This window comes from Cryptomeria japonica, chromosome 5 (genome assembly GCF_030272615.1).
Source record: "Cryptomeria japonica chromosome 5, Sugi_1.0, whole genome shotgun sequence".
NCBI classification, from domain to species: Eukaryota; Viridiplantae; Streptophyta; class Pinopsida; order Cupressales; family Cupressaceae; genus Cryptomeria; species Cryptomeria japonica.
This window is the reverse complement of record NC_081409.1, coordinates 865,830,540-865,902,628: the sequence shown is the minus strand read 5'-3', so window position 1 is coordinate 865,902,628 and position 72,089 is coordinate 865,830,540.

The following is a 72,089-nucleotide window of genomic DNA, read 5'->3' as shown; positions in this document are numbered from 1 at the left end:
TTGGTTAGCCATCCATAACCCTCCCCTTTCACTCCCTTTTCCATCCATAATAAATCAGATCCTATCTGTGACTACGGCCAATTCCTACGTCTAGTAATGGGTGTGGAACTGAGAACATCACATGTTTCGAGGAGTACAGTTTCTTTCAGCTTTCTTCAGTCTATCCGCGCACAATCCACAATAAAAGTTTCATCTTCTCCACAATAAGGTATCAGTTTCATGGATTCAGTCAGTTTCCAAGGAGACACAGCAGCAACAATGGGCTTCAACAAATCAAATATTTTAACAGACTCAGACAACATATGGTTCAGTGCTATCAATCCTTTTTGTGAAAGTGAACATTGTGACCACAATCGAATAAGACTTAAACAAGTGACAAGAGACACTAAACTTGAGGACTACAGTGGATGTTGGTGTCGAGTCTTGGTTTTCTTTTGATTTTACCTTTTGGTGACATGTCTTTTAGCTTTTCCAGGATGTCTTTGACTAGAGATTCTATCTCCAGGATGTCTTTGACTAGAAAGGCGAGGATGGGGTATCGTCACCTATTTGCATTTGCTGTTTGTGGATTGTCTTTTAGTAATGCTATGACTTGTCCAAGGATATGAGGACACTGTGAGTCTGGTATGAACTAGGGCATTCCTTGTTTGTGACTGTCTTATCTCCATGCAAACGGGTACAATGACTTTCTGGGCCGAACAAATGCCTCGATTGTCATAACCTATTCTGCCATAATAAAGCTCAATGATGATAACGCACAAGAAGCTCTTTCATGTTCATATCTTCTGTCTTCCATCCCCCTTTCTTGATTGATTTCCATCATCCTTCTTGAGTCCGTGTAGCCCGCTATCACATGACTGGGTATAATGACACACCAAAAACATTTACATTTCATATAGTTGCACCTGCATCACCACATATAAGCATTTCATACATACATATAGATATCACAATTGCATCACATCCTGCATACACATGTTAGCACATCTCACATTTTCATTAAGTAAATAATCATTTGCATTATCATATTCATTTGCATTACATACATTCACATTTGCATCATGCATCACATATACAACATAAAAGAACAAAAATATATTGCATCATATACATATTTGCATCCATATCATAAGCATCACATAAGAACATTTCATCACATAAGGTACACATGCATATAGCTGCCGCAAAAAAATGGTGACTCATCTCATATATAATCAAATGTGTCATAATACAATGATGTCAAAAGAATCATATGGCTACAAAAGAATCACCCGCAGGTGTCTACAATACAATAATGGTACATATACTGATACAATGGGAGCCCACTATAGCTATGAGGAACTCCCTCCCTCGGAGCCGCCTCGCCTTGACGGAGTCTGAGCTGTAGATGGACCTGCCCCAGGATCCCCCTGTCTCTCTGGTGGTGGTGGAGGCCCCATAACTCCACCGCTGGATGCCTGTCTCTTGCGGCTCCCTCCCGTAGCCGTCGCTGTGCGCGACGATCTATGGAAGCTCCTAGCCCGCTGATCTGCTGGCACGACTGCATAGTATAGATCCCTCCAGTAGGCGATCTCCTCTCCGGCTCGCAAAACATATGCGTAGCCTGCCCCTGCATCCTCTGCTGCCCGCCTACCTGCCCTCAGAGCTGTCTCGGCCTCGGTGTATCTCTGGATGGCCTGATCCCTCTCCCGCTCTGTGTCTCGGACCCTGATCCTGAGGTGGTTCCTCTCTCGAACCAAATCCTCAATCTCATCTGCCTGGCCCTGGCAGATCTCCCGCAGCCTAAGCACCTCATCCTCCTCAGAGTCTCCGCTCTCCGTCCCTGCCTGTGGCTCCTCCTCTACAGGTGCCTGTCCCTGTGCCTCTGCCTGCACCTGTCCCTGTGCCTGTATAGGTACCTGTGGCTGTACCTGTCTCTGTCCCTCTGGCTGCACCTGTCTCTGTCCCTCTCTGGGACCCTATGCTGCTGGCACCTGTAGGGGCAGTCCACCCCGTCCTCTCACCACTGGAGCTGCTCTCTCCTGTCCTCCCTCCCTCCGAGGTGCTACCCGTCTCTCTCTCACCACTCCCCTCCGCCTCTGCCGGCCCCTACCTCCATCCCCTCCTCCATCATCATCCTCTCCTCCACCCTCTCCATCCACTGGCTCTGCTGGATCTGTCAATCTAGGAAATGGATGCTCTGCCCAGTACGCAGAGTACTCTGCGTCCATCCCTGCATCATCTACCTCTGGCCACATGTCCCATGGCATCGGCGTCATCTCTGCTAGCTGCATCACTGCCTGATCATATGATAGCAGTGGGCCAAACTGCACCTGATCTCTAACTGTACGGGCATACATGCCCGAGCCTCGTGGCATCCGCTGGATCCTGCCATACTGCCTGCATACCCTGTCCACCAGCTGTCTCTCTAATATATAGGGCATCTGCCCAATCAGGTACCTGCTCCGAAAGGTGTAGGGCAGCTCCAGTGCATCGTCCTCCCACTCCTCGCACCCCAGGTACGGCCTCCAGATCACCGTGTCAATGTCATCAATGACTCTCCTCCAGTGCTCCAATCTCCCAATCCGAGGCTGGGATGTAATCATGGCATACAGGTGCACAAAACTCTGTCCCTGTCCTCTGCCTCTGAAGTGAATAGGCCGTGTGATGGGAAGGTGCTCATAGGCCCACACCTGCAAGAGAGTCACACCGCAGCCCAAACCCACTGATCCATGGTATACAAACTGATGCAGCTCATAATACAAATGTGCTAGGACACATGGCCCCCATGCATACCTAGTGTGCTCTGCCATCAGTGTCTCCAAGGCCCCTCCCCAACCCACTGCCAATCCTCGTGTGGCCCTGTCTGGACACAAGTATCCACTGATGACTCCCCCAACAACTGCCGGCAATGCTAATCCTGTGGCAGTCATGGTGTCCCAGGCTACATGACCTGCTCGCATCTCCAACTCAGGATCCTGAAAAACCCGTCTCAAGGCCTCTCTGTCACCGTCACGGTCGTAGGGGATCAACTCTCTATCAATGGGAACATGTAGTATCCTGTATACATCCTCTAATGTCACTGTCATCTCACCCATCGGCAGGTGAAACGTGCATGTCTCTGAGTGCCATCTCTCGGCCAACGCAGTCAGCAACCCCATGTTTGCCCGAAACTCGGGCACATAGAGCATATGTGTGAGACCCATCTCCTCAATGGAAATCATGTCCTGGATAGACAACTCTGGTCGCAATCTCTGAGTCGACGGGAATCTCTCCCGTGACTCCAACATCGGCAAATACTCCTGTAGTCAAGCAAATCAATCTTGTCAGTTATCGTGGCATTCACTGTTTATCACAAAATGCTACTTGCTACCTAAATGCATCTGGTTATCTACCCTAGTGACACTCACTGTTCATCACAAAGTGTTTCTATCTACCCTAAGTAGTGCTCCCTATTCATCACAAAGTACTACGTGTGTGACATTCCCTGTTCATCACAAAGTGTCACTCACATTCGCACTCCCTGTTCATCACAAAGTGCTGCTTATCTTGGTACTCACTGTTCATCACAAAGTGCCTTGATCTATCCTAATTTTCCTAGAGGATCTGCTTGAGTGTATCCTCTCAGCAGCTTATCCAATCGACAGCGTATGTTCATCACAGAACTGCCGATTTGACCTAAAAGACTAAAACCATGCATTTAAACACACAAACGCACTGTTTCAACACACACGCGCTTTTAACTCATAAACGCGCTTATGGACTGCATAAACGCGCCTCTGCAACACAGACGCGTTTTCTGAACACAAACGTGCCTATGCCAGACACAAACGCGACCAGGGAACACAGACGTCCCTACATGACATAAACGCTACTAAAAATCACAAACGCTTCTGCATTTCACAAACGCGTCCGCATTCAACACAAACGCGGTTCCAGGCACAGACGCGCCTGAACCCGACACAGACGCGCCTGGCGCTGACACAGACGCGGTTGCGCATTTTTGCACTTTTAAACTATCCTATTCCTAGCGCATTTATTGCTCCTAAACATGCATTTATGACAAAACTCGAAATGCATGAAAGTACGAGGAGGTTTTCGGGTACTTACCGGCTCTCCTGCATCGGCTGGTCGCTGGAATCGGCGGACACGGTCGAATCTATGAACGAATGCCATTGCTGCTGACTGCTGCTGCTCTTTTCTCGCTCTGCACTGTGATCTTCTATGGGTGTGGATGACAATGAGGATGTCTTTTGCCCGTGGTCTATCTTATAACCTAGCCTAGCCCTCGTCTTCCTTTCCCGAGTCAGTCTTCCTTATCCCGTGACTTTGTCACTTTAGCTGATCAGTCCATTCTATCCTGTCTTTCTTATCGAGAGATTGTCTGCACTCTTTCCAGACTTTTTCATCCAATCTCTCGAGGGGGCATATACTTCCTTATTCTGGGGCAACTCTGTATCAGTTCATCTTATCTTCTTTGAAACAACGCGACAAGCCGCATTGTCTCAAAGAGGGGCAAAATGTAGACACCCAAAATTGTCATGTTTAATTAAATAAATATTTTATTTATTTAATTATCTAAGCCTAATTCTTCTATTAATTAAATAAATTTTTATTTATTTAATTAATTCATTTATCCTCTTCTAGCCTTATTTCTCATTTAAATAAATACATTTATTTATTTAAATTATCCCTTTCCTAAATTAAATAAATATTTTATTTATTTAATTGTCCTATTTCTTCTATTAATTAAATAAATCTTTATTTATTTAATTAGTTCATTATCTTTTTCTACACATGACACATGTCATTCATCTCTTAATTCCTACACTACCTACCTCTTTCATTATTTTGGTATTTCTTATACCTACCCTCTAATCCTAGCCGACCTCTCTTTTTACACCTCTCAATCTTAACCCTCCATTTCTTATTGTGTCTTCTATTTAAGGAGATGCTTTCTTCATTGACAAACCCTAATGCCTAATGACACATGCTAATGACTGATTTTGGAGGACTTGGCTACACTACAATTCAACTTGCAACCACATTCCGTTCTTTGTTGAGCTCTTGTGCATACAAAAATCTGAGAGCAAGCATATCAAACAAGATCAATGGAGATAGGAAGAATGGAGATCAAAACCCTAGTGGACATGTGATGGTATAATGTTTGTGATTTTTGAGTTATTTGCATTGTCTTAGGTTATCTCCATATGTTATGGTGGATCTTTGTTCATTGTTAGGCTAGGGTTTAGTGGTTGAATCCATTTTAGTCTTTCAAATATTGTTGTTTATTGCTATCCATTTTCACCATATACAGTAGCATCTCCTATGCTTGAGTACAGTTCCAGTTAAGCTCAATACCGGAGGATTAAATTCTCTTACATAAACCCAATTCGATCTCCAATGATCGACCAACTCCTCTACTTGAATGATATTACATTATTCGCACATTACATTCCTTGACCATGACCTCTTTCAATGACCATGATGATCTACAATGAGATCTTACATCTATTTATACAATTCCTCGACCATAAACAATTAGGTCAGCCACCAGACAATAAATCAATTACATAATTATAAACCATGTCATCCTTAGACCAAACAAACAATATCAACACATGAGACATCCTTAAAATACATTAATAGGTTCTATCCACACATTACATTAAAGTCGGTCCATAACCTAGATCAACCGAGACCCACTATAGGTCCACACACTTCAGCAATGGTCTCTAATTGCCAAGTCTCGAACATGATCACCAACAACATCCTCAAACTCCATCTAAAGTTTTACCAACACCACTTATGAAATTCATCAAAGATCTCTATCAAAAGCTCTGCCAGTGAAACCCTTGCTGGAACCAAAAACTAATCTTCTAGGAAAGGAGGATAGCATCCGATCTCCAGACAAAAACCAACTAACCAAATATGAGTATTAGTATCATGAATAAGCTGATTCCATCACTAGAGTATACCTAAGCCTACTAGATCATGTTGAATCCAAGTTAACTAGAAACCACTCAACCTACCGGGACTAGAAGGGTGCCGGTAAAGCATCCAAATAACTAGTGTTGGCATCAATGACAAAATATCAGTGCAACACATAATCAATTCAACCAAATGGCCAACAATCTCCTCCTTTGGCATTGATGGCAATACTAGATGTGAAAACCATCTAAGTACCAAGAAATGCCAAACAAGTCTCCCCCAATGGAAGACAGTTAACAATCTCCCCCGGATAGATCTGAAAATCAATATCTCCCACTGTGAATAATATCTCTGCAAATCTCTACATTTCTTTTCTTTATCAATATCTCTCCCCCTTTCTTTTTCTTTTTCACGTCAATATCACTCCTCCTTTGACATCAATGCTAGAAATCTGACAGAAATATCAAAGCAAAAACATAAACCTCATAATCACAAAGGTGACTACTCCCCCGGAGCAGTAGCATCCCACATCAGTGCTAGAATGAATAGTATCTTGGATAATGTATGTCAGACTGATGCCAAACCAGATCAGTCAAGTCTCTATTAGAGGGGAATAAACCCCCAATTTGTCTCTCAGGTACTCAAATGATTCCTTGGACAAAGGTTTAGTGAAAATATCCACAATCTCTTGTAGTGTTCACATAAACTAGTCTAACTTCATTTCCTTCCACCTTCTCCTTCAAAAAATTATACTTGATAGATATGTGCTTTGTTTTAGAATGAAATAAAAGATTCTTTGATATATCAATAGCAACAGAGTTATCACAGTGAATAACTATTGGTGCATCAGAATCCACCTTTACATCCTTCAAAATTTGTTTCATCCATAAAACTTGTGTACAGTTAGTAGTAGCATCAACAAACTTAGCTTCAACAGTAGATAAATACGTACATGACTGTTTCTTGTTGATCCATGAAACCAACTTATTTCCAAGAAAGAAAGCTTCACCAAAAGTACTTTTTTGGTCATCAGCATCTCCAGCCCAATGAACATTTGTATATGCACATAAAGTAAAGTTATCATCCTTAGGGTACCACAAACCATATTTTGATGTACCTTGCAAGTATCTAAAAATCCTTTTGACCACTATCTCATGATTTTCTCTAGGATCACTCTGAAATCTTGAAACAATGCAAACAATGTTCATAATGTTAGGCCTAGTTTGAGTTAAATAAAGAAGACCTCCAATCATAGATTTGTATCTTCTAGGATTTATCGATGCAAAAACATCTTTTCTTGTCAATTTATCACTTGTAACCATAGGAGTACTTACCGGTTTAGAATCTCCCATATCAAATTTATTCAATAATTCCTTAGCATATTTAGTTTTACGGATAAAATAACCTTTGTCAGTTTGAGTAATATGCAAACCTTAAAAAAATTCATCTTACCAATCATTTTGCATCTTCACCTCCAAAAATAATGTCATCAACAAATACTTAAATAATCAGTATATCATCATAAGTGATCTTATAATATAAATTACTATCAGCACTACCCTTAATAAAACCAAGCTTCAAAAGATATTTATTCAACCTTGCATACCAATCTTTAGGTGCTTGTTTCAATCCATATAAAGCTTTCCTTAACCTGCAAACTATATTTGTATCTTGATTATGAAAAACCATCAGGTTGCTCAATATTAAATTCCTCATCAAGATCCCCATTCAAAAAATGCACATTTAATATCCATCTAATAAACCTTGTAGTTTTTATAAGCAGCATAGGCAAGAAATAATCTTACAGCTTCAATCCTAGCTACAGGTGCAAAATTTTCTCCATAATCAATTCCTTCCTTCTGAGAATATCATTTACAAACCAATCTAGCCTTATTCCTTATAACTTGACCATCCACATTCAATTTATTCCTAAAAACCCATTTAATTCCAATAACATTTTTATTTTGAGGTCGGGGAACCAAGTTCCATGTGTTATTTTTCTCAATCTGATCTAATTCTTCTTCAATAGCTTTCAACCAATGTTCATCTTTACATGCCTCAATTATTGATACCGGTTCAAGTTATGAAATTAAACATACCTCATTAGTTTCTAGTATTATTCTTGTCATCACTCCATTTCTCTTATCCTCAATGATTTGATCTTTTGAATGATTCAATCTCACATACCTAGGAGTCTTATGACTTTCTGTTCCTCTTCCCTGTTCTTCAGTTACTATAGAATTCTTTAATGTTACCAGAGTAACTGATTCAACTCTTTATTCTGGTAAAGGTGCAACTGGTTCTGATATAATCATTTCCACTTCCAGATCCTTCTCATAAACTTTGATTTGACTTCTGTTTAGCTCATCTACTTTGATATTAGCACTCTCCACAATTCTCTTCAATATCTTTTTATAATATCTATATTCTTTTCTTTCATTAGAATAACCAAGAAATATGCCTTCATCACATCTAGGATCAAATTTCCCAATAATATCATCTCTCCTGATATAACATTTACTACCAAAAAATCTAAAATACTTAACTGTAGGTGTATTGCCAAACCATAATTCATATGGTGTCTTATCAGTTTCTCCTTTGATATGTACTCTATTGAATGTATAAACCATTCTTCTCACTACTACTGTCCAGTAGATATGAGGTAGACTAGCTTCCATCATCATTGTTCTAGAAGCATCCAAGATATTTATGTTATTCCTTTGATCATACATGCCTTGTCATGTCCAAATCTTACTAGACCACCATCAAATTCTTGCAAAGATAGAAAATTCTCTTTATCTCTAGTCATATGATGTGAAAAAACACTGTTAATTACCCATTCATCCTTGTCTTCAATTTTAGCAGCAAGTGCCTTCTCTTTAGGTGCTGATGGGATGGGGTTTGGGATAGACTAGCCTAGTCTATGCTCTTGGATCCCTTCCTTGGATCACCTGGTGTTCTCCACACACCCTAGGGTCTCTAGGACTTCCTTTACTTGAGGAGCCCCCTGACCTCGCCCAATCCACCCACCAATGAGTTGCAATGCTTCTGCTAAGGTCTCACCTACTCATGAGACTCAAAACCCCTTAATATGGCTAATAAGGGCTAGGCTTTTTCTACACCTTCCAAGGTCTTAGCAAGGTATATTAGGTCTAATTCATGATCTTTACACCCATTCATGTGGCCCCAAGAGGTTTCAAGACTTCAACCCCTTACTGATTTCACTATTTTGTGTTTTTACTACAAAATAGGGCTACAAGGATTAGGACCAATTAGGCCTCCTACCCGGTCCTTTAGGGCTCCCTCTCACAAACGATGCACAAAAAACCCAGACACCCAAAATGGACTACCATTCATTTGGAAAGGGCTCAAGGATTTACTAGGTTTTAGGCCTCCAAGTGACCGTACAGTGCCCTGGGTAGATTTTAAGGTTTTTAAGGGTTTTTAGGAGGGCTTTTAGGACCTGCTCGGGACACAATGTAGGTTTGCTGTTCTTGCCACCTTGTCTGGATTGGTGGAAGCTTCTCCTTCACACCAATGGTACTTCACTCACCCCTCTCCAACTCCTCCAAAGGGTTCTCTCTTCTCTGACTAACCTTGCTCTCCAAGACCTCTGCAATTTAACCCTTCCTAGCCGAGCATTGTTTAGTCTCGCCTAGGATTGGGTCTCTTGATGACCTCCTTGACTTTTCAAGGGCCTTGCTTGCTTTACAGTATGGTACAAGGTCTGCACTCTCATTCCCCATGGTTTCATGGTGGTTCCACAATAGGGAATGGAGTTATGCAGCCATTTACAGAATCCTATCCAAAACTAGACAGTAAAAAGATAGTTTTCAAAATATTTACAAACACACACAACCTACAAATAAAAACCTAATCTAGTTGCTCGTAATGAAATTATTAACACCATAGAAGACACTCCACATAGTTTTACACGCAAATCAATCCTTTAACCAGTTCGGTTGCTTCATTCAAATTGACTGGTTACCAAAATACAGTCTCAGTCAAGTCTCTTTTCTTAGGTCGTACAATATCTGACATCCAACCCATTAACTTAGGGTTTGGAAATACTTATACTACCCATACCTCAGTTTGTGTTCCCATACTAGGGTTTTCCATGTTAACCTAAAGAATTTGACAACATGGTGGAAGAGTTGCTTGACAACTTTTAAAAGTTGTCATGCAACTTTTGAGCAACTTTCCCAATGTTGCTTTTCATGACTCCTAGACCCACATTGGGCCAACCTAAGGACACCACCATGCTATAAAGGACCCCTAAACACCTCCAAGGCACACACACCCTCAATTTTCAAGAAATCCTCAATCTTGACTTATAACCCTTAAGACCTCAATTAGGACCCTAACTAGGACCTATGAGCACATGTCTCATTATTTTATATACAAAGGCTTCAAAAGAAGCATAACACCAACAAAAAAAAGAATGAGGAAGAGCTTGGAAAGGTGCTCCTGCACCATACTCCCCCTCTGCACACAACTAAGAAATAGAAGAAGAGATGAGAGCTGGGTCTGTGCCAAGTGTCTTGAACCTGCTCTCTTCAACCCAGGTAGCTTCAGACTCAAGCTAACCTACCCACTTCACCAAGTGTTCCATGTAGACCTGGTGTCTAGTGGACTTCTTCACTCTTGATTCCAAGATATCCTCTGCTATAGGCTTCTTCACCTATGGTAAGGCATTAACATCTAGGTCCCGTAGTACCTTGGCTTGATTCTCAGTCTGCCCTTCTATCTCACCCCTGTACATGATCAAATCAGCAACGTTAAAGACTGGTGATATAACCAAATTTGAAGGTAGGTCAATCTTGTAAGCATTCTTACCATATTGTGACAAGATTCTACAAGGTCTTACCCTTCTCATTTGTAGTTTGGTAGGCTTACCACTTTGCATCCTAGCTTTGCTCAAATGGACCATCACATAGTCACCCACCTTGAACTGAACTTTTCTCCTTTTCTCATCCATTTTTTTTTTTAGTTTTTGAGTGGATTCAAGGATGGCCTTCTTGGCTTTCTCTTGAACTTCTTTGATGGTTTGAGTGAAGTCCTCTGCTTTCCCACTCTTCATCTCCATAGTACCAAGGTCTCTTAACTCACATACTCCACTTGGATGTCTATCATACACAACCTCAAAAGGGCTTTTACCAGTGGTTCTATTCACACTGTCATTATACACATATTTTTCTTGAGGAATGATTAGGTCCCATGTCTACCCATACTCCTTAGTTAAACACCTCAACAAGTTGCCTAACACCCTGTTGATAACTTCAGTTTGACCATCTGTTTGTGGATGGTAAGCTGAGCTAAATGACAAGTTAGTTCCTTGTCTCCTCCATAATGTTTGCCAAAAATGACCCATGAACTTGTTGTCCCTGTCTAAAACAATGCTTAAAGGGAGTCCATGAATTCTAACAATCTCCTTAAAGAAGAGATGTGCAACATAGCTTGCATCATGTGTAGTCCTACATGGAATGAAATGGCTCATTTTGGAAAATCTATCTACTACCACATAGATGTTGTCCATGCCTGTTTTTGTCTTGGGAAGTCCTACTACAAAGTCCATGCTTATACATTCCCAAGGCCTATTTGGGACCAGAAATGGTTGATAGAGACCAACATTGCTTGATCCTCCTTTTGTTCTTTGACACACACCACATTGCTCCACATACCTCTTCACATCTCTTGGCAACTTTGGCCAATAATAGTACCTCTATACTAAATCCAAGGTTTTATTGACTCCAAAGTGTCCACTCAAACTACCATTGTGTTTCTCTTGGATGAGGTTTTCCCTCATGGATCCTTTGGGTACACACAACCGATTACCCTTGAACAAGAGACCATTTTGGGGAGTGTAATCTGCATACTCACCATGGAAATGGTTCTCAAAATTCTTGAAAACCTTGTAAGCTAATGAGAAGTATTCATCTCCTTCATAGAGGTCTTTGAAACCTTCTATTCCCATGCTCTGCAACTATAGTTCTTGAACTGTCAACATCTTCCTGCTTAATGCATTTGCCGCCTTGTTAAGTTGCCCCTTCTTATGCTTGATGGTGAAGGTAGAAGGATTGGAGGTATTCCATCCATTTCAAGTGCCTATTGCTAAGCTTCTCTTGAGTGTTAATATAACTCAATGCCTAGTTGTCTGTGAACACCACAAATTTGTTTTGGGAGTAGGTAATGCCTCCATTTCTTTAAAGACTGCACTAATGCATACAGCTCTAGGTCATAGGCTGAGTACTTCTTCTTTGCTTCATTAAGCTTCTCACTAAAAAATGCCACAGGTCTTTTCTCTTGACTCAATACACCACCTACTGCAATTCCACTTTCATCACACTCCAATGTGAATAGCTTATCAAAAGTAGGTAGGAGAAGGATAGGTTTTGTGGCTACTTCTTGCTTCAACAATTGAAATGCTTTGTCAGCCTGCTTAGTCCATTTAAATTTTGTTTTAAGGCCTCCTTTAATGGTGTCAAGGACTGGTGCACATATGCCACTGAAGTTCCTCACAAATTTCCTATAGAATTGAGCTAATCCATGGAAACTCCTTACCTCGGTCCCTGTTCTAGGTGCAGGCCAATTCAAGATTGACTCCACTTTGCTTGGATCCATCTTCAAGGTTCCCTTAGACACCACAAATCCTAAGTTGACTAGCTCTTGCTTCAAGAAGTCACACTTCTCTAGGCTGATGGATAACTTCTCCTCATGCAACCTCTCTAAGACTAACCTCAAATGCTCAAGGTGCTCCTCTTTGGTTGTACTATAGATGAGAATGTCATCTAGGTACACCACCACAAATCTGCCTGTGAAGTCTTTCAACACCTCATTCATCAACCTCATGAAGGTTCTTGGAGCATTGGTGAGACCAAATGGCATCACAAGCCATTCATACAATCCTTCTGTGGTCTTGAAAGCAGTCTTCCACTCATTACCCTCCTTGATTCTAATCTGGTAATAACCACTTTTAAGGTCCAACTTGGTAAAATACATAGCACCTCCTAGACAGTCCATCAAATCCTCTATTCTAGGAATAGGAAACCTATACCTTATGGTGATCCTATTGATTGCCCTTGAATCAGTGCAAAGTCTCCACTTACCTCCTTTTTTGGATGGTAGCACTACCGAGACTGCACATGGGCTGATGCTCTTCTTAATCTGTCCTTGTTCCAATAACTCCTGCGCTTGCCTTGCTACTTCCTTATTCTGATCAGGTGTGATCTTATATTCTACCTTGTTAGGTAGGGATGCCCCAGGAACAAAGTCTATCTGATGGCTTATAGACCTTCTAGGTGGGAGTGTTGCAGGTGCTCCATCACTCACTATGTCCTTATACTCTTGCAACATGTGTTTCACCTCCTTGGGTACTTTTGCCTGCAACTTGTCTACTTCCTTCTTTGGTTTCACAAAGATGGCACACTTCACTATCTCCTCCTCATGTAGTAAGTTTAAGAACTTTTTACCAGTAGCCATTAAGGCACTAGGTGTTCTTGAAGTGCCCTCTTCATTCTCTGTCAAAGACTAAATCTTAAAGGTCTTGCTATCCTTCTTGAATGATATGGAGTTCTCCTCTCCATCATAGATCACCTTCCTATCAAATTGCCAGGGTCTTCCTAGCAGCAGATGACAAGCATCCATAGGCAACACATCACAAAGGATCTTATCCTTGTATCCTCCAATAGAAAACTCTACCCAAGTCTGTTCATTGACTAGAACACTCTGCTCATGATTAAACCATGTCACCTTATATGGGTTAGTGTGGGGTATCCTTGTAAGTTTCAACTTCTTGGTTGCCTCCTCTGATATTATGTTATCGATTGACCCTGAATCAACTATCACCTTGCACACTTTACCAAGTATCTTGCATCTCACCCTAAACAATGCTCTCCTATGCTTAGGTTCACTCTTACCTGGCTATCTTATCAAGACCCTATTGAACATTAGATTTTCTCCAATCTCTGATTCAATATGGTCCACTTTAGGTGTCTTACTGCTTGAAGAGTCTTCATGTGCATAAGAAACCCTCTTTCCATTGTTTGATGAGGTAGGCTTGTCAAGGCATCTATATGTCGGGTGTCCCAATTGACCACAATTGTAACACTTCATAGTTACAAAGTAGGAGTTACCTCTGCCGGTACCTCTACCCCTACTTGGACCACCCTGTGCACCTCTTCCTCTAGGATGTCCTCCGTTGAGACTGGTTTCACTGCCATGCTCAGTCAATGTGGCTTCTCCTTGGTTTCTCTGCTCATTTGCTTTGCTTTGGTAACCACCTCGGTGATTCACTGGTTCTCTACCTCTTCCTTTACCCTTGTTATTAGATTCTCCTTTCCTTTTGTTCCTCTCTTCTACCTTGACAACAAGCTGATGACATTTTTGAACAGTAGTAGGAGTCCATAGGCTTATCTCCTCTTGAATGTTCCACTTTAGGCCGCTTAGATACCTAGCCACCTTAATAGATTCATCTTCTTGGACTTTGGATCTAAGACAAAGTTTTTTAAACTCTTCAGTGTAGGAGGTCACATCAAGGTCTTTTTCCTTCAAACCCTGTCTCTTCTTATGAAGTTGAACTTCATAATCCTCTGGTAAGTAGTTCTCCTTGATCTTACTCACCATGGCTTTCCAATTTGCAATAGGTAGCTTCCCCGTGCTAACTCAAGTTCTTCTTGCAAGTACTTCCACAATGTTAAAGCTTCTTCCCTTAATATTGATTTGGCAACCTTAACCTTTTGAGCCTCTATCACTCCTTCACACTCAAAGTGGTTTTCCATGCCCTCAATCCATTCCATAATAGTGTCTATGTCCATTCTTTCACTGAAATGTGGTAATCCTTCAAAAGCTTTGGTGTTCAAAGCCTTAATAGCCTTTACAAATGGTTCTTCATTAAACAAGGGATCTGGTTCAGGTATAATATCATCTATGTCAATGGCTTTCTTGCCTTTATCTTTGGTGTCTTCACCCCAAGGTTCTTGTGTCCTATGATCCACCACTTCCTACAGCTTATCCCTTATCTCATTCATAGCTTCTTCAAGGAGTCTGTTCTTCTCCTTCTGCTCTTCTACCTCTCTAGCCAGTTCTGCATTAGTAACCATTATTCTCTCCCCTACTGATTCACCAGTATATAGAGACATACATAGTCCAACAAATCTTTAACTATCTCTGATACCAATCTGATGGGATGGGGTTTGGGATAGACTAGCCTAGTCTATGCTCTTGGATCCCTTCCTTGGATCACCTGGTGTTCTCCACACACCATAAGGTCTCTAGGACTTCCTTTTCTTGAGGATCCCCCTGACCTTGCCCAATCCACCCACCAATGAGTTGCAATGCTTCTGCTAAGGTCTCACCTACTCATGAGACTCAAAACCCCTTACTATGGCTAATAAGGGCTAGGATTGTTCTACACCTTCCAAGGTCCTAGCAAGGTTATATCAATTCTAATTCATGGTATTTCCACCCATTTATGTGCCCCCAAGAGGTTTCAAGCCTTCAACCCCTTACCGATTTCACTATTTTGTGTTTTTACTACAAAATAGGGCTACAAGGATTAGGACCAATTAGGCCTCCTACCCGGCCCTTTAGGGCTCCCTCTCACAAACGATGCACAAACCACCAAAAAACCCCAAATGGACTACCATTCATTTGGAAAGGGCTCAAGTATTTACTAGGTTTTAGGCCTCCAAGTGGCCATATAGTGCCCTACGAAGATTTTCAAGTTTTTAGGAGGGTTTTTAGGACCTGCCAGGGACACACTGTAGGTTTTCTATTCTTGCCACCTTGTCTAGATTGGTGGAAGCTTCTCCTTCACACCAATGGTACTTCACTCACCCCTCTCCAACTCCTCCAAAGGGTTCTCTCTTCTCTGACCAACCTTTCTCTCTAACACCTCTACAATTTAACCCTTCCTAGCCGGGCACTGTTCAGTCTCACCTAGGATTGGGTCTCTTGATGACCTCCCTGCTTTTTCAAGGGCCATTCTTTCTTTATAGTATGGTACAAGGTCTACACTCTCATTCCCCATGGTTTCATGGTGGTTCCACAATGGGGAATGGAGTTATGCAGCCATTTACACAATCCTGTCCAAAACTAGACAGTAAAAAGATAGTTTTCAAAATATTTACAAACACACACAACCTGCAAATAAGAACCTAATCTAGTTTCTCATAATGAAATTATTTATAGCATAGAAGAAACTCCACATATTTTTACATGTAAATCAATCGTTTAACCACTTCGGTTGCTTCATTCAAACTGACTGGTAACCATAATACAGTCTCAGTCAGGTCTCTTTGCTCAGGCCATACAATTTCTGACATCCAACCCATTAACTTAGGGTTTGGAAATAATTATAATACCCATACCTTGGTCTATGTGCCCATACTATGGTTTTCCATGCTAACCTAAAGAATTTGACAACATGGTGGAAAAGTTGCTTGACAACTTTTAAAAGTTGTCATGCAACTTTTGAGCAACTTTCCCAATGTTGCTTTTCATGACTCCTAGACCCACATTGGGCCAACCTAAGGACACCACCATGCTATAAAGGACCCCTAATCACCTCCAAGGCACACATACCCTCAATTTTCAATAAATCCTCAATCTTGACTTATAACCCTTAAGACCTCAATTAGGACCCTAACTAGGACCTATGAGCACATGGCTCATTATTTTATATACAAAGGCTTCAAAAGAAGCATAACACCAACAAAACAAAGAAGGAGGAAGAGCTTGGAAGGGTGATCCTTCATAGGTACATTCCCTTCCAGTTCCGAATCATCTTCTTGTGAGGCCCAATATGGAAAACTAATGTACTAAGAGGGCAGGGGTGAATCAGTACTTACAATCCTTTTCTTAACAATATCTTTATTGTTATGCATAAACTGAATATTGCAGTAACATAATATAATGCTAAAACAAATAAGTAACAATCATACATGATTCACTTCATAACACATATATTTTGGTTACACAAAAACTCTTGGTTAGAGAGAAAAACTGTGGTGGGGTTGGCACCCACAACTTCACTACTGCAATAATAAAGGTTGCTCGATTAGAGCTACATGTTTAGCAATTTATGATAGCTTACCCTATTAGGAGTATCAAGATCTATTAGATCTACCTTGCTAAAGGATTTTACAACACTTAATCTAGATGTTTCACTTGGTTAGAGGCTTTATAATTTCTAGACTTGATTAGAGTCTTTTACCCTGTTAAAGGTTTCTCTTACAACTTCAAAATATTATAATAAAATCATTCCAAATATCTACAACTTTACATCTGGAATGTTATAGTATATTCTATGTGGTCAAAATAAGATTACCTTACTTATAGCATACCTCGGTAACCCATATATTAACTTGGTAAACCCTTCTATTTACTTTGTTCTTTGATTGTTCTCTGAAATCCTTCTCGGTGACCTCTGTGTCTCTCTAATAGTCATAACACTTAGTGCTTTCACATGTCTTGCTTCATATATTTCTATATCTTCCTTTTTGTCATGCTACATGTATATGTGTGATCTTAATCCATGTTTTATAAATAGATCTCTTATGACGGTGATCCATTCATTGCTTCGATCTTACAAACATGTTTTATCGAATGAATAACCATACAAAATATTTCATTGGTTAGATGACCTCGAAATCATACACAATCTTTAAGTGCAATTTCCAATGTGATAACAGTTCTATGCTCCTTGATCTTGTAACATGTTTCCATATGTATGTCTAGGTTCAGTGAATCTGGTAAAACATTTCACTCGGTGTGTCATCTTTGTTTCTTGGTAGACATGAAATGATACTTGGTAGATAGCTCGGTGCATACTAGGCTTTGTGACTACTTTCTTCTATAAGTGACTGGACTGTACATACTGACTGAATATTTCGGTAGAGATAACTGACTAGAGTATATAGAATAACTTTGAACATAAAACTAATGGCAACTTGATAAGTAGTAACAATCTCCCCTTTTGACATTAGTTGAGATGTTTGACAAAAACTACTTTTAAAGTTATAACTCAATAATCTATATACTTGCAAAATTTGACTATACTGATAGTATATACAATAGTCAATGAAATGATATATCTAGATATACTCCCCTTATCGATATACTGTACAAAACTCTGATTTTGCATGCTCGGTGATCAATGTTCTGTGTGTTGCACTTGTTCTTTGCTTACTATTCTATTCACTGGTCGGTTCACTGCTCTTGGGTACTTTGCTTACTCTGCTCGGTATACTCCCCTTGTATACTACACTCCTTTTGTTTGATACTATACTTTGATGCTTTGAATACTATATCACTCCCCCTGTATACTACACTCCTTTTGTTTGATACTATACTTTGATGCTTTGAATACTATATCACTCCCCCTTTTTGACAAACATCAAAATTTAGTTACCATTTGGTGGTGGCAACTGGTCAAAAATGGATTTGTACTTTGTCCGTGCTTCAGTGAGAGCAATAGAGAGGGCATCCTTTACACTATCCATTAAAGAATTTTGCGCTTGAATATCAGCCAATAATGATATTAAGCCATCTAAAGTGCTTCCCTCTTGTGTAGTAGATAGGTATGTGGCTCAGTTGATCTATTCTTGGATGATTGAAAGATGAGGAAGGAATAATGTCTAAAGTGTCATTATGTCCATCCTAATCTTGTGCTCTTCATTTCTTAGGTCCAATTGTTGAGCCATGAGCTGTTGTAACTTTGTATATAAATTCTGAACTGAATTGGGCTCTGTGGTCAACTTATTTGAGAGATCGGTGATCTCTTTTTCAATTGCTTCTGTTTTAGTTTTGATATCTTTAATGAATAAAGAAAATGTACAGAGTTTCTGAAATAAATAAAGAATGTGCTTGAGTTGAGGGGACAACTGAGCAATAAATTTGACAAGTTTAACTTTGCCAATAGCTATAGCTTTCTATACCTCTTCTATCATTTTTACAGTGAGCTCTTTGTCTTTTAGCTTGCTCAAATATTCAGATGCATCTACTCCAGATGTCTCTATCTTGGTTAGGAGTTCATCCAGTTGAATGTGGATGGCTGCATCTTTGGTTATTGTAGCTTCAAGTAGCATATTTGTTAAGAGTGCTTTCACCTTCTGAAGTACTTTATTTTTCTTTTGAATAACCATTTGCTTCTCTTGTTCGGCCTTTGCTTTGCATAGTTCAACGAAATCAATGAGTGCTTGCCCCTTTAATTTGGATATATCAACATTGGGCAACACTATTGGTTTTGACAAATCTACTTTGAAACTATGCTTTTTCATCTTCTTTTCTTTACCTTTCACCAATTGAACTAAGACAATGGCTTGTGAGGCTTGATGACCCTTGGTAGGTTGCTTGGTAGAGGCAACACTTTGGTCAGTTTCTTTAGCCTCTGTAGTGTCCTTTGGTGTCTCAGTACTTAGGGTCTCAGTTGCAACATTCTCAGTGCTAGAAGGTGCTTGAGAAGTTTGTTCTTGAGTAGTGCCTTCTCCTGCTGTAGACTTCTGACCTTCGGTGCCTTTATCCGTATCCTGAGGGGTTTCGGTTGAGACAGGTTGATTAACCGGTGAATAAGGCTGAACTTGTTCCAAGACTGATTCACTGGATACAATTTTTGCATATGCATTGCCTTCTATCATTTCATGTTCTAGTGCCTCTATATCCATGATATCTTCATCTATTTGAATGATGTTAGCAAAGTCTTGCTTGGTAACATCAGGATCTTGCTCGATGACATCAACTATTTCAACTATAGCTTTCTCACCAGCATCCTTGATTCTAAATATTTCCTGCCACTTTTCTTTTGTCTCATTTTCCACTTCAATATATAGACCATTCATCATTTTTAAGGCTCTCTGTGTTGTAGGTTGTCAGATGTTCTTTTATTTCAACTACCAACATGTCTGGAAAGAGATGTACCAGACTCCTTTCTCTAATCTATTTCTCCGAGTCCATTGCATACTTCCACCTATTGTCAATATGTAATATAATTCATTTGGAAGTGACTTAGATAGTTCCAATGGAGCCAATCAGAATTTTAGAAGTATGCAGATGATAGCTTCTTCAATTTGTCTCTTTTCATCTTCATTTCTGGATTCATACTTAACATATCTGAATCCTTCAAATCCACCATATTCTTTTAGATTAGCACAAAAAATTTCAACACTATGTACATTTACCTTCTTGCTCTTGACAATCTGAAATTTGCTTGCATCCTCAGATTCGGTGTCACTAGACTCTTTTGCCAAAATGAGTCTTCGAGTAGATTTCTTGTAAGTTTTTTGTTACCTTGGGAACAGTAACACTCTTTGTTTTCTTACTCGGTGAAGCTGCAGATGCTCTTGTGTTAGGTTGCTTTGCTGGAGGAGTCGGTGAGGCCTTTGATGTGTCCTGTTTCTTTCTTTTCAACACTTTTCCCTTAGGCAATTCGGTGCTCAGTGTTATAGCCTCCTCTTGGGCTTTAGATTCCTCTTCAGTAATGGCTATAGTGCCTTTGATAGGTGTGGAGGAAGAATCTTCTCCGAATTTCTCCGATAATGCCTTTATCATCTTTGTTGCCTTTCTTGTAGCTTTGGGTACTACAATGCTCATTTTTACTTTTTCCTTCACTTCTTACTAGGTTCCATACCTCAGCTCGGTAGCATGCCTTGGTAATGTGAGAAATGCATCAATTTGCTATTGTGTGATGTCAAAATCAATCTCATAACCCAAAGGTGACAAAGATTGAGTTCTTGGTTCCATAACATTCACATAACAGTAATCAGTGTCTACTTCAAAACATATGTCATCTTTGTATTTGTCCACTAGCTTGGGTGGAATTCGGTACCTGTTATGCATTTTCTCTTGAAACTTACTGAAGTAATCATCCATAATATCATTAAAATTGTCACCTAGTTTCTTGATGAAGTCATTGATCTGATGGGTGATTGGTCGGTGTAGTTCCCAAACAACTTTACCGACTGATGGAAAGAATTTTTCAAAATAGAAAAACATGCATACAAGTAGTGATCCAAACTCTAGTGTATTATCCAAGTTATTCTTCTTTGGCTTCCTGATGGTGTTCAGATTCTCAAACAGGTTTTTCAGCAACACCTCGCATAAATCAATTTTCATGCCTTTCTTCACAATTTTGTATGCTAAGTCTACTACTGCACAGGGTACACTGTTTTCCCTTGCCGATTGGAAGAAACAGTAACCTATTACTCTAATGGAAAATTTTAGTTCTACATCAGTGACATTGTTCAATTTCAGTCCTTTGCAATCTGATTCTACTTCGGTTAAACTGATCAATTCCTTCTGTGATATCATCTTTTGAGCTCGGGCATGATCATAAATAGGGTAACTGGTGATCAGATGAATGATTTCCTTGGTAATCTTAAATGGTTGCTCTTCTAGCCACATGAAGTCATCATGAACTCTGCTCAGAACAAACTTGACCCACTGGGGTTTGAACACACAGGGATAGGTTAGGGCTTCAGTTAATCCCTTGATCTTAATGTGCTCAAACTTGCTATCCAATTTAGCATCGGTGCACAATTCATCATATGTGTCTTTGATTTCAACGTGACCGAGTTCTTCAACACGACATTTGGTGAAGAATCTCACATCCTCGACTAATAACACTCTATTCGGGATGAGTGAAAATGTGGTTTTGTCATCTGGTTTAGATGCAACTTTAGGAGTTAAAGAGTATTTTAGTGAGGGCTTTTCAACATTCTTAACAACGATGGGATCTTGGATCTTAGGTGCCATTTGTAGATTTCAAATAAAAACTAACAAAAGATCCTTAGGGTTTGAGGATTTTCAAACGGCAGATGCTTCACACTTAGTAGATAATAATAACTTGATAAGATCGGTAAACCAACTTAACAATGTGTTGAGATTAATTTAAATGCCTTGAATTTTGCTTTGTAGGAGGTTTGATCGCCTTAGATTCGCTTTGCTCTTCTCTCTCAAAAACTTGGTAAGTGAAAATGACCATGTAAATGCTTTAAGTACACAATATACCTTATCGGGCTTCATGTGGGTTAGGTCAAAAACATTAAATGCACTCGGTTCCACTAAACTTTCTTCCCTTTTTTTTGTGCTTTAACTGAGTAACCAAACTTCCTTCAGTTACCGACTTGACAGGTTTCCTGTATAGTGCTCCAAAAGACTTGATAGAATTTCAAACTTACTACTACATCTTAACTATGCATATTTTGAATTAAGTAAATAATAAAATAGGAACTGTTAGGATTTAACCTTGAGAGAATGCAGTCCCTTCATACCTTTACCGATTAATTTGGAATAGGAGCACCTAACTTGGTAGGTAAGGTGCTTTCTTCATTTGACACAATTTCCTTCTTTTTCCAAATCATCTGTAATTTTCCTTTTATTTCTTCAGTGTCTTTTCTAGGTTGATCTCTGAAATCTCCAGCCAAGTGTCCAACTTTGTGACAATGAAAACATGCCATACCAGGATTTCTACATGATCTTCGGTTGTTCATTCCACACCTTATAAAGCAGTTGGCACTTATATGTCCATATCTTCCACAACATTCACACCATATCCTTGTATTGTAATCCCATGGTACTACAGAATACTGTTGGTAAGGATCTATGTGAGCTCGGTAGCCTCTAGCATTTGCTCAGTGTGCAGACCACATATAGCTCTTTTGCTTAAGCCAACACTTCTTGGTACTCTATCCATATCTATTGCAGTTTTTACAAAACCCTTTGAATTTTTCCTTCTGATAATTGTTAACAGACTTTGTCCTACATTGATTAGATGTGTGACCATATTTATTGCAATTGTAACAACAACCATTGGACTTAGTGACATTCGGTTGCTTACCTTTTTTGATTTGGCACATGTTGGTAGTGTGACCTTGATTTCCACAGTAGTTGCAAATAGGCTTCTTTCTTTTGATGTTCTTCTTGATTCCATCTTTCTTTGATGATTCTCCTCTCTCAGTAGTATGGATTCCCTTCTCGGTAGAGTCTTTTCCTTTGTAACCAAGTCCTGCATCTTTGTTGGGTCTTCTTGTATCCAGTTGCTCATCCAACATCATTGATGCTTCATAACTCTTCTTCAGTGTTTCTTTAGATTTCTTTTCTATTTCAAGTTCATCAGTCAATGTTAATACTTCAAGTTTCAATGCTTGATTCTCACCATCTTTCAGATTCGCTTCATGATATGCATAACCTAGTTGATTTGACAGGTTTTGTTGAATTCTAGTCATCCTTGTGATTTCATCATTCTTATCAGATACTAAGGCTTCAAGTTGTTGTTTCTCTCTTTCTAGATCTCTTTCTTTATCCTCGGCTGTCCTCAATGCATCAATATTTTCAGTCATCTGTGTGCTGAAATGCTCATGTTCTCTTTTCATTGTTTTTAGTTGATCAGCTAGTGATTTGTTCTTTTCTTTCAATACTCCAATCATTTCTTCAGTCTCTTTAGACATACTATTCTCAGATGATGTCTCAATTTGTTCCACTAACTCTTGAGAGTCCTACAAATCATTAGATAATCTTCTTCTCACTTTCAAAGATTTTTGCATTTGCCTTTGCATGTCTGCAATCACTTGATTAGCATGATCCAGCTCTTCTTGTAGATACACAATCCTTCCAGATTATTTATAGCCTTCCATTGATAAGATCTTTCTCTTTAGGTAGTTAAACCCTTTTCCAAGATTGAAGCTTTGATACCAATTGTTAGGCCCAAAATGGAAAGCTAATGTACTAAGAGGGGAGGGGTGAATCAGTACTTCAAATCCTTTTCTTAACAATATCTTTACTGTTATGCATAAACTGAATAGTGCAGTAACATAATATAATGCTAAAATAGATAAGTGACAATCATACACGATTCACTCCATAACACATATATTTTGCTTACGTAGAAACTCTTGGTTAGAGAGAAAAACTATGGTGGGGATGGCACCCACAACTTCACTACTGCAATAATAAAGGTTTCTCGGTTAGAGCTACATGTTTAGCTATTTCTGATAGCTTACCTTGTTAGGAATATCAAGATCTGTTAGATCTACCTTGCTAAAGGATTTTACAACACTTAATCTAAATGTTGCACCTCGTTAGAGGCTTTACAATTTATAGACTTGATTAGAGTCTTTTACCCTGTTAAAGGTTTCTCTTACAACTTCAAAATATTATAATAAAATCATTACAAATATCTGCAACTTTACATCTGGAATATTATAGTAGATTCTATGTGCTCAAAATAAGATTACATTGCTTATAGCATACCTCGGTAACCCATATATTAACTCGGTAAACCCTTCTATTTACTCTGTTCTTTGACTATTCTTTGAAATCCTTCTCGATGACCTCTATGTCTCTGTAACATTCATAACACTTAGTGCTTTCACATGTCTTGCTTCATATATTTCTATATCTTCCTTTTGGTCATGCTACATGTATATGTGTGATCTTAATCCATGTTGTATAAATAGATCTCTAATGATGGTGATCCATTCATTGCTTTGATCTTACAAACATGTTTTATCGAATGAATAACCATACAAAATATTTCATTGGTTAGATGACCTCGAAATCATACACAATATTTAAGTGTAATTTCCAATGAGATAACAGTTCTATGTTCCTTGATCTTGTAACACATTTCCATATGTATGTCCAGGTTCAGTGAATCTGGTAAAATGTTTCACCCGGTGTATATCAACTCGATGTGTCATCTTTTCTGCTTGGTAGACATGGAATGATACTCAGTAGACAACTCGGTGCATACTGGGCTCTGTGACTACTTTCTTCTATAACCGACTAGACTGTACATATCGACTAAATATTTTGGTAGAGACAACCGACTAGAGTATATAGAATAACTTTGAACATAAAACTAATGGCAACTTGATAAGTAGTAACACTTCCTTGATAGCCAGGAATACCCATTCCTTCCCATTTCCTAATCCACTAGTAGAGTCTTTTGTCAGTTCATCATTTGAATCAGTAATGCCTTCCTCATCTTCTATCTAGCATGATTTGTCTCTTTTTTTCTTATACTTATACTTGTTCTGATATCGAGAATTAGGCTTAAATGATCTTCTAACTCTTTCTTCAAATCTTGAATTTGTTTCAGGATATCTAGATGCAAAATGACCAATCTTATTATATGCAAAATATTTAAAAGGTGTTTTTCCTTCATACTTACTTCCTACCGGTCCTTTCGGTACTATTCTAGCAAATAGTGCTTCAAGTTTCTCAAACTCATCGTCTTCTCTCTTCATATCTTCCAATTCCTTTGCATATAAAGCTTTCAAATCTTGCTTACCGATTGTAGATGTAGATGCATGAAAAGAAGGTTTAGTATTCATAGCTCGAGAAGGTCCAAATTCCTCAAGCTCAAAAGAAGATAGTTTCTGAACCAAAGTATCTCTATTGACAGATATATTAGACATTGTTCTCAACTCATTAATAGAAGTAGCCATCATTTTGTAGGCCGGTGGTAGCAATCTTAGGACTTTAGAAACAATTTCATCTTCGCTCAAAGTTCCACCACAACAATATCATTTACCCTTTCAATGAATGCACTAATCCTTTCATCTTCTTCCATCTTTAGGTTTTCAGATCTCACTCGGTAACCATCAAGTTTAGCAATCTTCACTGTAGGCTCATCTTCATTAAGAGTCTCCAACTTATCCTATATAGCCTTTCCAGATGATTTGTTGGTTAATCCCATTATTTGTTGAATAGAAAGTGCACACAAGAGGGCTTGTCTTTCTCTACAATTATTCTCAAACTTCTTGTCTAGGTTTCCTGGAGGAGGATTGCGAGAACTCAAATTATAGGGTGTGACACCATTCTATGTGATCTCCCAAATATCCTTGCCAAGACATCTTAGATGAGTCTGTCGGGGCTTCAAATTTCCAAATAATTTCAAGCATCCTACTATTAAAAATGGTGGTCACCTAATGGAAACAACACATAATGGATGATTAATGATTTGAACAACTAGAGTAAAGGAGGATATGAATAAATTAATTCCAATGGACCCCATGAAAGACTAGTGTTTTTGATCTGTAGAAAAGATGATATGAACAGAGAATTAAAATGAATGCAAGATGTAAATAGAAGAAATACCCATTTCACAAAATCAAGTTTCCAAGCTCTAGTAAAAATATTAGATCTATGGAATGTGTTTCTGGTTGTAGACCATATAGAAGATAGTAAGAAGGCTGAAAAACCTATTATTTCGACTTGCATGAAAGAAGATGTCGACATGGAATAAAAATGTATTCAAATATAAAGTCTAATGGAGACCCACTTTTGAAGTGGATGTTTCCTACCACCAAAAAACTTTTCAGATTTGTATTTGAATATTAAGGCTTTCGACCAAACAAAACTCTGAAACATAGCTTAAAGCAAGGTTATTGACTAACTAGTTTGCATATTAATTTCAAAGGGTTTTGTTAATTTTAATGTAAAATGGTGACTTTTCACCCCAAAAGGGGTATGGTGCCCATTAAACCACATATATAAGTGGTTAAAAAATGTACACATTTTAGAAGATAGAATACCAAATAAATACTATAGCCTCTAGCAAACTATTGTACTATTCTAAAACTCTAATAGAATCAGTTTTTTTCTCTACATATGTGTTGTGGATCATCTTATCTTCTATAGGTAGTTGTTTGTGATATTATCTACAGTAGATAAGGTTATTCATATTCTTACAATGAAGTTTATGTTTCTATGTTATAAAATTGGATTAAAAGGCTCTACTTGTGAATTGTAATTGTTCCTTGTAGTTCTTCCTTGGATGGTCCTTTAAGGTTAAGGTTAAATTCATTCAAGCAGTTTATGATATAAAAATTTATCAGATCTCATAAGAAACAGTAACTAACAAATTTATCAAAGGGGGTAGGTTTAAAAACTGTCTCACAAATCATACTCTAAGTCCTAGAGAAATATAAGACTTTGTAGCCCAAATAACAGGAAAGACACTGGTCATTCACAAATCATAACTTTTACCATACCAATCACCTTTACTTTAAAGCAATATGAGTAGTTGAATAGGATATATAGAATCAATTAGCAATAGCGTATACATATAAATTTCAAGCACAAAGATCGAATAGCTTCCATAACAACAATATTGAACTCATCTAAAAGACATCTATTCCAAGAAACTTTACCATTCTGAGATAAGGGTCAATTAGATCAAAATAATCAATCTGTTATAAAAAAGCATTAGTTATCAAAAAGCCACTAGTGAATAGGTATACCTGCCTAGGTTTTGTAGAGCCTAAAGTGATAGAGTTAGTAACCAAATAGGTTCACTCTATAAGTTGGCCAAGTCAAATTGGAGGGTTTGATCATAGGAGTTTTCCTTAGAACCTATCCAATCTATTGATTTGAGATCCAACAGATTGGCGACTTTGCTGTGGGAGAGAACTAAGAAGAAAGAAATCACTTATGTCCTCTATGAAAGAGGTGGGGACTCTGTAAAAAAGAAAATTACATGAAAAATATTAGTAGCATTCAGTATGTTTCAATATCCATATTTTTATGGAGAAGCATCTTCACACAAATATGCATAGTGGCAACCACAACCACAAAGAGGCAGAAATATTCCTAGAAGTTTTAAGCCATTGGATTTTGGTAACATCCCTGAGTATCCATATGCATTTCCCTTTGAGTTGAAGATCTGTATGCCAAGGTTTCATGGAGATGAAAGGGAATCATCAATTGGGCATCTAAAGTCTTTTTATTGGTTTATTGAGACCTTCATAATCTACTCAGAAGAAACGATCATGAAATGGTTTGTGCTAACATTGGAGAATGTTGCAAAGCAATCGTTTAGCTTCTTACTGCCACAAAGTATCTCATCATGGGAAGAACTTGAGTGGTGGTTCATGGAAGAATTCTATGATATAATCGAGGACAACACTTCAACCACTAGCCCTTCAATTGGTTCTCCATACCAAAATCAAATTCAATCGGATTATGATTGTGACAATGCAATCTACAACATAAGAAGAAAGGAAGGTGAATCTATTGAAAAATCGATTGGCAGAATAATGGTGACTTATTTCCAAAATGTTTGATAATATACAGCTTAATTCAGCTATATTGGAGGAATTGATCATGAGAGAATGTGGGCCTAACAGTTTGGAATCAACATATTCAATTTTTAAAGAATTGAATTAAAACTACATGTTATGTATGAGAAGAGTAACATCAAAACAAGAGATGACCATGAAGATGATTGTATAGAAGAACTACTTGTCCCTTTTGAAGGCCCATCTGATGAAGAAGCAATGGATGATATTTTTTACTATGATTCACAACTTGAGGAGATTATTGCTGATGGTGATGATACAGAATTATCTCCATGTGAAGAAATATACTTGTCTAATAGGGAACAAATGGTTGATTCATCCATACTTGAAAACCGTGAGGATACTTTGACAAGAACAAAAACTTGTATCAGTAACAAAGAGGAAGAAGAATGTTTGCTCAATAGTGAGTAGATTTCAGATCTTTTGGATAGAAAGTATGAGAGAAGTGCAGCGAAGACAGAAGAGGTGCATCATGGACAACAAACAGAAGGTACATGTGCACTTGGAAATAGGCTCAAAAAAATTTCAGATCAGTGGTGTGAAGACATGATAGAAGAAGGTTGTAGTTTGGCAAAGGCTTCACATGATGAGTTCCCCTACAAAGAGAACATATATAATGACGTACCGGTTAAAGGGACTTATATATGTGAAGATAAATTTATAATTTATACAAATCCTCTCTATGATGATACAAATAGCGATGATGAGATGATATACTACCATAGTGTACCTGATAGAGACTTCTATATATTCACAAATCCACTATATGAAGAAGAAGGATGTTCTGACAGTATGGACAATACCACAGAGGAAAAGGAATTTCAAGAAGAAAGTAAATCAGATAAAGGTGTTCTACGTGATCATCGCATAGAAATAACCCCACCCAAGGGTAATTCCCAAAATATTCATGGTGACAACAAAGCACATTATGGATCAGGAATGAAGGAGGAAAGCAGTTGTTTTTTGAGGCTTGATGGTGATACTGTTAAGACAATTTCATTTGAGGATAAAATAAAGGGGGAAGAATAATGCCAGCTAGATAGTATGAGACACCCCTATAAAATAGGGATAGAACATAAATACTATAATTATTATTCAAGAAGAGCCCTTGAGTCTATAATGAAATATGAGGCAAGAAACAGGGGAAGTCAGAACATCGCACCAAATGCATGTAGACATAGTATATCACCTTATAACAAAAACTTTCAACATAGATTTAATTTCAAGATATGGAGTGTTGATAGTGCAATGAACAGGAATAATGCACTACATACAAGTGGTGTTTTCAGAATTGATATATTGTCACATGATGAAAATCAAGTGTTTGATCTAAGAGTAAATTAGTACTCACTTATGGGGGCCTTGGGGCCACCAGATGCAGTTTTAACATAATCTACATAAGGGAGGTGATTGGCAATGGTCTACTCTACCAGAGGAAACTTGATTCTTGCTATGCCCATAGGGGGCATACATCCCTAGATAGAGCCACTATTGGGGCTTCAAATTTCCAAATAATTTCAAGCACCCTACTATTAAAAATGGTGGTCACTTCATGGAAATGACACATAATGGATTATTAAGGATTTGAACAACTAGAGTAAAAGATGAGATGATATGTGGTGTTTTTGATCTGTAGAAAAGTTGATATGAAAAAAGAATTAAAATGAATGAAAGATGAAAATATAAGAAATACCCATTTCATAAAATCAAGTTTCCAAGCTCCAGTAAAAATATTAGATCTGTACAATGTGTTTTTGGCTGTAGACCATACAGAAGACCGTAAGAAGGTTGAAAAGCCTATTTTTTCGACCTGCATGAAATAAGATGTCTAATTGGAATGAAAATATATTCAAATATCACATCTAATGAAGACCCATTTTAGAAGTGGATGTTTCCTATAACCACAAAAATTTTCAGATTCGTATCTGAAGTTTACGGCTGCCAACCGAACAAAACCCCGAAAGATAGCTTAAAGAAAGGTTATTGACTAGCTAGTTTCCATATTAATTTCAAAGGGTTTTGTTAATTTTAATGTAAAATGGTGAATTTTTACCCCAAAAGGGGTATGGTACCCATTCAAACATATATATAAGTGGTTAAAAAATATACACAATTTAGAAGATAGAATACCAAATAAATACTATAGCCTCTGGCAAACTATTGTACTATTCTAAAACTCTAATAGAATCAGTTGTTTTCTCTGCATATGTGTTGTGGATCATCTTATCTTCTATAGGCAGTTGTTTGTGATAATATATAAATTAGATAAGGTTATTCATATTATTAGAGTGAAGTTTATGTTTCTATGTTATAAACTTGGATTAAAAGGCTCTACTTGTGAATTGTAATTGTTCCTTGTAGTTCTTCCTTGGATGGTCCCTTAAGGTTAAGGTTAAATTCATTCAAGTGGTTTATGATATAAACATTTAGCAGATGTCATAAGAAACAGTAACTGATAGATTTATCAAATGGGGTAGGTTTAAAAACTATCTCACAAATCATACTCTAAGTCCTAGAGAAATAGAAGACTTTGTAGCCCAAATAATAGGAAAGACACTGGTCATTCACAAATCATAACTTTTACCATACCAATCACCTTTACTTTAAAGAAATAGGAGTAGCTGAATAAGATATATAGAATCAATTAGCAATAGCATATACATATTAATTTCAAGCACAAAGATCAAATAGCTTCCATAACAACAATCTTGAACTCATCTAAAAGACCTCTATTCCAAGAACCTTTGCCATTCTGAGATAAGGGTCATTTAGATCAAAATAATCAATCTTCTATTAAAAAGCATTAGTTATCAAAAAGCCACTAGTGAATAGGTATACTTGCCTAGGTCTTGCAGAGCCTAAAGTGACAAAGTTAGTAACCAAATAGGTTCTCTCTATAAATTGGCCAAGTCAAATTGGAGGGTTTGATCAGAGGAGTTGGCATTTCCTTAGAACCTATCCAATCTATTGATTTGAGACACAACAGAGTCTCTAGCTGAGTCTCCTATACTGTGTAATTTCTTCCATCAAGCCTTGGAATATCACTTTGAAAGATAGCTCCAGAAGAACTAGATGAACTTGAATTGTAAGTCACCATAGGATCTTCCTGAAGTGGTTATGCTTTCTATAGAGAGGACCAATGATCTGATACCAATCGTTAGACAATTCAAATAATTGGAAGATAACTAAGAGGGGAGACGGGGGGTTAATCAGTTGTCACAGATTACCAGAACCATTAGCGATTTAAACTTTAATACCGGAACCCAAAGTATTAATACCAGAATAGCACATAAACCAATTAAGAACAAGAAATAATCATAGAATAAATACCATCCACATAACACCAAGATTTGTACGTGGAAAACCCGGTGAAGGGAAAAACCATGATGGGAAGCCTACTCACAGTCAGATAATACGTTTGCAATAAGTATGTGAATTATAATTGAGGGACCTGCACTTATAGGAAGCCCAACAACCTAGTGCACAATGCTCATCATAAAATGAGCCTCATTGACTACATAGAAATCCATACTACAATTTTGAGAAGTGTTGAACTGCAAAAGATTGCATCTCCTATGCCTAAGTACAATTCCAGTTAAGCTCAATACCTGAGGACTAAATCCTCTTACATAAACCCAATTCGACCTCCAATGATCGACCAAATCCTCTACCTGAATGATATTACATTATTCACACATTACATTCCTCGACCATGACCTCTTACAATAACCATGATGATCTACAATGAGATCTTACATCTATTTATACAAACCCTCGACCATAAACAATCAAGTCGGCCACAAGACAATAAACCAATTACATAATTACAAACCATGTCGGCCTTAGATGAAATAAATTATATCAACACATAATACTTCTCAGAAATACATTAATAGGTCCTATCTACATGTTACATTAAAGATGATCCATAACCTAGATCAACCGCGACCCAGTATAGGTCCACATGCTTCAACAATGATCTCCAACCACCAAGTCTCGAACATGATCACCAACAACATCCTGAAACTCCATCAGAAGCTGTTCCAACACCACTTATGCAATTGATTAAAGATCTCTATCAAAAGCTCTACCAATGAAACCCTTGCCAGAACCAGAAACAAATCTTCTAGGCAAGCAGGATAGCATCCGATCTCCAGACAAAAACCCACTGACCAAATATAAGTATGAGCATCATGAACAAGATGATTCTATCACCAAACTATACCGAAGCCTATCAGATCATGCCAGATCCAAGTTAACCAGAAACCACTCAACCTACCGGGACGAGAAGGGTGCTAGTAAAGCATCCAAACAACTAGTGTTGCCATCAATGACAAAACATCAATGCAAGACATGATCAATTCTACCAAATGGCCAACATCTATCTCCAATCAAAAGCACTCAAGAGAATCCCATTCAAGATCTATTCCTATCATGCCAAAACATGGACTCCATTCAAGAATTTCCCATCCATATCCAAACTCATACCCCATGTGAAGAGGATAATCCAAAGTATGAAGAAATAAGTTATAAAATGAATCAATATCAAGATGCCAATTTTTTTTCATCCCATCCAATTTTTTACCAAGATCCTATCTCCCAATAATTTCATGATGTTATTCTTTTACCTTTTTATTCTATTTATGATGATCTCGCCATACCATTTTACTCCATCCAAGTTGATCCCCTTGCATATCAAGAGAAAAATATCCTTCCAAGTCCCACTCATAATTACCTTCCTAAGTAAAATCAGGATATCCCTTCCATCATTTCCAATTATCCTATTCATAATCAATAGCAAAGCAACCTTTCCATTTCATCTAATGATCCTCTTCTATGTCAAGATCAAAGTATCCCTTCACCTCCTTGTCATAATCCTCTATATCCATCTCAAGGCCCCATCATCCCTCCTAGTTTCCCTTATGATACTAATCCTCCTCAAGACACCATCAACCCTATCCAAGTTATTCATGAATATCTTACATATTATCTTCGTTCATCCACTTTCATAAAATCTGGTTTACTCCATGAGATTATAATTCCCTCAATACTATATTCTCCTCAAAGTGGATTTTCATCTTGTTTCAAAATCAATGATTATGTTGTTACTAAAAATATTTGTGAAAGAATTCATTATCTATAAAAAGGGTTAGGAATCCATGAAAAAGGTATATTATAACCCCTTGATATAAAATTAATTCCAAATTGGCATAGCCTTGGCTACATATCTCACTCTCAAGACATTGGTATCCATACAAATTCTCACATTCCTCCATCTAAACCCAAACATACACATCCCCCTTCATCCCTTCAATATATCTTAGGTCCTTCTATCCCTCTATCCACCATCCATATCATGCCTACCACATGTTTTTGATCCAAAATGATTGAAATGCTATTCTAACCCCCAAGCATGGAGACAAGAATAAAAATACTATTATATTGCTACCTCTGTATGATTTCAATTGAAATTTTACCACCATGAATGTCAATGAGCCGCCAATAAATAAGATAGTGATTTCACATAGTGAGGAGAAACATAATAAGAATGTAAATGTTATGTAGAAGGAATAAGATGAAAGCCCAAATTATTATCATCAAGCACTTGAATGATACCAATTACAATGACTTGATGAATTTTATCCACCAAATCATGTGGCATTCACTAGTGTAATGGCCATGGAGCCAATGATATTTACAAAAATAAGGATTGTGTTGAGTTTTCTTATGATTCATTTTTTATTTTTTTAAGGGGGATTAATCAGGTTGGCTTTAAGAAGCTCAAAAAAAATACTCTTGTTGTTATGAGAATTTGTAAGAAGATATATCTATGTTTTAGTCAATGTGGGAGGGGATGCCGATAAAGTAGGACTTTGGAAACATAAACCTTCTTTGAAAAAGTGTGGTGTAGATTTTGCATGACTATTAAAACATTTTTGTACACATCCTAAATCATGTGCAATACATCCATGCATAGATTATGAAATTTCAAGAGGAGAGGGTTTATTGTTAGTGTGAAACTCTAAAGAGCCTCAATCATCATCAATACATGTTTTGGAAAGAGAGGTGGGAATTGATTTAGAAGAAGCTTGAGTAAATGACACACAAGGATCCTTCAAGGCTTCATTATTAGATTGAGGGATCATATATCAATTGAAGGAAGGTGTAAAGTCTAATGTACCCTAATTCCTTTCTAAGAAAGCATTATTGATAGGAGAGTGTTGTTGAAGGAATCATAGTATTATAGAGAGAAATGCATCCTACTTCATCATGAAAAAAATCATGATTAGGATCCTTGATTGTGTGAAGTTAATTTTTGTATATTAATTTGATTATAAGATGAATGGTAGAAGGAACTATCATCATAGCATGAATCCATGATCTACCTAGAAGAGGGTGATAATTAAGATGGTTGGGCATGACTTAAATAGGAGTAAGTAAGGCCAGGGGTACTATTTTGATAGGTAATATGGCTATAACAAGTGACTCTCTATAAACATTATCAAAGCCATGAAGAATAAAAGAGTAATCCCAATTTATACTGTCTAATAAGTCAGCATGAAAAATATTGAGTGCTGACCCATTGTCAATTAAAGTAAATCTTATATTTTTTTCATAAATTAAGGAGTAATAATAAGAGGGTTATGTATATTTTTAACCTCTATAAAAGGCAATTCATCTCATGAGAATGTAATATCATTTGGTTTAGAAGAAATATGAGGAACCACCTTTTGTAAGGCTTCTTAGTTCATCTTATGGTATGAAGGTGAAGTTTGAATCAAATCTTAAAGGAACTTATCTAGGATATTAAGTTTTCTCAACAAGATTAGGTTCCTTATCAACATGATTCTTAGGATGAGGAATTAAAGGAAGGGAAGTGAGAAGAGAATTGGAACACTTCTTGTTATTTTTTAATTTAGGCACTTTAATGCCATATTTTTGTGCCACTTGCCTTTCCATAAAACTTCTTTCACATATGTATTTTTAACTTTTAAGATGTTAGGAGGTCTCTTTGGTTTGGTAGTATCAATTGATTTTGAGGTTGAGGAAATCTATGCTTGCCATAACTAGAAACATGAATAGTATTAAATTGATTAAGCTCTTTGTTCTCAAATTATTCATCTTTAGGAGGGATAGCATCAATAAAAGATCTAATGATTTCATTATCTTTCTCCAAGGTATCTTTATGGGTAGCAAAAACTTGGGTCCAAGGATTCACAATGTCCATCAACACTTCTTCTCTAGGAGAGGTGCCATGTATGTAAGGTAAAGTGATATTAAGGAAGTTTTTTATGATATAATCATCTTTATCTAGGATACTCTCATGGGAGAGGCACATTTTAGGAAAAATAACAACATGGTTCATCAAAACTTAATCATTAGAATGGAGAGTTTCAAAAATGATGATAATAGTATCATTTTGCACTAAAATGTCCTCATGGGTAGGAGGACCTTTAGGAGAGGGATAAAGTGAAACAAGGGAGAATAATAAATTATCACCTATATGAAATAAATGCATAATGGAACTAATTAAATTAAAAAATGATAACAATTTTCTTTTTTAAATGATAACATATGCAAAATACATGATAAAAAGAGATAAAAATGTGCAATTTTATGATTATTTCACTAATGCAACTACATAAACCATGAATGAATTCATATGAATTAGAAAACTAGATCTAAAGATAAATATAAATGCAAGTGTAAGAAGAGTCAAGTTTACTAAAATGTAATAGATAGAAATTTAGGGTTTCTCAAATTATGCTTCATAAACCTGGAAATGACCTAAACTTCACATGCATCACATTAAAATAAGGATGCACTCAATAGATACAACCTAAATTCTATTAGGAAGAGATGTGGATTTTGATTCAAATCCTCTTTCCTTTTTTTGAGTTGAAGATGCAATTGAAAGGACTAGCAACTTGGACTGATTATGCTACCTAATACTAAAATAGAAACTTTAGAACATGTATGAGAAGGAAAAGGAAATCCAAAAGAGAACCATTTCCTAATAATTAAGTTTAAATTGATGTAATGATGGTGTTATTGGCATATCCCTATCCAAATAATTGAATTTCTTAACATAGGACTAGAACTAGGTCTCTGAGACACTGTAAATGCTCCCAGTCAAATTTTAACCTATTTTGGGAGGATTATGGAGCCTATAATTCCCTAGTCCAAGTCCATGGCATGCCAAGCACCTTAGTCAGGGCACTTTCTAATGAAATTTGGTCGGGTACTTTGCGGGTCCTATTCACATTCTAATCTTGCTGGCTCCACTAGTTACATATTTCCAGTTACCATTAACATTAAACACAATTTCTTACTTGGATAATAAAGAATTCCAAAAATGCATGCAAGATGAATTATGATTCCATATAGAACTATATACAAAGTAAGATAAATATTTCTAAATTATACACATAACAAAAAAATAACAATGATACCTATTTCAAAGTAAGATAAATATTTTTGTACCTCCGTTGTATCATAGATTGTATCATGAATAAAGTCGTTATGGGGGTGGTGTCGAGATCTGGTAAAATCAAGAAGCAAGTCAGGAAGCTGGCAAAACAAGATAGGGAGGGGAGAGATTATAATGATGGAGATGGTCAGATGGACAACTGGAAAAGTCAAATCGCAAGCTCCAAAGGAATTGGAACCTGATAAAAAAGAACTAGCTACTCTATGGTTTTCTTTGGTTTTTGTTGTGATTTTTGTTATGATCTTTAAAAAGTTAATCTATTGGACCCATGAGCCTTTATATTTGAACTTAATTAGGTTGAATTGTGATACTTTTATGTTTAGTATGGACATATACTATGATATTAGTGAGAATGGTAGATGGAATGTAGTTAGAATTAGTAGATTAAGTTATAGGGATATGATGATTTTTTATTACTTTTGAAAGGGAGATCTTTGCTTCTATGTCTTTTGGGATGGTTTTTCTTAGATGGGTTAATGTTGTTGTGTGGTAATATTGCTATTTCATAGGTTTAGGGCCTTCTCCCTACTTATATAATAAAAAAAATGATACCTATTTGATGTATTTAAATTATACTCAAGTATGTCAAATTCAAGAATAAACTACAATAAATATCGATAAGATAAATCAAGTACTACAAATGATTCAAGTATAGGAACCATGGGTCTTTAAAGATAAATCAAGTACAATTAAAGAATCTTTTTTTTATCATAAACGTTGGCCTTTAACGATCATATTCAAGAGGTCTATGATAAAGATTGGGTCTTTAATTGTACATTGATATATAAGGGCTTCCTATACTTGGTGAATTTCCAATTGACCCACATGCTATTTTTGAGTATGCAAGTTCTTTGTTGATACACCCCTCTTTTATGTAGTGGGTCATATTTCTCCTAGCCTAGTAATGGCTTTGAATAATTCATCTAGGGTTTTCTTGGGGTAAGGGGTTCCTACCCCTCTACATATTTGCTGGTAGTTTTTGGCGCATTGTAGTGTTAGTTAGTTTTGGCATGCTCTTTTTTCTATGCTTTTTACCTCTGTAGCCCTATATAATGCACTAGTCTTGTTTGAGATTTTGGGTCCCTTGCTTCATGCTTAGCAATCCTTGTCCCTAATCAGAGCCAATTGTTTAGCAACCCTTGCATTTTCAAACTTGAAATGCCCACTTTCATTTTATTAGTGGTCTTCTTTATCAGTTATAGCTTCATCAGTAAAACCTTATAGGTTCTTGATTTATAATTTGACCTGATGTAGTGATTCCAAAGGAGAAACCATTATCTAAAGGGTGATCAGGTGACAACAGAAAATCTGCACTACTCAAAATGCTTGATTATTCTCGATGACTGATACTCCCTTAGAGGTCGATGTTGGGGTATCAAACAATTCAAAATCTCTTGTTGCATGTTCCATAAGTCCCTAGATGAATTGGTTGTCGTACATTACATGACTCCCAAGGAACAAATCGAATAAATATTTTGTTGGAATCCTAGAACACTGAGATGGGGGTGAATCAGTGTTTTATCGGTAATTTTAGTTTTAAACTTATTGCTTATTAATTGGTTAATAGTAAATAAAATTAAAGTGTATACACTAAATAACACATAGTAAGGCAACACCATAACACCAAGATTTATACATGGAAAACCCTGCAAAGGAAAAAACCACAGTGGGACTGATACCCACAATATCTATATACTTGATCAAGGTATATAAATATTACATGAGGGGGTCTGCACATGTAGAAAGGCCAACTGCCTAGACCTCACTACTACCAGTTATGTTATGCATGTGAAACTGCATGCAGACACTTCTAATCGCTGACTAGAATGTATACCGATACTTACTGAAGAATTCGCAACCAAAAAATAGCATTCCATATCATATTTGATCTATTGTTGAGCGTAAGTGCACCAAGATGGTGAACAAAAAAGTGGCCACATGCCAAAAAAAACAAATTTTTCATAACCTGTGCAGGTTCTAAAAATTCAAAAATGTACTAGGCTTGGTAACACCAAGCCTAGAGAAATTTTTTTTTAAAAACCAAAAGTTCCTCAAAACCTGTAGTAATAAAAAATGTATGGGTTTTCAGAAACATTATTTTTGGGTATAGGCCACGGGTTTTGGCCATTTTCAATGGCAAACCACATGGAACAACAAAAAGGAAAAGAAAAAAAAACATAGAACCCGCATGGGTTTGTAACTATTTTGGATTTTCCCAACATTGAGAGCAATTTTCAACAATGGCACCCCGTCGAACAAGTAAGATTTGATTGGTTTGATTATTTTTGTTTTCATTTTAATTGAAGTAGGGTTTTTTAGTTGATTTAAGTTTTGTTTTTATTAATTTGAAGTCATATTCTTCAAGAAAACCCCCAAAACAAAATAGACAACAAAGACCTCCTCCTGCACAAGTAACACAAGAAAACCTTGTAAACATTGCACAAGAGCAACAAGAAAACCCTCAAAATCCTCAAAATATTGCTCCTCAACAGCCACCACCACCCTGAAACCCTCCACATCCTCCATTAGATCATGTAGATGCCACAGAAGAGGATCTCATCAATCGCCTTACACAAAATAGTGCCCAAATTTCTATATTGGTGAATAGGTTGAGGTCCTCTAGCCTTGAGCAACACTCAACCCTCGCCAGAACACTAGAAACAATGGATAATAGTGGAAATGAGGTATCTAGGGAGGTTATGAAATGGGGTTCATGGAGGGATAGATGTCAAAAAGTTTATGCAGATGGGTTGTCATATGATCAAGTGAAGAAAAAGGGCATAGGTAAATCTGACATATGTGCTCTTTTCACTGATCCTGTTACCAGTAGCAACCTAGAACTAAATACGACTCGGTTTATTATACATTGGTGTGTTCATGCTAGGCCAAAAGAATCTTTTTGGGATAGGTGGTATACTGTCTTTGACCAACCACCTTGTAATAATTGGGAGGTGCCTCTATATTTTTTGAGAAAGTTGTATTGTGAGTTTATCCTCAGCGAGAGGCTGAATTACTTTGACATTCGACAATTTTAGGGTAGAGGGAGAGGCTTTGTGTAGGATAGGCCTACGGCCCATAGGGTGGTAGAGCCACAACATAGGAGGTGTACAACTCCTAAAGCCATGGTTCATGTCACTGTCCCTATATCCTTGAAGGAGTTTATGGAATTACAGACTCTTCAGGCAACTGCATCATTTACTGATGTCATTGTTCATCATCACACATAGTTGGTTGGAGCAAAGGATGTACTAGCACCTGTGACACCTCCTTCATCAGTGACACCTCCTTCATCAATGACACCTCCTTCCTCAGAGGCCCTCCTTCATTGATAGCACCTCATGCATCATTTGGCATGAGCCAACCCATTCAACATATGTGCCCCACCTACCAGGGTGTATGTTCTGGTGTAGACACTGACACGGAAGAGGATGGTTTGACATCTCATTCATTTACATGTTGCGGGAGTAGATATCATGCTTCCACTATAGAGGATGTGGCCCTCATCGACGAACTGATCAATATGTTTTATCCTCTCTATTAGACATAGGTGCATTTAATTATGTTTATGACATGTTATCAATTAAGTGACTAAATCTTATAAAAAGAAGTGAATTTTTATTTTTAGAACAATTTAAAGTGACATATAAATAAAATGAATTGTAGGGTGCAGCAGGTGGTGGGAGTACACCACATACTTTTTAGTCGACTCAACGGTCATGAGTAGTTTCACCACCAGAGGTAAAGATTTGTAAATTTGTTAAAAATATAATAATACATTGGTTTCAAAATATCTTTTGTTAATTATATGTATCATTACTTGGTATTTTATAGGGCTTATCAGTGGTTGAGATGTCCCAACTTGATGATATCATGCTTTCAGCCATTGACTTTGGCCAAGATAGCTATGTAGTACCATTTAGATTTATATATTTTTGACTTAAGTGATATATTAAATACATTCTCTTTTCCCTTATGTTAATTTTTTTCCATTAGTTTACCACACTTGCCTTCAGGACATCTCGTGTGAGAAAAGCATCCTCTAGCACTTTGAGGCAGAAAAATATATCCTCTTGGACACCCAAACGACAGAAGGTAATTCAGTACAATTTAAATTCATTTTTTGAAATGTATTATGATTAAACATGTATATGTAGATATTGATAAATGTACTTAATTTATTTATCTATATACAAAAACATGTGGGGTTTATGGAATTAATAAATGCACCTGATGTTGATGAGGTTCATTAGAGGGAAGAGGTAATATCTTCATATTCACTTTGGATTGCATTCTTTCTTGTTTGAAATAACTAAATCCTTTTATGTCTATATCATATGTTATCATTTTTCATATAGGAAATGGTAATAGCCGCATCATATTCGACTAGGCCTCCTAAGGCTATAGGAGAACTATACGAGGCTTCTGTGTGCATTTGTTCTACATATGTTAAAATATTTGTTTTACCTAGTTTGTCAACAATTTTGGGTTATTAACTTGTATGATTGTCTTTAACCTATTATAGGCCCCTTCCGAACTTCCTACTATTATTCTACCATTTCATTTTAGTAGAAGTCCTACACATATATTATGGGATCCAACACGACCAAGGGAAAAGGTATGTCTATCTTAGATAAACTCCTTTTCACTAAGTGCACAATGGAGTTGAAACCCTCTAGTTAAATCCTTTTGGATCACTTACCATGGATATAGAAAATGGTCGTAATTGATTCATCTGTGACTTTTCCTCCTATGACCACAACACATCCATCTGAGGCTCCGGTATGCTTTATCTTTTTAGTCTATTCATTTATAGTTATTATGTGTTATTTGACATTAATGTTATTAACATGTATTAATGTTGTTTTACCAGTTACAACCTCCTTCAGGACATCCCATAGATCCTTAGCCTCACCCAATTGCAAAAGATAGAGATGAGGTAATCAACATTTCAACTTCAAACAATTTAGAGTTTAGTATTTAGTTATTTTGATGTTATATTGAGAAAATATATCTGATTCAACATTTGAATTGTTGTTGTGTAGCCACCTGTAGAGCCACATACAGCTTTGAAGAGGCTCTATTTTGATGATCCACCATAGTCTTAGATACCAATAGAGACATATAGTTATAGTTGTGGTCATTCAAGGACCAATTTTTTTATATATTCGACATTTGTATATGTACATATCGACTTTGACATACATGACACATGCCACATTTTTGTAACTATTATTGATTTGGCATCTATGCCATTTTTTGATATGTACATGATTATTGTTCATTTTTATATATATGAAAAATGATATTCAATCCAATTTGTTCATTAATATATATGAAACTTGACACAACTTGAAACTTAGTTATTTGCTATTGAAATGTGATCAAACTTGTTCATTGTATATATTTCTTTAAATGTGATCCAATTTGTTCATTACTTGTAACTCATATGGTGTATACTTTTAAACTATCTATCTCTCATATTGTGTATACCCAAGTACCGACACCGGTAATGCTGATATTGTGTATTTTGATTGAGTAAATTTTCTTTGAGTCCTTTGTGCATGAAGAGATTGGAGTGAAGTTATTATTTCATAAACTCATGCTTATGGAGCGAAGTTCATCATTTCAAGAACTAATTAAGACAAGATTTGAGCGCACAAAGTAGATTTAAAGTTTATCTAAGGATGATTCGGCTTAGGTAGGGTTTTCATTTAAATTTTATTCCCTAACAAGTCAACCTTAGGGAAAGAGACACAACTATTCATCCAAATCGCCTATAAAAGAAGAGTTGAAACACTTATGGATGATACGTGTGAACCTATGGGGTTGTTTTATCACTGCCTAAAAGGCCTCTCTTAGTTTTGAACAACTCAATTCTATTTTCTTGTGGTGATATTTTTTCTGTCGCATAAAAAACCATAAAAAACCGTCAGTGAGAGGTGGCAAAATAGTGCATCTTTTGTTCTGCTTGTCATGGGAACAAACTATTAGAGTGAGCACATCCAGGTGGCTATTTTTACGCTAGGTGTTCCCTTGTCTCACTCCCTAAGACATCCAATCATTCTGAGCCACCAAGTAGCGATGTTTTACTTTGAGTGCTCAAAGTTGAAAAAATGGTCAAATTTTGACGTCGCATAACTCGGAGACTGTAGAACTTATGGAAAATTTGTGTGACCTATGGGGTCATGTTATCGCTTCCTAAAAATGTCTCTCTCAGTGTTGGACAACTCAATTCCATTTTCTTGTGCTAAGATTTTTTTTGTCGCATAAAAAATAGTCAAAAACCATCAATGACAGGTGGCAAAATAGTGCATCTTTCATTCTTCTTGTCATGGGAATGAACCATCAATATGAGCATGTCTGGGTGGCTAGTTTTACACTAGGTGTGCCCTTGTATTGCTCCCCAAGATGTTTGATCATTCTGAGCCACCTCGTAGCGAAGTTTTCCCTTGAGTGCTCAAAGTGGAAAAAATGGCCAAACTTTGATGTCGCGTAACTCAGAGAACGTGGAACTTATGGATGATCCATTTGAACCTATGGGGTCATGTTGTCACTGCATAAAAGGTTCTCTCTCGGTTTTGGACAACTCGATTACTTTATCTTGTGGAGAGATTTTTTCTGTCACATCAAAAACCGTCAGTGAGGTGGCAAAATAATGCATCTTTCGTTCTTCTTGTCATGGGAATGAACTGTCAGTGCGAGCGCATCCAGGTAGCTGGTTTTATGCTAGGTGTGCCCTTGTCTTTCTCCCCAAGATGTTTGATCGTTCTGAGCCACCTCATAGTGATGTTTTCCCTTGAGCGCTAAAAGTGGAAAAAATGGTCAAACTTTGATGTCGCGTAACTCAAAGACCGTGGCACTTATGGATGATTTGTTTGAACCTATTGGTTCATGTTGTCACTGCCTAAAAGATAATCTCTCAATTTTGGGCAACTCAATTACTTTTTCTTGTGGTGAGATTTTTTTTGTCGCATGAAAACCCATCAAAAACCGTCAGTGAGAGGTGGCAAAATAGTGCATCTTTCGTTCTAATTGTTGTGGGAACAAACCGTCAGCATGAGTGCATCCAGGTGGCTGGGTTTATGCTAGGTGTGCCCCTATCTCACTCCCTAGGATGTCTGATCATTTTGAGCCACCTTGTAGCGACGTTTTCCCTTGAACACTCAAAGTGGAAAAAATGGTCAAACTTTGATGTCGTGTAACTCGGATACCATGGCACTTATGGACGATTAGTTTGAACTTATGGAGTCATGTTGTCACTGCCTAAAAAATCCTCTCTCGGTTTTGGGCAACTTGGTTATGTTTTATTTTGATGAGCTTTTTTCTGTCACATCAAAAATCGTCAGTGAGAGGTGGCAAAATAGTGCATCTTTCATTCTGCTTGTCGTAGGAATGAACCATCAGCATGAGCGCGTCTGGGTGGTCGGTTTTATGCTAGGTGTGCCCTTGTCTCACAACCCAAGACAATGAGAGGGAGAGAGAGGGAGATTGGGAAAAGTAGAGAAAGAGAGAGAGAGAGAGAGAGAGAGAGAGAGAGAGAGAGAGAGAGAGAGAGGGAGGGAGATTGGGAAAAGGAGAGGGAGAGGGTGAAGGAGACGGAGATTGGGAAAAGGAAGGAGAGAGAGAGAGAGAGAGAGAGAGAGAGAGAGAGATTGGGAAAAGGAGAGGAGGAGAGGGACAGAGAGGGAGATTGGGAAAAGGAGAGAGAGAGAGAGAGAGAGAGAGAGAGAGAGAGAGAGAGAGAGAGAGAGGGATGAATGGACATGGAGATTGGGAAAAGGAGAGGGGGAGAGGGAGAGAGAGGGAGATTGGGAAAAGGAAAGGGAGAGAGAGAGAGAGAGAGAGAGAGAGAGAGAGAGAGAGAATAGGGGATATGAAGAGAGGGAGATTTGGAAAAGGAGAGGGAGAGAGGGAGAGAGGGAGAGAAAGAGAGGAGAGAGAGAGAGAGAGAGAGAGAGAGAGAGAGAGAGAGAGAGAGAGGAGATTGGGAAAAGGAGAGGGAGAGAGAGAGAGAGGGGGGGGGGAGAGGGGGAGAGAGAGGGAGATTGGAAAAATGAGAGAGACAGAGTAGGGGGTGAGGGGGTAAGAGAGAATAGGAGATAGTAAGAGGAATATAATAGTTTAAGGAGAGGGTGAAGGAAGATGAGAGAGAGGAAATAAGAGATACATACATGTATATAAACACACACACACACACATAAATATATATATGTGTGTGTGTGTGTGTGTGTGTGTGTGTGTGTGTGTGTGTGTGTGTGTGTGTAACTATATATATGCATATATACATACATAAACACTTATTGTAAAGGTATGTCTAAAATATGTGAAGTAAATGCTAAGTTTACAAGCATACATTATTATGTCTTCATAACTTGTACGGATTTTGTGAAACAAAAAAAAAATGTTTTTAGTTCAACATAACCCGTACAGGTTTTGTGAAACAAAAAAAAATGTTTTTAGTTTTACATAACCCGTACGGGTTTTGTAAAACTAAAAATAATGGTTTTAGTTCTACATAACCCATACGGGTTATTTGGAACTACAAATAGTACTTTTTGTTTTTCAAAACCCGTGCGGGTTTTGGCTTGGTAAGAGGGTTGAAAAATGACCCTAAGGCTTGCAAGCCCATTTTCCCCCCTTTTTTGTCCCTTTACACATTTTTTCATCCTCCAACATGATTTATTGACTTCATCGTCATTAGGTTTACAAATGATTAAGTGGGTATCTCTAAAGTTACCACCATAATCTCACGCATCCTCTTAGTTTTCTGACCATATATTTTTTCCTATTTTTGGACAACATTAGGATGGTAAACTTTAAATTTCTTTATCAGTGCCTTGAAAGTCATCAGAGACATATGTCTACCACTTTTAAATAAATTTCGATATACTTGACCAAACTCAAAATAAATTACATATTATTGTTCTACACTAGATTATATACACTTTTAAAACAAAAAGTTTGCATTTTTTATTATTTTGATGCAAGTTATGCCCAATGCATGAATAGGTACCAAATTTTCAGGATGCAGTCACTTCAAAAGATCATAAACAAAATATAATTATTCAACGGAAAATTACAAAAAAATACACAACTTCTAGATCTCACTCTTACCTATCATCCTACGAAAGGGTTTTGAAAAATACTAAATCTAACTATATATTTTGTACAACACACGAAAATAGCTATGTTATATTTTTTTGAAAAAATTAGGAACAATTTTTCGTGCATGAAAGGTTTGACCCTCTTAATCTTATCCAATTTTAAAAAAAATTTAGTAGTATAGAAACTAGATTCAAAGTACTACAATTCTTATTATTTTCTCAACTCCTAGTTTTGAGTGCATGACCTTCAAATATCTCTTTGAAGTTCAGGTTTACCTATTTTTAGAAAAGAAGTGGCCACTTATACCCCCCTTTTTGTTCACCATCTTGGTGCACTTACCCCTGAAATGATCTTCTTAAATATCCTTCCAACTTTACCATGTTGGATTCAATGAGAAATATAAATGTGTTGGCTGCCGATACGTAATGAGTTTCAAACATAATCCCAATGGTCATGTCGGCCATCACACGTTACCTTAAAATCCATGAAAGAAATAATTGGGACCAAAGGATTTCCTATCTAGGTCCTATCCATTACCAGGTTCCATATACACATTACCAGAATTAGGACATAGTCGGGTATGAAGTGAATGTCGGTGCTGGTGTAAAGCAATGTGAATATTGGTTAAGTGCATTGAATGTCAGTTAACCAAACAATGAAACCATTTACCCTGAGATGATGAGTTGCCATCAATGATAGCCTAAAATTCCATTAACTCTTACCAGATGAGTGTCAATTGCCAACAATCTCCCCCTTTGGAATTGATGGCAACACTCATGTTAAAAATGATATCATCCGTGAAATTGCCACTGAATCTCCATAACCTCCTTGTTGGAAATGTGCCTCGAATTAACTTGACTTGTGTTCAGACTGATCGGAGTAACCTACCCTGATGGAACAGTTAGAGAACATATAGGCTTTTTGTATCGGTGTGACTCTTGCCGATGTATCCTTCTTCATTGGGTTTTCAGAGAAGCAATGTTCATGTTAAACCAATGGGCTGATGGAACCTCCTTCTTGTTGATCGGCTATCGGGTGAGCTTGGTTAGCGTTACACCGATGACCTAATGAAGTCACCTTCAGCGATCAGGATGTCATCGGCTATCGTAGGAGCTTGCTGAATGCTATGCCAATTACCTGATGGATCCTCTTTGGTCGACTTCGGTATTATTGAAGATCGAGGTAGCCAGTTTGATTGTCTTTCCGATGACCCGATGAGGTCACCTTTGGCGATCAAGTTGATATCGGCAATTGGGTTGACATGATGGAAGCTACGCCGATGACCAATGGAGTCGCCTTCAACTATCAGAGTATCATCAGGGATCAAGATGACATTGTTGGGTTATGTCAGTGGCTCGATAGAGTCATTGTGGTATCATCAGGAGATCGGGTCTACCTGTTGAAGGCTATCCTGATGAGCCGATGGAGCTGACCTGTTTGGATCCCCATTAGTGAAGTTGTCTACTAGTTCATTGGGAGATCAGAGCAATGCATTTGTGTTCTTTCTGATGGATGATGGAGTAGAGACCGACTACAGGTGTGCACTCAAACCAAAGTCTAAAAATTAAACACTTGGACACTAAAGATGGTCTTGTCGGTGTATATGAATATGAACCGACCTAACTTCTTGGTGCATGTGGGATATTGTGTTTCTCATGAAAGCAGACTGACGCAGATGGTTAGACTTCAAACCATTGGTGCAGTTGTTCAGATGAACTATCGACAATTAGATATATGAAGCCTTTGGATAACTATCGGTAGTGCTGGTTGATAAGCCAAAACTAATTTTGTAAGCCGATTGTAATGTTCTTTTCAATCTAAGAATGAATACATGTAGTTGGAGACTGAAAATTTGTTGTAAATTCATTTACTGAAAATAAAGTGTTCAACTATTGGTGGTGGGTTTTTTCCCGAAAGGGTTTTCCCATGTAATTCTTGTTGTTTAGTCTCTGTGTTGATTCTACTTATTTTTGTCTATGCTATTCTTAACATTCTGTAAACAATTTAAACTGCATTCTTGCATTATCTTCCCTATTAATTGACATTAGGAAGGCATTTTCGCACTATGCTTTCCTTATAAGTGGTATGAGAGCTTGACCCATTTTGTTATCCTTGTTGGGTAGGGTTGGCTTTTTGTGTCAGTTCTATTTCAATGGGAGTCTTGGAGAGTGTCTACTTGTTTGTTTTACAGGTTAAAATGGTGAGCACCTCAAGGCGCATAGACATGGAGAAATTTAATGGTTCCTGTAGTCACACAAATCTGTCCAGCTTAATTAAATAAATATTCGCTATTTGATTAAAAATCCACTAGCCATCAGTTAATTAAATTAATATTTAATTAATTCATCCCCAAACATTCTTCTATTAATTAAATAAATTATTCAATTTATTTTAATTAATTCATTAAATCAAATTCCAATCAATTCAATAAATAAAATCCATTTATTTAATTAAATCCCCCTATTCCTCTTTTAAATAAATTAAATAAAAACATTTATTTAAATCATTATCCCCACCCCACTTGCATTTTCCTACAAATGCAACTTGCACACATTTATTGAAATAAATTAATTTATTTTAATAAAATCCTATTTTCCCTCACCCACCAAATCCACTTGCAAAATCTAATCCCCTTCTAGATTCTTCTAACCCCTTCCTAATTAGCCTAATCCATCCCCTAATTATTGTCACATTCCTAAGCAAAATGGAGTCACTTCTCAAAGACTCCAAAGTCTTTGAAAAGCATTTAATGCTTTGTGTGTTCAACAAATTAACCCCCAAAGTCTTCCAAGACCACTAATGGCTCTTACATGACCATTTATGGCTCTTACATAACCATTTATGGTTATTTCAAACTTGTCTCCCCAAACATTTATTGGTTTGACCATATTCATCCATTTCACATTTGCACAAGAGTTTATCCATTGGATAAAAGCTTTATTCTTTGAATAAAGAGTTTATTCATTCAACCAACCTTGACTTTAATTCCCAAGGTCATATCAAACATTTAATGCTTATTCCCTCCCCTCTCAACCTATCTCACATTGACACTTGTCATCCTAGGATTGGGTTGAAAGCCCTGACATGGATTTAAAATCATTCAATCCTGACCCTTGTTGAGATTTCTCAATCTCAACCATCCATTGCTCCATTTTTCCTATAAATAGAGCCCATTTCTTCATAATCTAGATCCTGAAAACTTGTATGCATTTAAGCTATAGGCATTTTTAGAGAGCATTTTAGCATAAGTAATCTAATATCTTGTTATTTTGGTGAAAATATATCATTTTAGCATCAATAGCATAGTATTAGCTTTTCATTTCACATTTAGAGCTATACTACAAACTCAATCCTCCATAAGCATCCATAGTGCAAAAAGCTGCTGAGAGCTACACTATTTTGGAACTTGGAGAGGAGAGGAACAAGGGAGAAAGAAACTAAGAGCATTTTAGCAGGTATTTGGAGATGCCTCATCATGTTTGCTTTGATAGTTAAATATGCTTGCATGTTTTTAGTGTCTCTCTTGGTATGCCTTTTTAGATTAGTTTTTGATTGACTAACACTAACGGTTTCATGTCTTTTGTGTTATTTATCATTTGCTAACCTTGTGCCATTTAGGAGGGCATCATTTGGTGAACCCGACGTGAATCCAAGCACCAAAAACATATCATTTTTTTTTTAACTAACATGTTTGATTGTTGAAATTGTCACACAGGTTGCGCTTTAGCGCTATTGAACATTTTCCAGGGCTACCGTCGTTTATGCTTTTAGCGCTATTGTTCTTATAATAGCGCTATTGACCAACTTTCAGCGCTTTTGCAACTATTTTAGCACTTTCGTAGTTCTTCTAGCGCTATTGGAAAACTTCTAGCACTTTTGACCTCTCTGTCTCTCCCCTTCTTTAAGCGCTTTTGTGTTAAGTAGCGCCTCTGCTTAAACACAGACTAGCGCTATTGTAATAGAGTGTCGTCCAAATCGCCTTGTAACCACAAAAATGGAAATTCTTAGGCTTGTGGAAGCCCCCCTTGAACATCAATTTTTCTAACACGTTTTTGTTTGTGCAGGTTAAAAACTCACCTTAAAAATCATAAACTTGTCTTTTGGTGCTTAAAAACTTGACAAAACACAAAATTGTATTGCTTTTTAGATTAGGATAAATTGTCTTTTGGTGCTTAAAATCAACACACAAATTTGCTTTTATTGCATCAAACTTAAAAATCACAAGCCACACTTCAATTTTGGGCAAATAAAAAGGACAATCCACTTGTTTAGATTTTTTGCAAAACAAATTTTACTTCAAGCAAATGTGTTTTTCATTCAGTTGACAAGGATTTTCGAATTCTAGATTACAAAACACATTGCCTTTGAAAGTTAAAAAGAACACCATGGTTGTTGGAGAAACATCTCCAAATAGTTAGACCACATTTTGAAATGATGGATTAAAAAGAACAAGTGTTTTACGTGTTTGGCACGCTTGTGCACAAAGGTCAGTCGAGTGGTCCTACCTCTAACACACACTATCCTCTCCCTTGGCTCTCATGGTCCTAGGTGCAAGAGAAAAGTGTTAGTAACACTCAAAAATTTTATCTTTTTAAGAGAGGCCTGCCAATGGATCGATACTCTTGGGAACGACCTCGAGCGGTAAATCATTCGAGCCGCTATAGAAATCAGGTGAGAGCGAAAGCTATAGCCTTGGGTATAGTTGTTCCTATAGTGTAACTGGCCGAAAGGACAAATGGGCCCCACCACCAGTTACAAGGCTCTTAAGTGAGTCATTGCAGAATGAACTTATGTCCAAAAACATCGAACATGACTAAACACCTTTAAGTAGTAGCCCACCCATTCTATTGATTGAGAATATTTGCGATATAATTTAGTGCAAGAGCATAGATGGTTTTGCTTCCAAGATACTCACCATACATATTTCCTTGAGTAGAAACATAGCTTTTTGAAAAGTCACTTGTGGCTCGATAAAAGTGGTGACTCCCCCATCATAGGGATCATCTATTTGTTACGCTCGTGCAAGACTTAGTATATCACATCCTTACCTGCCACAGTAGGATTCATAAGGTATGTAGTACCAAAGTCGAAGAAATATCAAGATGTGGGCTAAATTTATCACAACTGGCCATTTGACCTTAGGGATAAAAAGTGTTTGAAGTGTGTTTTAAAGACCAAGTGCAAATTGAGCCGACTTCAGGCTTTGGAAATACACCTTAAAATACATCTAAAGGAAGGGTCATATACAAGTCCAAGGATTGGGTTGATCTAGACCCATACTCATTTGTGCCTTTTAGGCAACATTCTTGTGTTTGTATGCTTGCTTTGTTTTCTTGTCAAAGAAACATCAAATCAGAAAATCAATCCCAAACACAAAGTATTCATCCAACATCTTACTAAAAACAAACAAACACATCAAAAACAAGGTACAAACAACAAAGAGTCAAATTTTATGACCATTCTTCACATCTTACGAAAGAAGAAGTGTCATCAGAATATCAACTTGAAAAGAAGACCATTAAGCTCAAAGGCTTTGATCAACAGGAGAAAATTCTTCTATATCAATCGACAAATCTTTGTCTCCCATAGAGTCTTTCTACATCGCATGCGTCTATACATTCAAGGCAAAACAAATGAATTTGATTCAGAGTCATTGAACCGCAGAGCTTTTAAGCAATATAGAGCTCTGAGCTATCACAAAAATCAAGGAGGAAAGATTAATCCAAACTTCTTCCCAAACGTCTGCATCACCTACAACACAGCTCGAGAAATACCTCCAACACTTGAAAGGGAAGAGGTAGAGTTTGTCCCATTTGTAACACAAAGTTTTTATTGAAGTTGAAAACATTTCATTCATCATCTTATTCATACATCATCATTTCATCATCATTCCATTTCCAACTCTCAAAACATTAAAAGGTTCTTGTCCCAAGTTCTCTTTTAGATATTGCTTGAATCAAACACTTCACATCACTTTTTAGATTGTTTCTACATCTAGGATAAGCTCATCCTAAGAGACACATCTATGCAGGTTAAAACTAGTTTATGAGTGAATCCTCTCATTACTAGGTAGTTCAAATCTGTAACACATCTCAGATTTCTCTACACCTTATCACATCAAATTTTATCAAACAAGTAAGCAATTCAAAGAAGGAATTTCAGTTACATCTACCTTAAAAGTGTTAGAGATCCACATGCAACCCAATTCACCAATCATCAAATCTCTCATTTCATCAAAAACTCATCATCATTTTCATGCAATTTCAACAAAGACTCATAAACAAAATGGCTCAAACCCGATCACAGTCACGGCAACAAGAAATAGAAATAGAAGAAGAAGAAGAGGAAAATCTCAATGAATTCCAAGAAGCACTTGGAGGAAATGCAAATGACGAAAACCCAAGTACTCCTACTCCTACAACAATAGAAAGGGCTTAGCATAACCCTCTCTTTAACAGATTGTTTGACGAAATACTCAAGAGCAATGCGGACGCTCACTTCTTAAAACTCGCTCAAGAAGGAGCCAAACTCCCCTCAGACTTTGATCTTGCCCAATTAAGACAAGCATCAAAAAGACAAAGTCACCATGAGGAGGAAAGAGGTAGAGATCCCATCAGATATAACATTCATCGAGGTAACCCACCACCTCCTCCTCCAAATGAAATGGAGATGTTGCGGCAACAAGTCGAGAATCTCGCCCAACAACTTCATAGTGGTGTCAGGACTAACCAATTCTCACTCAATGACATCTGTCCCTATCCTTTTGATAGGAATCTTTATATGCCACCCTTTCCAAGAGGATTCGAAACACCCAAATTCAAAAAATATAGGGGAAAGGGAGATCCCCGTGATCATGTCAGAGAATTTCATTCCGCTTGTCTTGAAGTGGCATATGAAGATACCTACCTAATGCGCCTTTTTCCCCAAAGCTTGGGAGGAACAATCACATCATGGTTTTGCCGACTACCAGGGGGCATTAGAACATTTGAGGAACTCATCCAGAAGTTTCTAACTCATTACTCTCATAACATTGAATGTGACATCACCATGGCTGATCTGTGCAACACCAAACAAAAACCAGGTGAACAATTCTCAGTATTCCTGTAGTGATGGCGTCAAATGTCCAGCAGACGTTCTCTTCAGTTACCTGAACGAGAACTAGTGGAAATATTCATTTCCAACTTAAACGAAGAAATGGAATTTCACCTGGATGTCAAAGACACAGACTCTTTTAATGATATGATCACCAAGGGTTTAAAATGTGAACGGGCACTCATCAAGAAAGGACTCATCAAAATCTTTAATGAACCAAAAGATGGTCCTCGCCCGCGCTTCAATAGCGATAAACCAAACTTCTAGAATAAAAAAAAGAATATCATCAATGATGGGGTTGTTGATGCCCAGACTATCCAAAACGCACAACCTGTGGTTCGGTTTGCAGGACAAAATCCTCCACCTCAGAATAACACAAATGTTCCTTCCAATCAAGGTCCCATCACATCTCATGATGAACCTAGACCTCGTCAGCAAAAATAGAAACACACATACACTCCCTTAGGGGAAGCCATTGAAATAGTGTTGCGACAACTCATTTCTCAAAATTTGGTCACTCTACCTAAACTATCAAACTATGAGCCTCAGGTCAAACTGGCATGGTGGAGAGATACTGAACACTGTGAATTCCATCAAGGGAGAGGACACAAGACAAGTAATTGTCACCGATTGAAAGATCTCATTCAGGATCTTATTGATCGAGGAGAAATTGAAATTGAAGGACATGACCCAAAAACAACCAATAATGATCATCTGATGTTCAAAAATCCACTTCCATCACAAGATCAAAGGGGTCCTTCCACTTCCAGGCGAGGCACTGATACTACTGATTATACGCAGGCTACGTATAATTACACTGTAAATCATCTGTATGATGCCAATGAACAAGTTGCAACCATAACCTTCAAAAGTCCCAACTCAAACTGCAATGTTGTTACGAGTCGCGGCAAAGTTACCATAAAGGCAGCTCCACAAGGCACCACCTCTATCCCAAAGCAGTACAATCTTGTGGAACAATTAGACAAAACACCTGCGCTTATATCCATTTTAGAACTATTGCGCCTATCGCCATCTCATAAAAATATCTTGGATCAAGCACTCCAAGAGGCGTCAGTCCCTGCAAATCTGAATACAGATCAATTTCAAGCCATGGTTGGAAGTCTCAAGTCATCACCTTGTCTCACTTTTTTTGAAAGTGACAACTCTTCCTTCCAACAACCACATAACACCTCACTCCACATCAAAGGATTTATTAACCAGCATAGGATCAAGCGAGTCTTGATCGATAATGGAGCAGGCCTAAATATTTTTACACTATAGTTGGTCACAACATTGGGATATGCGGTAGAATCAGTGGATCCTCGTCAGAAGATCACAATCAAAGCCTATGATGATGCAGAGCATTCATCCAAAGGAGCTATGGTACTACCAATCTGAGTGGGCCCCGTGGTAAAGCACATCATTTTTCAGGTTTTGGACCTTCCTCTGCCATACAATCTATTGTTAGGAAGACCTTGGATACATGCCATGCAAGCCGTTCCATCTACCTACCATCAATGTATCAAGTTCCCACATAATGGTGCAGAGATCACAATCCTGGGCGATGCAAATCCCTTTGCATACTATCATAATATCAGCCATCAACCAGAGATTACTGTTCCTAATAATAGAGAAGCCATTTCCTCCACATCATATATAAGTCCAGCCTCTCTTGCTAGTTCGAACACCACTATACCAAAGCAAGAAAAGATTAAGATGAAAATAGCAGAGGAAGGTCCCGGGGAATACAACTTGAGTCAACTCTTTTGTGTGGGACAGATGCCCACTTCTCCTAGAACACATGGTAAACCACAGCAGTTACTCCAGCAACCACTAATCACGCTTGCATGTGCTTTGACACCTTTCATCCTTTGAAAGAGTCAAGAAGAAGAAACCCAAGATGAGGACTTAGCAAAATGGATCTATAAAGATCCCATCACCACTGATCTACCACGAGTGACACTTCCTACGGAACAGTATGGTAAAGGTTTCCTCATTATGGAAAGAATGGGGTATGATGGTCAAAGTGCTTTGGGATATTGCAAACAAGGATGACATGAACCTCTACTACCAGAATTAAAACCCAAAGGTAATACAGGCCTAGGCTTTGAAAAAGAGATATTTCCTAAACTCAAGTTCAAAGGAAAACCCAACAAAACATTTTGTCCACCTACTGCAAAGTGGACACCTTTCATAATCAAAGCACCATCATGCACCATCCCAACTACCCCATCGAGGCTCAAAACCCCAACACAACTATCACCAAGGCCATTCATTCCACCAAATGAACCCGTAATCCCATTAGCAACACCATCAGCAGCAGCATCTACATCAGAACCCACAGCAACATCTATGGCACCAACAGTTCCAGCAGAAACCACTGAGTCAATATTACTGATACTCCCTATACCAGATTCCTTGATCCCCATCAACCACCCTGCAACACCGATCATTACAAAGGTACATCAACCAATCACACCTGCAGTGTTTAACTCAAAGGATATCCCAGTATGGTATAGTAATCGGATGCTGGAAAGTGATTCAGAGACCGACTCACATGAATGGGAATTTGATTCGGTATAGCTTAACACTTTAGATGAGGAAGACACCTCACCACCTCCACCACGCAAAGACATCCCTATTTACGGAGAAGCACAGATAAAGACCACTTGCATTCCTGAACTTGAAACATCTTCCATAGACCCTATGTCTCATCCTACGCCTGATTCTGATAGGGAGAGTACCATTAACGACCTTCACCATAGCATCTTAACCCTCATTGATACATCTAACACACTTAACCTAATCGATGAAGTAATGCCCATTATCCACCCTGAACTCATCGAATGGAACCAACCAAATCCCCCATGCCTTGACTTCTTCCAAAACGATGAGGCCATCATTGACTTTTTGGAATTAAGGGATAACCTACCAAGCAGGGATCACAAAGCTGGATTCACCATTGAACTTAATAGCGCAGCATACTTCGGGGCGGATGCCAAACCTTTCAGCTACAAAAATATAACAATGAAACATGGATCTTTTAGTGAAAACCACACTGTGGCACTATTTGATCCAACAAAAGTAAAAAGAAAGAGCGTATCCAACGGTGAAAACCTCTCTGAGGCGCCTGAGGATGAAGGGTTTGACATTCTCCCTGCTAATGCACAATAGGAATGATCAACAATTCTCATTGAGGAAACCAAAGAATACAATGTGGGAACTCTTGAAAATCCTCATATCATACATCTAGCATCTCTTCTCACTCTAGAGGAATAGCCTAAGTTTATAGAGTTCTTCCAGCAGCGTCAGATCAACTTTGCATGGTCAGATGCAGACATGCCTGGGCTTGATCCTGATTTAGTCATGCATCACCTTACCATAGCAGAAGGAGCCAAACCTGTCAAACAGAAGCTTCGTAAAATGCATCCCTAGATTGCAATGCTAGTCAAAACCGAACTCAAGAAACTCCTAGATGTTGGTTTCATTAGACTAATTGATTATGCAGAATGAATCTCCAATATTGTGCCTGTCGGCAAACCAAAAGGGGGCATCCGTATTTGTACTAACTTCAGAGATCTGAATAAGGCCTATCCTAAGGATGACTTCCTCCTTCCAAATATCGACATCATGGTGGATCTGACAGCAGGACATGCCATGCTTTCACTCATGGATGGCTTTTCAGGATACAATTAGATAAAGATCGCACCAGAAGATCAACATAAGACAACCTTCACATGCCCATGCGACACATATTGCAGGAATGTAATGCCTTTCGGTCTCAAGAATGCAAGAGCAACCTATCAAAGGGCAATGACCACCATCTTCCATGACATGATGCATACCATGATGGAAGATTATGTGGATGACTTACTAGCAAAATCACTCACCAGAGAAGGACATCTCCACATCTTAGATAAAATCTTTGATCGACTGGAACAATACCGTGTTCGACTCAACCCAAAGAAATGTGTCTTTGGAGTAACCTCCGGGAAGCTTCTAGGATACATTGTCTCAAGCAAAGGCATTGAGGTCGACCCAGCAAAGGTAAAAGCAATCATGGACATGCCACCACCAAAGAATATCAGCCAGCTAAGGACATTACAAGGATGGCTTCAATCCATCCAAAGATTCATTGCACAATTGGCTGATAAATGTCACCCATTCACAACCTGCTACATAAGAACATCCGCTTTCAGTGGGATGCCCGATGCCAGCAAGCATTTCAGACGCTTAAAGACTATCTCATGAATCCACCATTGTTGATGCCACCAGATCCAAGTAGACCATTGTTACTCTATATCTCGGCAACAAGTACAACATTAGGTGTATTACTGGCACAACATAATGCAGAAGGAAAAGAGTGTGCTATATACTACATCTCTCGCACACTGGTTGGCTATGAACTCAATTACACACCTATTGAGCGAGCCTACCTAGCAGTGATCTTAGCAGCCACAAAATTAAGACACTATCTGTTGGCACACAAGGTACAGCTCATTGCAAAGATTGATCCACTCAAGTATTTACTCAGCAAAGCAGCATTGACAGGTCGCTTGGCCAAATGGGTGATGATTCTAAGTGAATTTGACATTGAGTATGTGGACCGTAAAGCTATCAAAGGTCAAGTTATTGCAGATCAGTTGGCTTATGCACCACTCATGGGCGATCATCCTCTCATTTCCAATTTTCTAGATGAAGAGATATTCATGATCACAACAGCACAACCATGGAAACTATATTTGATGGCTCGTACACTAGACATGGCTCGGGGGCAGGCATTCTGTTTATCACACCTCAAGGTGTTAGCATCCTGAAGTCTTACAGACTCACATTTCCATGCACCAACAACATAGCAGAGTATGAAGCCTTGATCATAGGACTCAGGCTAGCTGTACAATGGAAATTACAAGAACTACAAGTATATGGCGATTCCCAACTAGTCATTCGACAAGCAACAGATGAATATCAGACCAAAGATGATAAACTCATGCCATATAAGCAAATGGTGGACACTCTAAAGACATCATTTACTACTATCACTTTTGAGCAGATACCAAGAGATCAGAATCGAGCTGTAGACGCTATGGCTACCATCGCATCTCTCCTAGATCTTCCACCAAATTCCACACACTATGAGTTCTTGGTGGAACAGCTTTGGATCCCCACTTATGATATCCCTAAATCCGAAATGATATGTCACCTTGTTGGTTCTGAATCCCCATGGTATGGTGAGTTCTACACCTATCTCCGCGATCATACCCTTCCTCCCAACCAATTGAATAACCAACGAAAAACCTTCATTCGCCAAACTGCTCGATATACCATTATTGCCGAAACCCTATACCGACGCGATCTCGATGGTACTCTCCTTCGATGTCTGGAACAAGATGAGATAACAAAGGCTTTGGAAGAAGTCCATGAGGGAATTTGCGGGACTCATTCAAGTGGTCCATCACTAGCCAAGAAACTCCTGCGCAATGGATACTATTGGCCATCTATGGAAAAGGATTCTTACTACTTTGTTAGAAAATGCAAGAAATGCCAAGTTCATGGAGACCTGATACATGCACTAGCCCAGGAATTGCAACCAATCACAACACCATGGCCTTTTTGTCAATGGGGCCTTGACCTTGTGGGTAAGATCCATCCCTCTTCATCCAACGGCCACAAATTTATTATTACCGCCACCGAATATTTCACAAAGTGGATCGAAGCCATTCCACTTACCCAAGTTACCGGCAAGCAAATCGCCTCATTCATCCTCAACTACATCATTTGTCAGTATGGTGTACCCATGTCCATCGTCACAGATAACGGTCTTCCTTTCAAAAATTAGGATGTCCGTGAACTCTGTGAGAAATTTCACATCCAACACCATTTTTCCACTCCCTATTACCCACAAGGCAATGGTCAGGCCGAAGCATCAAATAAAAACATATTAAGGATCCTAAAGAAGACAGTCAATGATGCCGGTCGTGATTGGCATATTCAACTAAATCCAGCGCTATGGGCATATCGAACTAGCATTCGAACCCCTATAAGTGCAACTCCTTACTCATTGGTATATGGTGCAGAAGCTATCTTGCCTATTGAGGTTGAGATACCATCATTATAGGTTTCCTTGCATAATCTGATAGATGATGAAGCATACAGAGTATCCCATCTTCAGGACTTAGAGTTACTAGATGAGAAGCGACAAGCTGCATACAACCATCTCAAAGCCTATCAGCAGCGCATTAGTAGAAGTTACAATCACCGAGTTAGACCTCGTACATTTGAGGTAGGAGATCTTGTTCTACAAGAGAATCCTCGCAATCAAGAAAACAGAGAACATCAAGGCAAGTTTGAATCAAATTGGCTGGGCCCATATGTTGTCACTACTGTCTTCGGGTCCGGGGCATATCAGTTGGCTACATCAGAAGGAGAACCGCTTGCAGATCCAATCAACAACGTGCACCTAAAACAATTTTATACCTAAGTTGTACAGAGCATCAGGCTCCCCTACATACCAGAAAATACCAAAAACATTCAAAAAAATGTCCTGAAAAAAATACAAAAACATTCAAAAAAAGTAAAGAAAAATCATGCATCCAAATGGTGAACAACCACTGCGGTGGCACCTTGGGTAAGTGTCATGGTAAAAACCTGGCAAACAGGCGCCACTCATAAAGGCAATAGCTCCAATATCTTTCAGGCTTGTTGCGATCACATTCATACACACATCCATCCATCCGAAACCATGGCTTGTTATTCATCTGCAATTAAGAAAATACTCCATGCGTCTGGCAATCCTGCTTTTTCATAGTCATGTCTAAAACTGGGGGCAATGCCCTTAACCTATTGATGGAAGTGGATTCTATATTGTCTTATGATTCATTAAAGTTCTTCATTCAAGCAATCATCAAAAATCCAAAACATTCAAAAATGTCTCACAAAATCCAAAAACATTCAAAATGTCTCACCAAAATCCAAAACATTCAAAAATGTATCACAAAATCCCAAAACATCGACAAAACCATTGAAAAATCACACAAAAACATGACAACACCTTGTACATACCCATCCATGCAGATACCAAAATAAGCATTGACAAAATACTCACACAATGACCATTTACCAATCAACCACACAATCCACATCAACACTCAAAAACTGTCTTCAACAAGGATGCATCCTTCCTTACCAAAACAAAGACAAGATGACATTTTCTTTGACAAGAAAATTCTGTTTACGCTATCAAATACTTGGTTGTTTTATGGTCTAGTAATTTATATCAGGTTCCTACGGCATTGTTTGTGTATCTTTGATGCATTATTTCCGATGAAGTTCTGGGGCATGTACTAATGGTGTCTACGTGGGAAGTTCACTAAGCTACATGATCTTATGCCAAATGCAGTCATAGATCAGTATGGCTTGCTGACTACAGCGTATACCTCGACCATATGGGCATGAACCATTACCAAGGATCCATATTCTTTATTCTTTATGTATATACTATTTGTTTGCATGTACAATGCTCTTCCTTTGGTTCCTCCTACCTCATCCAAATTGGATAAAGGTTTTATCTCTTAGTACGGTATGCACTTGTCTCAGGATATGATCAGCCTAAGATCAAGGAGGACGATCCAAGTCACACATGAATGGAGATAATCCTTGTCTATTCCGCAAGCAATACTCTGGTCGACTTGACCCTTATATCGAGTCATTTGTATTAACTTGCTATATAAAATCCATTAAAGGAACACTCAGGTCATCTTGGATCATTATGTCAAGATGCTTGTATTCTCTTCCAACATTTTAAAGCTCAATGATGAAAATAGAGCACTATGGATCATCATTTCATCTCATCTATTTATCTATCGCATTCCGTTGCATATCACCCATCCATTCACTCATTCATATATAGGATTTATATGCAAAATGTGACAATTTAGTTGGTCTTGGATACAATCACGATCGAGTACTCTGATACATCATCAATGCATCATACAAAGTCTTACAAACCTTGCATTCCTCATGGTAATATCATCATCACATTTAGTTGCATCTTGCATTAAGTACATTCACGTCATTTTCACTTAAAACATTGCATATAGTTCATTTTTGACATTAGTTTTCATTAAATCATTCGCATCATTGCATCGATCATAAATACTTAGATTCATTCTTAAGATCAAATTGTCTTTTGATTGTTTCAAAAACATTTATTAGGCATTCATATAGTATCGATTATCCATCATCATTTTATCATCTTTTATCATTTATTAGTGCATCCTTTCATTAGTGAAACAGTGCATTCATTCATCCATTTATTAAAATATCATATTATGCTCATTTTAGACTTCATTCACATTACATTCATTATCCCCTTTTTAATTGCATTAAGGTGTAGTTATTATAGCCATTAGTTATAGTATCATCACATTATCATTTTTACTTAAAACATATTTAAGTATTTAGAATCATAAATCCATTTGTTTCAAAACATTGGTTCATAACATTTTATATCCATTACACATATGCATTCATTTAACACATTATCATATAAACATTTGTATTTTACATTTTGTTTATCCATATTGCATTCATTTAACACATTATCATATAAACATTTGTACTTTACATTTTGTTTATCCATATTGCATTCATTTGACAAAACATCTAGATGCATATCCATACATAAAATCATTCATTCGACCATCACATTAACATCATCACATAAAGCATCTCATCATTATATCAAATAGGAAACACCAAAATCCTGTTCACAAATCATCATAAGAATACATCATCATCATGGCATTACATGCATAAAAGCATTTACATCAAAAATCAAACAAATCATGCATATACCTGCATTCATATGTCAGTATCATCATAAAAACATGCATATAAGAAACATCTCATCAATGCATATAGGTACACATATCCATCTAAGCAATAAACTCATCATCCTGCATAAACATCCATACATAATCAACTAACATATCATCAAAATATGGTATCTCCTCATATATATCATCTCATATATCAGAGTACAATGAAGTCTACAAAATCGACTACCAAGAGCCATCCAAGATACAGTCCAAAAAATAGACAATGATACAGATACATATATGCATGCCAAAATGCTCTCTCAAATGCCACTCTGGCTAGATGCTGTCCCAACACCTCCCCCTGCTCCACCACTGGTGCCTGCACCACCTGATCCATCTCTCCATGGAGGCCTCATTGAACTCGCACTCCCTCCTGCATCCCCTGATCTCTCCCTCCTCAAAGGACCCATCACACCCCCACTGCTCTGCACCCTTTGCGACCGCTCTGATCTGGCCTGCCGCATCTGCGAATAGCTGAGAGCTCGCTAACTGACTGGCACCACCTACTCATATAACCCCTGCCAGTACTCTATCTCTGCCTGAGCTCGCTGCATCTCCCTCATCACCTCCCCTGTAGGCCCTTGTGCTCCTACTCCAACCCGGACTCTCTCCTACAGCTCTGCTAATCTCTCCACTGCAGTATCTCTCTCCCGTAGCACCACTGTCAGCTCTGACTCCCGTGCAAAGAGCTGCACATCCCTAGCTGCCACCTCTGCCTCCAAATCCTCTATCTGCATCTGCAAGCGCACTATAATGTGATCTCGCAGATCTCCAGTGGCTCCCTCCCCGGTGTCCATAGCTGCCTCCCCTACACCTCCCTCTCCAGTAGTCCCCTCCCCTCTGTCCATCGGGATCTCCCTCTCCATCCCCCTCCCACTCAGCTAAACTCCTCTCGGTATCAATGGTCCCTGGGATATCTGTAAAGGTAGTCCACCTCTCCCTCTCCGCTGGCTCCGCATCCCCAATCCTCCACCTCCACCTCCTCTAGCTCCATCTCCTCCTCCACCTCCTCCATCTCCGCCTCCACCTCCATCTCCTCCTACTCCTCCTCCATCTCCTCGACCTCCTACCCTCCTCCATCTCCATCCCCTCTCATCCTCAAATGCTGGGATCGGCTCTGCTAGATCCGATATTCGTGGAATCGGGTGCGCCGCCCGATACTGCATATAATCATCTGTCACCCCTGCATCAACGACCCTCGGTCGTAGCTCCCATGGCTTCACTTGCAGTGTCTGAAACTTTTCCAGTGCCTGATCATAAGGTAGCACTAGACCCCATGCATACCTCTCTCGAATCACCTGCGCATACTCTCCAGATCCGCTAGGCAGTCCCTGCTGCCGGCCAAACTGCCTCATCACTCTCCCGGGCACCTATCTCTCTACATGGTATGAGGTCCTCCCAATGAAGAATCGGGTCATGAAAACATAAGGCAGTGCCTCTACGTCATCATCCCATGGCTCACACTCCAAGTATGGCCACCATATCACTGCATCCAGGTCATCCAATGCCCGCCGCCACCACTCTAACTTCCCCAAGTGGGGTTGGCTCATCATGCCGTTGTACATAAACATGTACGGCTGATCCACCGCACGGAATCTCAGACTCACTGGTCGAGTCACTGGTAGGTGCTCCCACGCTCAAATATGTAGCAGCATCATGCCCACTGCTAAGGAACCCCTCCCCCGGTATACTACCTCATGAAGCTTTTGATACATGTGTGCCAGCACGCACGGCCCCCATGCAAATCGAGTCCCCTCGGTCATCATCATCTCAATAACCTATCCCCATCCCACCGCCAACCCATGTGACCGCTTGTCTAGACACAGCAGACCTCCCACAATCCCTGACAAAACTGCTGGAAGAGGCTCATATAGTGCCGCTATATCCTCCCACGCGATCAAGCCATCATCAATGAGCACATCCTCATCAAAAATCCTTTGCACTACCACAGTCCCCCAGGATCTATCGTATGTGACCAGCTCTCCTTGAATCAGAATCTGTAGGATGCATCACACATCCTCCAAGGTCACGGTCATCTCCCCCTATGCCAAATGAAAGGTGCACGTCTCACTGTGCCACCGCTCTGCCAGTGCTGTGATCAATCTGTGATTCATACGATTCACGGGCATGTGCATCACCTCATAAAGACCAGTCGCTGCAATACAATCAATCTCCGCCTGAGTCAATCGGTCCCGCAACCCCTGTGTCGCAGGATGACGCTCGCGTAACTGCAACACACGTAGATCCTCCTGCACATGGACATTCATCAATCACCATCAGTTGTTTTGTTTTTGAACTTTGTTAAGTTTAAACCTAGACTATCAACAGATACTTTGATCAAGTATCTTCGGGTCTCAACAGGTACGCAATCATGGCCACATAGACTTCAACGGGCATTTTATCCTAACAAAATGACCTAAGTCTCATCAGGCTGCTATGGTTCAAAACAACTCCCACTTCACATCGCCAACCATCCATCATTAGGCATTGGGAGATTTTCTTCATCCAAACTGGGGCATCTTTTTATCCTAAAGCAAAAGCGCTAGTTTTCAACAATAGCGCTACAACCCTAGCAAAAGTGCTCAATCAGCTATACCATAGCGCTACAAATATAAAAGCACTAAAACCCTTATGCAATAGCGCTATTTTAACACAATAGCGCTCAATTAACCCCACAATAGCGCCACTTAATCAATAGCGCTAAAACTTGCATACAGTAGCGCTAATGCGGAGCAAAAGCGCTCAAACAAGGGGACAATAGCGCCATTGCGACACAATAGCGCTAATTCATGGAGCAAAAGTGCCAAAACCAAAGTTCCAGTGCTCTTGCTCCGACTTGACTTGGACTCAGTTAAAAACCTATAAAAAATGCACAAAAATTAAGTTTTCAAATTTGCGTACCACTGGTCTGTAGTCCTTTGGGTGCTGGAACCGTCGGACTCGCTCGAATCTGTGCTCGGTGATCGGAATCGGCATCCTAGCTGCTGCTTGCTCCTTCAAACGTCACTATCAGAGCTCTCGTTTTCAACTGGTCGTGGTCGCAAATGATTATGTTTTCACCCCTTTCACCCCATTTATACCCTTCGTTGTCACCGTAACTTCTCCCCGCTCACCGCTGTGGTCCCCGTGAACTTCCCGAGCCCCCCATTTCTCCATGTTTGCCCCATTTTCTTCTATTTTTCACCCCTATGGCTAATTTCTTCTCTTCTACCACCCTGCCAATTTTCGTTCTTTTTCGAGAGATCGCCCGATTTTTCGAAATTTTTCGGCCCATCTCTCGAGGGGGCATACCACCCATTAAAATTACATTTTATGGGGCATTTTATTCACACCAATTTTTCTTTCTTTGAAATGACGCAATAAACCGCACCGTCTCAAAGAGGGGCAAATGTAGTCACACAAATCTGTCCAGCTTAATTAAATAAATATTCGCTATTTATTTGATTAAAAATCCACTAGCCATCAGTTAATTAAATTAATATTTAATTAATTCATCCCCAAACATTCTTCTATTAATTAAATAAATTATTCAATTTATTTTAATTAATTCATTAAATCAAATTCCAATCAATTAAATAAATAAAATCCATTTATTTAATTAAATCCCCCTATTCCTCTTTTAAATAAATTAAATAAAAACATTTATTTAAATCATTATCCCCACCCCACTTGCATTTTCCTACAAATGCAACTTGCACACGTTTATTGAAATAAATTAATGTATTTTAATAAAATCCTATTTTCCCTCACCCACCAAATCCACTTGCAAAATCTAATCCCCTTTTAGATTCTTCTAACCCCTTCCTAATTAGCCTAATCCATCCCTTAATTATTGTCACATTCCTAAGCAAAATGGAGTCACTTCTCAAAGACTCCAAAGTCTTTGAAAAGCATTTAATGCTTTGTGTGTTCAACAAATTAACCCCCAAAGTCTTCCAAGACCACTAATGGCTCTTACATGACCATTTATGGCTTTTACATAACCATTTATGGTTATTTCAAACTTGTCTCTCCAAACATTTATTGTTTTGACCATATTCATCCATTTCACATTTGCACAAGAGTTTATCCATTGGATAAAAGCTTTATTCTTTGAATAAAGAGTTTATTCATTCAACCAACCTTGACTTTAATTCCCAAGGTCATATCAAACATTTAATGCTTATTCCCTCCCCTCTCAACCTATCTCACATTGACACTTGTCATCCTGGGATTGGGTTGAAAGCCCTCACATGGATTTGAAATCATTCAATTCTGACCCTTGTTGAGATTGCTCAATATCAACCATCCATTGCTCCATTTTTCCTATAAATAGAGCCCATTTCTTCATAATCTAGATCCTGAAAACTTGTATGCATTTAAGCTATAGGCATTTTTAGAGAGCATTTTAGCATAAGTAATCTAATATCTTGTTATTTTGGTGAAAATATATCATTTTAGCATCAATAGCATAGTATTAGCTTTTCATTTCACATTTAGAGCTATACTACAAACTCAATCCTCCATAAGCATCCATAGTGCAAAATGCTGCTGAGAGCTACACTATTTTGGAACTTGGAGAGGAGAGGAACAAGGGAGAAAGAAACTAAGAGCATGTTAGGAGGTATTTGGAGATGCCTCATCATGTTTGCTTTGATAGTTAAATATGCTTGCATGTTTTTAGTGTCTCTCTTGGTATGCCTTTTTAGATTAGTTTTTGATTGACTAACACTAACGGTTTCATGTCTTTTGTATTATTTATCATTTGCTAACCTTGTGCCATTTAGGAGGGTATCAGTTCCAATTTTGAACTATGGAAACTCAAGATGGAAGACTTGTTGGTCAACCGAGAAGTTTGGATTGCTATGTCTAGGCAGAAACCTATAGGCATGAAGCAATATGATTCAGAATTAGCCGACTAGAAGGAAAGGGGTCTAATCAGGCTATGTCTTGCTGATTTTGTTCTGTTAAACTTCCTTGAGGAGAAAACTGCACATCTTCTCTAGAATAAGTTGGGAGATATTTATCAAGGCAAGACCATGGTGAATAAACTTTTCTTGAGGAAGAAGTTGTACTCTCTGAAGATGGATGCAGGAACACCCTTGGCAGACCACTTGAATTCATTCAACATGGTTGTTGCATAGTTAACTTCTATTGGTGTGACCATTCATGAAGAAGAACATTGCATGCAACTATTATGTTCATTGCCTGACTCTTGGGATCATCTAGTGATGGCTATCGGTAGTACTACGACCTAGTTCAATATGGATACTGTGGTTAATACTCTTTTGTCAGAAGAAATGAGAAAGAAGTTCTTTGAGGCGACAAAAGATGCACTCTCTGTTTGAGGCAGACCGAAGGACAAAGATAAGAAGAAAGGAAAGAAGTCCAAGTCCAAGTATCAAGAGAGATCAAAATCTCCAAGCAAGAATTCAAAGGTGAAGTGCTGGAACTGTGGGCAGAAAGGGCATATCAAAATTGATTGCGAGGAGGAGAAGAAGAAGTATTCTAACAGTGAATCTTCTCAGAGTGATGCAGATACATTTGTAGCAGCCCTGGCAGTGCCTACCTTAGATGACACCTGGTTAGTAGACTCAGGCGCATCTTTTCACTTGACCTCCCACAAGGAGTGGGTCCCAAAGTATGAACTGTATGCTGGTGGAAAGGTATTCTTGGCTAGTGGTTCTATGTTGGAGATTATAGGGAGAGGCAGAATTAAAATTCAATTCCCAGATGGTAGAGTGAAGGGGATCAATGGAGTTCTTCATATACCAGGTCTGGCAAGAAACTTTCTCTATGTAAGTAAACTTAAATGATGCTAGAGTACAAGTTACATTTGTGTCTGGTGGTTGCAAGATGACTAGGGTTTCCATTGTATTGGCAAAGGGTGATCACACTGGTACACTGTATAAATTAAATGTTGAACCTGTATGTTGTAATGTAATCTCTAAAAAGTTTGTTAAGACAACTTTAATGATGCATAATGCTAATTCATTGGAAGATAAACTTCCTGCTGAGAAAACAATGCTCTTGCATAATAGGTTAGGCCACATAGGTGAAAAAGGTTTAAAAGCTTTGAAGAATAGGAATTTGGTCGAAAGTCTGAATGATTGTAGTTTTGAGTTCGATTTTTGTGAACACTGCATATATGGAAAACATAACCGTGTTCAGTTTTATTCCAGTTCTCATAAATCTTTTGACATTCTGGATTATGTTCACTCTGATGTGTTTGGTCTAGTAGAGGTTCCTTCTCTATCTAAGTCTAAGTATTATGTAACTTTTATAGATGATTATTCAAGAAGGGAATTTGTGTGCTTTCTTAAAAGTAAATCTAAAGTGTTCAGTCAGTTTAAGGAGTTTAAGAACCTTGTTGAAAATCAAACTAGGAGAAGGATTAAATGTTTAATACCAGACAATGGTGGTGAATACTGTAGTGCAGATTTTGACAAGTATTGTGTTGATCATGGAATTAAGAGACATAAGATTGTAGCTTATACTCCACAAAAAAATGGAGTTGCTAAAAGGTTGAATCGATCTCTAATGGAGAAAGCAAGAAGCATGTTGAGCGGAGCTAGGCTGGAACAAAAATTATGGGCTGAAGCAGTTGCTATAGCATGTTACCTGCTGAATCGCTCTCCTACTTTAGCATTGGTTGACAAAACACCTATGGAAGCATGGTCTGGTAAGAAACCTTCTTTAAGACATCTTTGTGTTTTTGGTGCAGAGGCATATGCTCATGTGCTTGATATTAATAGATCTAAGTTGGATAACAAAGCTATGAAATGTATCTTCATTGGCTATGGAGTTGGTGTGAAAGGATACAAACTTTGGAATCCAGTGACTAGTAAGGTTATGTACAGTAGAAATGTGATTGTTCATGAGCTGAAACCTATGTCACTAGATCACAACATAGGAAAGAAAGGAGAAACTAAGGTTGAAATTACTCCAGCTAAGGAAGAATCTCCAGAGATACCTGAAGATGAGGAGAGTTCAAGTAGTTCGAGTAGTTCTAAAGAAGAACATGATGATGAGCCTCATGTTGAACCTCAAGAAGCTTCAACACCAGAGTTGAGAAGATCTGCTCAAGAGAGGCAACAACCTGATAGGTATACACCTAATAAGTACAGTCACTCTATGTTGAATGTTAATTGTGCTTATGCTTTACTTGTAGATATTGATGAGCCTAAGACTGTCAAAGAAGCTATTAACATGCTTGATTTAGATTCTTGGTTGGAAGCCATGAATGATGAAATGTCATCATTGGATAAAAATAGAAGTTGGGATTTGGTGCCATTGCCTAAAGATAGAAAACTTGTAGGCTGCAAATGGGTATTCAAAAAGAAGTATGATCCAGATGGCAGCATTGATAAGTACAAAGAAAGATCGGTGGCAAAGGGGTATTCTCAAAAGGAAGGTATTGACTATGGAGAGATCTTTTCTCCCATGGATAAGCTGACATCTATTAGATTTCTCTTGTCACTTGCAGCAACATATGATTGGGAGATTGAATAGATGGATGTGAAGAAAGCATTTCTTCATGGTAATCTTGAAGAAGATATTTTTATGTCTCAGCCCGAGCACTTTGTGAAAAAAAGTAAAGAACACTTGGTATGTAGACTCAAGAAGTCTTTGTATGGTTTGAAACAGTCTCCTAGAATGTGGTATCAAAAGTATGATACATTTGTTTTGTCCATGGGATTTGTGAGATTAAAATTTGATCATTGTGTTTACTATAAAACTGAAGGTGATAGGATTTTTATCATAGATTTGTATGTAAATGACATGTTGCTCATAGGAAATACAAAAGGTATGATCTCAGATTTAAAATCTCAGTTATCTATGAAATTTGAAATGAAGGACTAAGGAGTAGCAAAGTACATTCTGGGAATGGAGATCAAAAGGGATAGATCTAAGAGGAAACTTTTGCTCAGTCAGAGAAAGTATATAACCAATGTTCTTGACAGGTTTCATATGTCTGACTTTAAATCAAAGGTTGTTCCCATCGTGTAGGGAACTACGCTATCTGTGCCTGACAGTTTGAAATCTCCTGAAGAGATTGCTTACATGAAGAATATCCCTTATGCAAGTGCTATTGGTAGCTTGATCTATGCTATGGTTTATACAAGACCAGACATTGCCCAACCAGTGGAAGTACTTAGCAGGTTTATGTCGAATCCAAGAAAGCTACATTAGGATGTTGTAAAGAGGGTGTTTAGATATCTAAAGGGAGCTTCAAATTTTTCTTTGTGCTATCATGGTAATCTGAATGATTCAAAGAGAACTCTCAGCATTTGCTGTTATGTGGATTCTAATTGGGCAGGGGATATTGATAGTAGAAGATCCACCAATGGATATATTTTTGTTCTGAATGGTGGAGCAATAAGTTGGATGAGCAAGCGATAGTTTTTAGTCGCTTTGTCTACTATAGAGGAAAAATACATGGCAGCCACACATGCTTGTAAAGAAGTTTTTTGGCTCAGGCGTTTGAGTAAAGATATTGGTTCTGATGCAGGAAAGATTTAAATTTGGAGTGACAGTCAGAGTGCTATATGTCTAGCGAAGAACCCTACTTTCTATGCCAAAATGAAGCATACTGATGTTTAGTATCACTTTGTTCGTGACATGGTGGAAGATGGAAAAGTTTATCTTAACAAGGTAGACACTCTGGAAAATGTTGCAGATTCCTTGACGAAACCGGTGAGCACTCACAAGTTCAAGTGGTGTTCTAATTCTATGGGTCTTGATACCCATGATTCTCAGTAACATCTGGAATGGTAATCAGTCTAGTGAATTCCTCATCAAATGGGAGTTTGTTGGAAATGTGCCTTGAATTAACTTGACTTGTGTTCAAACTGATCGGAGTAACCTACCCTGATCGAATAGCTAGAGAACATATAAGCTCTTTCTATCGGTGTGACTCTTTTTGATGTATCCTTCTTCATCGAGTTTTTAGAGAAGAAATGGTCATGTTAAATCGACGGGCCGATGGAACCTCCTTCTTATTGATTGGCTATCGGGTGATCTTGGTTAGCATTACACCAATGACCTGATGAAGTTGCCTTCAGTGATCGAGATGTCATCGGCTATCGAAGGAGCTTGGTGAATGATATACCGATTACTTGATGGATCCATTTTGGTCAACTTTGATGTTATCGAAGATTGGGGTTGGCAATTTGATTGTCTTGTCGATGACCTGATGAGGTCACCTTCGATAATCAGGTCGATATCGACGATCAGGTTGACAAGATGGAAGCTACGCTGATGACCGATGGAGTCGCCTTCGACGATCAGAGTATCATCACAGATCAGGATGACATTGTTAGGTTATGTCGATGGCCCGATAGAGTCATTGTGGTATCATTGGTAGATTGGATCTACCTCTTGAAGGTTATCTCGATGAACTGATGGAGCCAACCTGTTTGGAACCGTATAAGTGAAGTCATCTACTGTTTCATTGGGAGATTGGAGAAATGCATTTGTGGTCTTTCTGATGGTCGATGGAGTAAATATCGACTACGGGTGTGCGCTCGAACCAAAGTCCAAAAAGTAAACACTTGGACACTAAAGATGGTCTTGGCGATGTATATGAATACGAACTGACTGGACTTCCTGGTGCATGTGGGATATTGTGTTTCTCATGAATGCAGACCGATGCGGATGGTTAGAATTCAAACCATTGGTGCAGGTGCTCAGATGAACTGTCGACAATTGAATATTTGAAGCCATTGGACAACTATCAGTAGTGTTGGTTGATAAGATGGACCTAATTTTGTGAGCCGATTGTAATGTTCTTTTCAATCTGAGAATGAATACTTGTAGTTGCAGATTGAAACTTTGTTGTAAATTCATTTACTAAAAATAAAGTGTTCAACTATTGGTGGTGGGTTTTTTCTTGAAAGGGTTTTCCCACATAAATCTTGGTGTTCTGTGTCTATGTTGATTCTATTTGTTTTTGTCTATGTTATTCTTAGCGTTCTGTAAAAATTTTAACCTGCATTCCTACATTATCTTCCTTGTTAATTGACATTCGGAAGGTGTTCCCGCACTTTTCTTTCCTTACACTCCTCACCTGCATATGAATCTTCTATATACATCCAATGATCCCCTTTAGAAATATATACTTTTTTTACTTATTCCTGCCCCTTTGACATCAATGACAAAGCAGGGTGCCCACAAGGAATTCTATATAGTTATAAACATGATTCGGTTCTATACAAACTTAAAAATATCTGCACACATATTCTTCAAAAATGAAAAGTAGGTATCCCAACCATTATTAAGAGATTGAAGAATGGAGATGAATCTATTCAAAATACTGGCATAATACTTTATTTGTTCTGAAGTAGTGGGATCCTCCTTCTATAAGTTAGAAATACACTATGTTTTTTGAAACAACAAATTATCAAGTCGGGGACCAATCAAATTCTGGAGCTAATTTTCTCTCCTTATTATTTTGTCCTTGTCCTTCTCTAATTTCAAAATTTGATCCGTAATTGCCAAAATTGGACCATCCAAAGAGTTTGTTAGATTGACTGTCAGGTTGTAAGGTTTAGAAAT